This window comes from Centruroides sculpturatus, unplaced genomic scaffold (assembly GCF_000671375.1).
Source record: "Centruroides sculpturatus isolate CEXI.00-Female unplaced genomic scaffold, Cexi_2.0 scaffold311, whole genome shotgun sequence".
NCBI classification, from domain to species: Eukaryota; Metazoa; Arthropoda; class Arachnida; order Scorpiones; family Buthidae; genus Centruroides; species Centruroides sculpturatus.
The window spans coordinates 460,267-522,025 of record NW_019384505.1 but is presented as its reverse complement, the minus strand read 5'-3'; the positions used below and the strand labels follow the sequence as shown (position 1 = coordinate 522,025).

Genomic DNA, 61,759 nt, shown 5'->3' with positions numbered 1-61,759 from the left:
AATATTATCAAAATAATCTTTTTAATGTAATAAATGGTTTATAACTCTTAAATAAATTATGGAAATAATTTATATCACTTATTTAAAAAACAGAATTTGTCTCCCTCTTTTCAAACCTTCTTCATTTGTTCCCATTCTCATATTTATTAGCCAATATTTTGAATATTTTAGAAAGAAAAATAAGCGTCAGAATAATGTATTACTATAAGATTTATAAAATTTTAACGCTTTTCTTTAAATCAGTTGATAAAAAGAAAGAAAAGAAAAAAATCTCTTCAAAAATAAGACTTAAATCCTTAGATTCTTCAACTCACCCATTATCAATAACCATGTTTATTGTCCAATTTTAAGTAAAAAAACTAGCAAAAAACTTATCAAAACAGTTTTTTATTTTGTATTTTTTTAAATAATAGTTTATTTTTTATATTATTTCACTTTATAAACACATTTTAACTTAGGAAACTTCAACATTTCTGTCCAAGTAACTTCTTTAAAATAAAAAAATTTCTAAACTTTTCCATTCATTATCTATAATCTCATTCATTACTTGATTTTTCTTATGTTATTTTATAAAAAATCCAGCAAAGAAAGAAACTATTAGCAAAAGTAAATTCTACTTAAGAATAGTTTGTTATCCACAAGAAGGAAGTCAATTGGTATCCTTAAGGAAACAATTCCCACAGTAATCCCGACTTTCCTTATCAACCACATTCACAGTAAAAAAAAAAAAAAAGGAAGAAGATCCATTATCAGAACATCAGTTCCTATTTTGTACCTTTTACATTTAAGATAATGATTATTGCGGTATACAATTACGCGTGTGTGCTTGATTAGCTCACTACAGTATTTATCTTATCTGATAATTAAACAGAGAAAAGAATCAGTAATTAATTATAATGTCAAAAGCTTCTTATAAATAAATAAAAAAAATATTATTAAATGTATTTATAATAACAAGAAAACTTACTTAAAATCTGGTGTTAAAAAATTTATAATAATCATATAAATGCTTCTATACTAAATTATGAATGAATCAATAATCATAAAAGAAAAAATATTAAATATTTAAAATATAAAATCTAATTTTAATAAATAAAACAAGAGGAATATTTATTTTATTTTATTTTTTTATTAGTAGAAAGAGAAGGGAGAGAGAGAGAGGTAGAGGATGCGTGTTTGTAGGTGTGTGTGTGTGTTCTCTTCTATGTTTTAATACAATCGATCTAAAGAATGTAGTTATATTAAATTTTTTATTTAATATCGACGTAAAATCTTTTATTTTGTTTTATTTTTTTCCGTATTTAAACATTGAGCTATCTACTGCTACAACTTCAATATTATATGCAATCTTAATATCTCTTTTATGTTATATATAACTTGAAAAGTTTGTATATTCCTATGTAAAATTGAATTTTTTTTAGATATTGATATTGTTTTTATTACATATATTTTTTTTTAAATTAATTTTGTGAAATAGCTTACAATTTAAATTTTTTGAAGAGGTAGGAGCTTGGAAAATTTGAATTTAAGTTGTATACTGATTGTAAAATTTTCCAAAAAGTGATTTTGAGGTTTCTTGTATATAAACTCTTCTTAAATATTTGAATTTACAATAATTCTTTTATTATAAGTCCTTTTAAAGGTTTAAAGATTCTATATATATTGTAACTCTTTCAAAAAATCAGATCCTTATTTTTTTTTTTAATCTAACTTTCCAAAGAATTCGAAATTAGAAGTTGAGAGTGAATATAAACACTTCCAAAGACTTCCAATTTTAAAGTGTTTTTTTAAGTATACAAACTTTTTCAAAAATTGGATTTGAACCATTCCATATATTTTTTTAAAATGTAAAATCTTCCAAAAATACAAATAGAAATGTTCAAGGTTACATCAAAGAAAGTGAATTTAAATATTTTGAGGAATAATATAAACTCTTTCACCCTGTCAAATTTTTGAATTTGTAGAAAATATTTAAAATTTCCAATTCATTACATTATCTAAAAATGTAATTCTAAATTCCTTGTGTGCAGAGCAATATTTTTCCTCTTTGACAAAATTAATTTTATCCTGGGAGACATGTTATAGAATCAAGATAACAAAATACATTATTCTCTGACTTTGACACAATGCAGCCATCTGTTGGTAAAAAGAAGAAATTTGTTTTTGTCAGCCAATTCTATTTTATTATTAAATTATAAGACTCGTCCATTTATATATATATATATATATATAGATAAGTATTTGTGTTGTATATCATATTACAAATTTTGTATAGATTTCAATGTCTCTCATTCTGTTTACCTTCATAAAATGGCATTATGCTAAAGCCTGTATTATATCTGTCAACTCAACAGTTAAACTCATACATTAAAGTAATAAAAGTTCATCAATTTTAGGAATAAATAAATGTAATTTGAGTAAAATTTGAAGTTTATGGAGTAAAAAAAAAATATGCATTAACTTGAATTAATGTTTTAATTATTTATTTTTTTATTACGCATTAAACAAATTTGATGGCTCCAATAATGTTTATAGCTTTGTTATAGCAAAATTAATATTTTTATAGTTTTTTTTAAGGTTTTATAAATTTTGTGAATGTAGAATTTGTGTCTTTCAATAATTAATAATAATAAAAAGTTTGAAGAGTAAAGACATCCTTTAAAAGAATTTTTGGACAGTTTAATGATAATTAAGCTTCTGTATATAATCCAGGAACTTTCAAACATATAAAATCTTAAAAAAAATTTTAATCAAATAAAATGTGTGTAATACTGCCAAAACTGTCAAGCTATTTGATGTTTTTGAGACTATGTTTCTTCTCCTGAACAGTTCACTTCTTAGAATTAAAATGTGATATAAAATTAAAAAATAACATAAAACAGTTATTTAAGATTAAAATATTTTTTATTTATTTATAAATAATTACATATTAATTCAGTTTATTTCTTACTGACAAATATCTTTCGCAAAATTAGTTTATAAAAATGTGAAAAACTCAAAAAAAAATTTATTTTTAAATGAAAAGAAAACTTTCCTTTTTGATATTTTCACATTTGTAATATTATTATTATTATTATTTACAAAATCTTGAAATATTGCAATCTTGCATAGACTTTTTTTTTCTTAATTTTCATCATTATTGCAAATTTGCTAATTAATAAATAAATCTTTCTATGTTTCAGAGTAACAAATTTTTAATTTGATGTTTCTTTTGATATTATGTATACTTTTTCATTTATTTTATTAAGAAAAAGGTCTTGGATATTATTATATATCCAGTATATTATATATATAAGCGGATAATATCGAATGGAAAAAAGTCAATTTCTGTTGCTTATTATTTGTATTTCAAAATGAATAAAACCGGTAAAGATTTTTGTATTGTAAACTGCATAAATTTTTAATGTAAATATCACAGAGATGAAAGCATTCGATTATGTTTTAACCAAACCAATGATCTCCCATACAATTGCGACTCCATCCTGTCTGGCATAACCAACACCAATGATAGTTACATTGTGGACGGGTACATACCATATGCATGCATCCTCCTGTATAAAAGAAAGTGTATTAAATATAGTAAAAATAGTGTTTTAAAAGTTAATTATTTTAAAAAATTTTATTTAAATATTATGAAAATTAAATGCAATTTATGATATGCAAATTATTGGACTGTAGAAAACAATAGATAATAATATAATTTGATATAGTTTTAGATATTAGTTAAGAATACTTTTTAGCTTAATACACAAATATATATAAAGAATAGTTCTTCTTATATGCAAATTTAACATGTATTTTCTTTTAGAAAACCACAGAATTTATTATTATTTTTAAGTTATTATTTGACTTGTAATTGTGTCGGCAATGTTTGTAGAAGAAACTTGAGGTTTCTTCTATAAACATTGCTAACGCAATTATGAGTCAAGGGAAGATACAGTTAATATTAATTAATTATCCATACAATTAATCTTTAATTCTTCTTAGTTTAAATTAAAAAAAAACAATCATTCAATTGTTCACACAGATTATATAATTATATAATTGTTCAGCTATAATTTCTTTCATATGAAAGATATATACTGTATATATATATATACAGTTTATACACATGATGTTGCTAATCAGAGATAATACATATCCCAAGAGGATGATGTACAGAAATTGATATATAATGTTACATATAACACCAAATTAAATAACCCACAAGGGATTTAATAGATTCATAACACTACATTTTACAGTTGATAATTTGTGAGATACATTCCCTTCTAATTTTATAAATTATGGAGTTTCTGGTATTAATTAAAAAAAAGATAAGTAAATGAATCAATATTAAAGGACATTAAATGATATGTACTGTATAATTAATTAAATAATTCCTATTCATGCCATATTTAAAATTGATTTATAAAATATGATACATGTCAGAAAACTGAGATAGAAAGTATCATAAAACAATATAAATTCAGAATTAATGTAAGGAAAATTAATATAATGATATGAAATAAGTTTGAAGAAGGGGACAGATTTATACAGAAAAATAGAAATAAAAGAGTACTACTATAAGTTTATCACAACTGTATTTAAAACAAAACTGAAATGTTCCTATCCTAACTTAGGCCATCCTCAGCTTCTAATAAACCTTAACAAACTTTATAAAAAGAATAAAATATGTTTTTAAACATGTTTCAGACCTTTTTTAAATAAATCTTTAATAATCTTATAGAAAAAACTGTTACATTATTACATAATATTGCCAAGTTTGCCGATTTTTTTAATTATAAAACAGATTTAGGTATACGAGATCTGTTCTTATATCTTGTATAAAGTAAAGGGAGTTTATTTGAAACATATAATGCACAAAGATTACACTAAGACAAAAATGAATGATAAGTTATAAAATGTTATTATTGTGACAATAGGATTTATTATTTGGTTATTGGTTCAGAAATATTTAGAAGGCAACTAAACACAAGTTATTGAACTACAACATTGTTGGGGTAGAATCGTGTAAGAACATGCCTTTCTATTTTTAAACTAGTAACAGTTGCCGTTGCGGAAAGACGGTTAAGGAAGCAACCGTGGGATTTTGAATGCGTGGCTGCTGATTGATTGGCATATCATCACACCACCAGCGGACCTTGGACAGAGTAGCTGAGCACTGGTTGGTCGAGGATCATACCACTCTACTACATATTTTGCATAGTGCTACAACTGGTAACCATTGATTAAACGGCAGGGAATCGTGCCACACATTATTTGCACAGTGTTACAGCTCGGTAAGCACTGATTGGTCATCCAACCCGCTTATCAATGGCTATAAAAGGATTAATGTCAAAACAGGAGATTTAAACACACTTCAACACGGGAACGTCAGGATATACATCAGTTTTGTCTAAGTTTGGCTTAGGACTTCACGTCAAAAGCAAGAGATGTCATAGATCTTCAAGTGTGCATCAAGGTTCAAGTCAAGTCTGGATTCATCTTGCTGTTTGTTCTTCAACCGCAAAGGAGAATTACTTCTAGCAACAACTCGTCAATTCGTCATAAGATGTCTTCTCAATGAACCAAGATCAGTATATTGAAGTATCTGAACTTTGTTAATGTAATTGGTGCACCGAGATGGTCGCCAATTGTGTGAAAAACAAACATTTTTAAACTTCACTAACATGAAGTTTTTCTAATAAGAATAAGCCAAAATGGAAAACACAGTAAATTGTTAACTGTTTTGTTTTATTTTTGTTCCAGGAATGCTTGTGAATATGAATCATAAATTGTACTTGAAGTATTGTAATTTGTGCACTAAACAAGCAAAGTTTTATTTTAAATAATTTTTGTAAAGTTGGAAAATAATAAAATTTATAACAAAGACAGGAATTTAGATTTTGTAATGAATAAATTGTTCTCTTAAATGATTTTGAGTTACCCTATGTAATCTCTTCAAAAATATGAGTCTTAAACACAATAAGCAAATTTTAAACAGAAAAAAAATCATGTTTCTAAAGAAAAAAAAACAATATATACACAAGACCAAAAAAATTAAAATCATTTCAAACTGTTTGAATTTGGAAACAGATTTTGTGAAGAAGGATTTTTAAGTATAATGACTAATTTTAAAGTATTACAGTATATTAAAAGTTAAAGAATTATTTAGTTAAAGTAGTAAATTTACTGTATTGCATGTAAATGCAAAGACAATCCATAAGTAAATAGACGCCTTTACTTTCAGACACTGTCTTCTATTTCATAGTATCCATATAATACAAATGTCACATATGCATATTAAAACCACAAAGTCTTAACCAGCCTTAACAAAGCCTTAATTAAACCTTGGGAATAAAATCAATGAGTTTTGCTACCTTGGTTTGTTTGTTTGTTAAGTTATGGCAATGCAACATTTGGGCAATCTGCCTAGGAGGAGGTCTTTTTAAGGATAACTGGCCCCTATACAGGCATTACAGATGTGGAGGAAACCTGGAAAACTCCAGTCTGTCCTGACAAGATGCAAACCCATGACTGAACTCCCAGTGTTGAAGGAACAGAACCAGTTGGCCACTGGTGGGCCCTGCTATCTTGGCTTACTTACATACAAACAATCTAAAAGTTCTCCATGGGAAGTGCATTTTTGTGAATGTCATTGCACTGCACAATCCAGCAGATTCCAGATGTATTTGATAGGATTCATGTCAAATGACTAACTAGCCCATGGAAGCTGGCAACATAAGGCATTTTGCAGATGCCTTATGTTGCCAGCCTTGCTCCTTGACACACTGCCAATTCTTTTTGGCAGTGTGTCAAGGAGCTCCAATGTGGATGCATATTTGTCCACCAGAGAATGTTGAAAGAAGTCTCTTCTCCAATATGACAATGGATTCTTCAAGTTAACATTATCTCATGCATTGGAAGACATTCAAATGGGTGTCTGTCTATTTACTTATGAGTTGTCTCTAATTTATTTGTAAGAAGAATGAACAATTTCTTGTATCAAATTGTATAGAACAATAGCATATTAGATAAAAATAAATCATTGGAAATATTTTTAAATATTTAATTATTTATTATAGTTTATGGAATCTGATTAATCATTTATGATAAATGTTTACAAAAAATTTATATTTTTAAAAATTACACAATGACAAATTTTAGAATAATATTTCAACAAAAATTAACTTTTATAATTTAAAAGATATATCAAATTTTAAAATCTTAACTAAGAAACTGATTAAAAATATTTATAAGGCAGCAACAAAGAGATCTTGTATATGACAGACAACATGATTGATATTTTCATATCATTAAGAATTAGCAATTCTTTAAAATTAATACAAAAAGATTGTTTTTCTTTTATAACAAAGAAACTTTTATTTAAAATTATCATCTTGAAATACAGTAAAACCTCACTAAGTCAAACTGTGTTAACTCAAAGACGTCTACAAGTCCTGGGCACAGTATATAGGGTTTTCCATATAATATAATCTTGTTAAGTCAAATTACACTACTCAACAAATAAAAAAAAATTTATGCAACTGATAATATAGTGGGTGTATAGGGGTCTATAAAGCATCCTTTTTTACGAATATGGCAGGCACAATTTTTCAGCACACATATATTTTGAGTTCTATAATACAATTTTTATTTTTATTTATTGTAAATATAAGTAAAAATAAGAGAGAAATTCAACTTATATTAAACCGAAAAACTGTTTTATTTTCAAAAATACATATGAAATTACATTTATGCTAAATCTACTGTTGATAACTTTTTTTGCAAATGCTGATTTTCATTTATATTCTATATCGCTTTCTTTCAAAAGGAACCAGTAATAGTTTCTCATCATCTCACCTGCCTTGATACCATTGTTCCATTATTAGGATATCTTTGAGGAACCTCTTCCCTTGCTCATCACTGATGGCACCCAAATTTTCAAGGAAAAATTGAAATGTGAATCTAAAAAATATAGTTTAAGGAACATTCTACAACCAATGTTATTGCAATTTTCAAGTAATTCTCCTACAATGTTTTTTAGTTTTCCATTTTTCTGTTGCCCAAAAACTGTGTTACAATTCCTTTAAAAGATAACCATGCATTTAGTTCAATATCATTCAATTTTTAAGCAATCTGTGCATCATATAGTAATTTTCTGATTTGAGGTCCATCAAATATTCCTTTTTTAAGCTTAGCATCACTTAGTTTTGGAGTAAATTTGTTTAAGGTATTTGAAAGCAGCTCACTCTTTATCCAGTAATTTCACAAAAGTTTTTATTAATCCAAGTTTTATATGCAGTGGGGGTAGCAACACTTTTTCTGGGATCAACTAGTTATTTATTTTTTACATTAGCTTGACCTGGAACAAATTTATCTCTCTGAGGCCATTCTTTTACTTTAAAATGATTTTGTGTTGCTCAAAGACAAAGAAAACAATATTTAGTAAAACCACCCTAAACTCTCTGCATCAAGTATTTTTAAATTCTGTAAAATCACAACTCAAAAACCTTATGTGTCAGGGAAATTTTAACTTTATTTTCATGTTCAGTGCATAGGAATTAACAAAAATAATCTTTTTCCCCACAGTCACAAAATGGCTGTAAACTAGTGTTATCAGTACTTTTAACTTCAATCCCTATTTTCTTGTCTACCCTCCATCCTTTGATAGGTCCATATCTTCATTATTTCTCACATTCTGTGTGAATACAGATGATTAAGATAAAAAAGCACTATGGCTCATGCCAAACACAACATTACAACCTTGCATTGATACCATTACAACCTTGCATTGACATCCTTTTATTTATACAGTATGTTATCAGCATTCTGATTTAGGACATAAGGCCTTGACAATGCACTCAAAAGTGCCATAAGCTGTATACAGTTTCGTAATAATTCTGTGAACAGATTCGTAATAGATAGCTTAATAATGGAAAACTTATGGCCACGGAAAAATTTGAGAAAGTCTGGTATTAATATGTTCACTTCCAGATGACATAATTTTGTCATGTGAAATGTAACACAGAATCAAGTCAACTGGCAAAGAACATGTTATACTTGTTAACTCAAAACTCTTTAATTCAAAGTCAGGATGTTTTTACTCCTTAAACTTAACAAGTATTTTATAGATAGAAGATTCTCTAAAAAAAAAAAGAAAATTATTTTTATCAATATTCCATTAATAGCTAAATTTGTTTCAAGATTAGACTGGTTTGCATACATATTATATACATCTATGTTGTTACATATTAGAATATAATTAAAATACCTCATTTAATCACATTCTAATTAATATTTTGATAAAATTCAAATTTGGAAATGCTTATACTGTATCTATATATTAAACTGATGGAAATTTTAAAAAAATCATCTCAATGGTCTTGGATGATACTCAATAGATTGATAACTTGTAAACAAGAGGTTTAATAAATTAATAAAAATGGATATGTTTAACATAAATGTATCAAACAGTTAAAACATTCACTGATGTCATGCTAATAATTAAAAAAATACATAATTTCACTTACAGTTAAAAATGACAGATGGGATTTTTACACAATTTAAAGATATAGAAGAAACCACCTGACACTTTAAAGTAACTGCTTTACATAATGTTGCAGAGGCATAGCCTATAATAAAAGGCTGTCTCTGCAAAGGAAGGCTGTTTTATTCTTGGTGAATGGACATGACTGAACTGAAGAAGACTTAGTATTTCTACTATATTTTTAAATTGTACAATAATATTTATTTATTTAATTAATTTTTGTTACTAATGTTTCAAATTATTACTTTCTGCATTTCAGAAATGATATCCTTTATATAATATTAAAATGTCATGTGGAGAATATATTTTGGAAATGTTTATTCATAAATATTTCATAAAATAAATCATATATATTTATTATTATTATTTTTTGCTTTGATTTAAATTTAATAGTAAACATTTTTCATCAATTATAACGTCTTACAAAAAGAATGCTATCATTTTAAATTACTGTAATTGTGTTAATTATTAGCTGAGAAGTATGCCATGTACATACAATGTATTTATAGAGTAAATATTCAAGTTTCATTTGCTATATTCATACAAACATCTGTTTTTCTGCTGCCTCTAGTAAGCACTGTAAACAAAAATGGAGATACCATAACAGAGAAAGCATTTTGTGTTCTGAAGTTTGTAAAGATGAAATCAGTCATCATTGTGCAACATGATTTTTGATGATTTTTTAAGTTTTGCAGACAATTTCAAAGTGATCTACTGTTAAGGCAATGATAACTGATTCAGACTTTCTGGATGGCAGAACACAAAATGTCTTCTCTGTTGCAGAGTTACCATTTTTGTTTATGAAACTTCCCAGAAACAGTACAAAAATGATGTTTGAATACAGATGGTAGATGAAACTCAAACAGTTACTCTACTGATTGGTGTACAGTGCATATTTCTCAGTTAATAATTAACATCCTACTTAACCATTTTAAATTACTGTAATTAATAATAAATTATACTTGATATATTTCATAAAGTTTTTATATGAATAAAATGTTATCAAGGATATTAGTTTTTAAACTAATAACCTTGATAACATTTTATTCATATAAAAACAATTTTGCAAACAGTTTCAAGTTATCATTTTTTACATTTAAAAATGTAAAAAATGATAACTTGAAATTGTTTGCAACAAAAATTGATAATATTAATAATGCAATCGAAATTCATACTATTATTATAGATAATGAATAATTTATATTACTTAGTATTTAATTATATTTAAAATGTAAAATTTTATAAAATTAAAATGATATTGATCAGCTTGAAACTTATAAATATCAACTTTGATGGTTTATCTAAATCTGAAATCAAAAAGATATTAATTTTTTAATAATATAAAATACATAGTAAGCCACAAATTTTACAACCTCAGATTTGTTTCTATAAAATTATTAAACAAATCAGTGCATTCCCTATAAGCTCATCATCATATATTAAAATCATATTCTTGGAAAAACAGTTTGAAGTATATATCACACAGATGGAAAACAAAAATATAGCATTTAAATATTTCACTTCATTAATTCAAACCAAAGGATTTGCCAAATTATCAGGCTATTATATGGCTAAGTAAATGATTAGAAGCTAATTAATTTGTCTAGAGGTAAGTGGTTAATTAATTTGTAATCATTTACTTAGCCATATAGTAGCCTGACAACTTGGCAGATTATTTGGTTTGAATTAACTATAAATCGGGTTTAGAGAGCTTGCTAATATGTATTCCACTTCATACAGTAATAAATAGAAAGATCATAAGACAAAGTGCCTACTCTATAAAACTGCATCAATTTAAATAACAATTAATTTTAATTGTTTCAACACTATTACTATAAATATAAATGTTACTGGACTTCAGAAAATAAATTTAAATATCATATTTTATATATTTATAAATACTTTTACCATCTCTTTCTGTAGGAGTTCGGCACTTAGGACATGGTTTAGTATAACTTTTGATCATTTCTTTACTAGCTATGTCCCATCTAGAATTTTCTGCTCTAGAATCATCTATCATGTACTGTACCTATAAAACAGATAATACAAATTTATATTATCATTTGAGCCACTCACTTGCCAAATCAATTAACTCCACAAAACAAAAGTACAGAAATGATTAAAATAATATATGTTCTTTTTTAAATTTAAAAAATTTTGTAAAATACATCTATGCTGTACCATTATATGACAACACTGAAGAGGGGTTGGGAATATAAGCCAACCCGAAATGCATCTGAATTAAAAATTTTNAAATAAACATTGCAGAATGTACTTTTATATACAGTTATATTAAAACATAGCTTTAACTTCATTTGTAAATCCTTAATATAATTGTTATTATTTTCAAAATTTTTGCATAACTAATTTTATATACAGTTATATTAATCTATTTGGCCTGTGAATGGCTCATTTATTGATTTTAAACAATGCCAAATGTTATATAAAATTAATATTGTTTTTAGAAACATAATATTTAATGTAATCTTTCATTTCAAGCAATAATAATGTATTAAAAGTATTTGAAAGTAAAAAAAGAAATAAATGAAAATTCTTGATTCATCAAAATAATAATTTTTAAAACATTCATAATGTATTATTATTATTATTATAAATGGACATTTTATTATATTATATTTTCATAAAAACATAATATAAAGTTTTATATTGCAGTGCTATAAACAAAAAAATATATTAATAATAAGAATATTTATAACTTAAATATATTTTGTTCCTTCAAATGAATTGTAGACTGTAGTGGCAACACTGACAATGTTGAGGGAGAGTAAGACACTACTGTACAGGTGGAAGAGTATACCTCTGAATGAATGAGTTGTTCAGTTTGAGTGTACTGTGTCTGTAAATCCTTGCATGTTCAATAAATCACATACATTAAATGTCTGAGTCTATGTTTCATTTGAAGGAACCAAATAACATAATTCAATGATTTTATTTTTGTTTTTTCATATCACAAAAATTACATTGTTATATAAAAAATGTTTTTTATAGTAAAGGAAACAAACAGATATCCTTTATTGATTTTACACTTTATTTTAATTTTTTCTAACACATTCATTAAAATTTCTTGCATCTAATAGTAAGTAATGTCATGCAATGATCTTGTTATTCTTCAAATTTAACTTCCTATTTTTATAAATATTTTTCTTTTTGGAATTACATTATATTTTGTTTTTTTTTTATTTTATTTACCTTATACTTTGTTGCTGCATTATGATAGATTAACAGATGCAGGATCTGTGAATACACTATTCTTCTTTTAACTACATGCCATTTATAAGTAACTTTCAAAAAACTTAGGACAAGAAGAAATAGAAATGTTAAATGAATCAAGAATATTTAAAATTTACAAACTGCTTTTTAGCCTTCAGGATAATTATGAATGGATTAATAAGAATGTGAGTAAATGAAAAGTTATTTAAAAACATCAACTCTTCATCACAGCAATTTTATCATTATTATCTAGGTAATAATTTTTTCTCCCTTTACATAAGCCCTAATTAAATAAAACTTTTGTAATTTTTCTTTTTCATTTGAACAGAGAAGTTATATTTGCAAAATTTCAACTTTATATCAAAATGATTCAAAAGGTATGTTAAAGTTATGGACAATCTCTATTTTTATATAGGAATTTTAAATTCATAATTTATTTTTGTAGTAGTAGTTATAATAGGAAATTATTTTTGAAATAGCCATAGCCAAAAATAATCAAAAATATGATTTGATGATGTTTTTGAAGATTTGTTTGAATTGTTTAAATTTATAAGAATACAGTAGAGCAGCGATTCCCAACCTGTGGTACGCGTACCCCTGGGGGTACACGATAGGTTCTTTAGGGGTACAGAAAAAAGTTAGTTATTATGGCGGAAAAAATAATATATTATGTATCCCAAATTAATAGTATTAAAAAATTATTAGGTAAAAAATGTTCCTTGCAACAATCACAACTTTATTATATATTTCGAAATGCAAAAATAGAAAAAAAATTATTCTGCCGATTGTACAATGCAACAGATCAATAAATGTTGCGCATTCGGTCAATGGTAGTGGGGATACCATTATACGTGATTAGTGATTATGTTACGGACTTTTGATGATGGGGTGGTTACCGTTATTATTATTATCTCTCAACAATATTCCCACGTTGTTCCAAAAAGTATGTTTTTTGTTTATCAAAAATATTTTTTATTGTTAGCAAGGAAAAGGACATATAGCTAGTTTCTCCAGATTTTCCCTAGATATCTCGTTTCAGCATCAGAACGTTTTTCAAAGCAAATGGCGCTAGTTATAATTTTATATTAAAACTAACTTCCAAAATATAATTTGTTTTCGTTTTACATTAATTAATATATATATATATATATATATATTGTTTGTGCAAAATAAGAAAATATTTTCGGATGATACGATAGCCATGATTATTTTTTTCAAAAACGGGAAATTGTCGTTAGCCATCCACAAAAGTTCAACCCAGGGCGACACGCAACGGAGAGAAATTTCGAAATTAGGTACGTTAATTTCATTTTTGATTTATCATTAGATATGGATAAGTGGTTGAAACAAGAAACAAAAAAAGAGCTAACACATAATGTGGAAAGGGTTCAATTGGCAAATACCTCTCAAGACAACAGCATTTCGGATGTAAACACTGGAAAAGTCTCGAAAACAGAGAAAAACAGAAAGTACTGCAATGAATATATTAAATATGGATTTACTTATATAGGAAATGAAAACTGCCCTCAACCACAATGTGTAGTATGTGGAGATGTTTTATCTAATGGCTGCATGAAACCTTCCTTACTCCTACGACATTTACGAATGAAGCATCCCAATTATAAAAACAAGGAACATAATTTTTTTAAACGCTTGGAGCAAAATATGAGTAAATCGAGTTTGAAGCCGTACATCCAGTCATCTGACAAAAATCTCGAAAATGCCGTTGAAGCTAGTTACCGTATTAGTTACCGTATTGCTAAATGTGGCAAAAATCATACCATAGCTGAGAATTTGATTCTTCCCTGTATAAAAGATGCTGTTCGCTGTATGCTCGGAGAAGACCAAGTACCTAAAATGAACAACATTCCTCTTTCGAACAATACAATATCTCGAAGAATTCACGAGATGTCTGATGATGTTGAAATGACAACAATAAGCCGAATTAAAAATAGTAAATTTTTTGCTATTCAAGTTGATGAAAGCACAGATGTCGCCAATTTTGCTATTTTGCTTGTTATAGCAAGATATTTGGTCGATAACGAAATTGAAGAAAACCTATTACTTTGTCATCCTTTGTCAGAACGCACAAGAGGTGAGGACATTTTTAATGCTATTGATTCTTATGTCAAAGAAAAGGGAATTGATTGGTCTAACTGCTGTGGATTATGTACCGATGGTGCCAAGTCTATGTCAGGTATTTACTCTGGTCTTCGCAGTCGTGTAATGAAAGTAGCCCCGAACGTAAATTGGAGCCATTGCTGCATCCATAGACAAAATTTAGCTTCTAAAAGCCTTCCTCATAAATTGAAACTTGTTCTTGATGAAGCTGTCCAAGTGGTTAATTTTATAAAATCGAGGCCCACAAACGCAAGAATTTTCAAAGTTCTATGTGACGACATGATGAATCTTCATTCTACATTGCTCCTTCATACAGAAGTGAGATGGTTATCTCGTGGTAAAGTTCTTACCAGACTATTCGAGCTTAGGCATGAGGTACAAGTTTTTTTTGAAAGCAATCCTTTCAAGCTCTCATCCAAATTTCATGACGATAAATGGCTTCAGGCTCTCGCATATTTATCAGATATTTTTCTGCATATAAATAAGTTAAATTTGGCATTCCAAGATAAAACAACGATATTTACTGTGTCTGACAAAATTGAATCTATAATTAAAAAATTTGATTTTTGGAAGTTATGTATTAAAAATAGTCAACCTGAAGTATTTGAAACATTGCACAGTTTCTTATCTGAAAACAAATTACGACTTTCTCCAGAATTAAATCAACAAATAGTTGAACATTTACAAGGATTAAAATCGGATTTTCAGAAATACTTTCCAAAACCTGACAACACAAACTATTGGATTCTAAATCCATTTGAAGAGGAATACTTTCAGGTAGCTAAATTATCAAGTAAGGAAAAAGAGAATTTGATCGAAATTTCAACCGATTCGATTTTAAAATGCCAATTTAAATCAAAATCTCTTTTTAACTTTTGGGCAGACATTAACAAAGAATTTGAGCTACTTTCTGATAAAGCACTTCAATTTTTGTTGCCATTTACAAGTACTGTGCTTGTGGAAAGAGCTTTTTCTTCCTATCTGTATATTAAAAATAAGTATCGCAATAAGCTGAAGGCAGTTCCAGATTTGAGATTGTACCTCGCATCAGTCGAACCTGACATAAAAAAATTATGCGAGAAAAAACAAGGACAAGGCTCACACTGAACTCCTTTCATACGAAATTAAATACTTTGAAGTTAGTTTTTTGTGCAATTTTATTTTTATTGTAATTTTTATATTTGTATTGTAAATGTGTTTATTTTTACATGTATGAACGTAAATATATTCTCTTTATCAACATTATAAATTAGTTTTTTTAAATTAAAAGTTACAACATGTAAAATTAACAATACGATTACTCACTAAATTTCTTAAATGAGGGGTACAATATAGAGAAATGACATGTCACGGGGTACGCTAATGAAAAAAGGTTGGGAACCGCTGCAGTAGAGCATCGATTATCCGACTCAATTGGGGACTGAGGTTGGTCAGATAACTGAAAAAACGGATAACCGAAAAGTATGAAAAAATACATTATTAGCATAGTATATTAGCATATTAGTATATCCCATGTAATTAGTATATTAGTATATCTCTATTAACCTACTTCGCGTTGAATTTTCATCGATGTTACAAAAGTTTTACAAGTTGCCTTACAAAAGTTTTTTTAAAATAATAATCGTCGCTATTGTATCGTTAAAAATTAGAAAATTAAGCCTTGGCTCCCTTTCATGGTCGAGCCATGTTGCCAGCTAAAACATGCAAAATTTAACAAAAGTAATATTAAAGTAGCCAAGACATAGCCAAATATTGTAGTGCCACATCACTAATGGACATTTGAATTTGCCGACTAGAACGCGGTCGGTTAACCAATGTGATGGTTGATCGGGGGTAGGATAATCGATGCTCTACTGTATGTAAGCTCGATGATAAACACTAAAAGCGATGAAAAATGTTATTTAGTTATTAAATGAACTCTTGAAAAATAAGTTGATTATTGTATTTTAGTTTTAAAGATCCAGTTGTAACTTACTTGTTAGTAACAAAATGGAACATAATTATAATAAATGTTATCAATCCAGTTACCAAGGATAATAATCATACTCACAATCAATTCATAGAATAACAAAATTTAGATAACTATTTTTAAACTTCAAAATAATTTTATAAACACACAAATTTTATAATTTTAGCAATATTAATTCTTCAATATATTTTTCATTTTTCAACTTAACTTACATTATTAACATCAGTAGATAGCTCTTCTTCATCACAAGAGCCTAGATGATAACCTTGAAGGCACTGTCTACAGAAAACATACTAAACAAAAAAACTTTAATATTAATTTTCTTCTGTGATTATTATTTATTATTTCCTTAAATTTATTTTAAAATTTAAAAAAAATTAAATTATAGAATATAATTTATATTTTAAATTTATTTTATTTCAATTAAATGCTTTCATATTAATAAATTTAGAAGATATGCACATGTATCTAAAACTTATGGATGAACGCAATTGCTCTGAGGGAGGAATGACCTGATCTATTTCAAGAACCAGCCTGCCGCAATATTGAGTACTGAATCAGTTTAGTGGGGGCATATTCCATACTGATCTCTTTGCTTACTTATTGTTAAGCATTTTCCACCCATTCTCCACCTAAGTCCAACAGCTGTATATATCTTTTTCACAATCTTACTTTTATTGCTTTGATTTGTAAAAATCCTACAAGTTATGTACTACCCTATCATAGATGCCAAGTAATATAGTTCTTTTCATATCTAAGTATTCATCTACAGTTCTCTATTCACAAACAAATGTTGGCCATCCTTAAGTTTAGGATATGTGTATATTAATGTGATACTCACTTAGCAAAAAGAATTAAATTTATAATTACAGTATTTATAAAAACATTTTTATAAATTTTTGTTGAAAATAATATATTTTTAGAGATAAATTTAATACATGAAAATGCTAAATCTATTCCTAAAACATATTTTATAAAGAGTTAATAGAGTTATCTTCTAACTGCACATTTACTAATTGTTATGATCTAAAAATATATTTTAGTCTAATAAAAACAAGAAGAATCTTGTATAATAAAGAATATAATTTTTAAATTAAATTAAACTTTCATATTAAATATATATATATATTTTTTTTAATTCTGCTAAGAATGTAACTATTTTTTTAAGTGTTCATTTTTATGTGCAGTGTGTAGCGTCTTTGTAATCCAAAAAGATAATTGGTAGACGAACAAACAATTAAAAATTAATTAAAAATTAATGTAATTAAAAATTTTGTAAAATACATCTATGCTGTGCCATTATATGACAAGTAAGCATTTTATGTTATCATCACCTCGCGTTTTAGTTATGTTCCTACTCACCAATGTCGTAAAACTAACCTTAATTTTTTGTGTAATTTTAACAGCACTGAAGAGGGGTTGGGAATATAAGCCAACCCGAAATGCATCTGAATTAGAAATTTTTAAATAAAATGTAACGTTTTCTAACCAATTGCTGTTCGTTCGTCTACCAATTATCTTTTTGGATTACAAAGACGCTACACACTGCANCTATCCTAAATCGAAATTAAACACATGGCAAAAGCAATACTGGGAAAATAGATTTAACACAAAATATAAATCCGACAAAAAATACAAAACCTTCCCATATATAAAAAACATTTTTGAAGGCTGTAATAAGTCATTAAAAAAAGACAATATCAGTTTGGCTCCATCTTTGACCAACAAAATATCTCATAGTATCCATTATGACATTAATAAACAACATAACAACAAACTAAACGTCCTTAAAACTATGGGAACTGTTTACAAACTTGAATGCAACTGTCAAAATCCGAAAACTTATATTGGTGAAACAGGCCGGTCACTAGAAACAAGAATTAAAGAACATATGGCTGCCATCCGCCTAAAACATAACACTTCCCCCTGGTACTACCACACAATAGACTATAATTGCCAAATTAATAAAAACAATATAAAAGTGTTACATTTAGAAAAAGACCCATATAAAAGAAAATTTAAAGAACACATAGAAATCAAAAAACACCCTAAAGATAACTTAATTAATGTTTCAGAAGGCATGTCCATAGACCCCCAATGGTACAAACTCATAGAGAACGCCTCCACGCGTTAAAGATTGTTTAAAGCACAACCCCCGTGTACGGAATGTGAGGAACTGTTTATATAACATTACTTGTCGGTATTCTGTTACTCGGTGAACACCGGATAACACCAGTTGTTAATTTTTGTACTATGTTCCTTTTTGTATCGGAAATAATACATTTTAACTAAAATGTTATAACCATACTACTATGTAATTAAAAATTTTGTAAAATACATCTATGCTGTACCATTATATGACAACACTGAAGAGGGGTTGGGAATATAAGCCAACCCGAAATGCATCTGAATTAAAAATTTTCAAATAAAACGTAACGTTTTCTAACCAATTGCTGTTCGTTCGTCTACCAATCATCTTTTTGGATTACAAAGACGCTACACACTGCATTTGATGATACAGCAACCACGTCCTCTACATGTTCATTTTTAGTTAAAAAATAGAAACTGTGATTATAAAAATTCAGACACTCATGAAACCTTTGTAAGCAGCAAAAATAGTTTAATTACAAACATTTTTAGTCATTTTTACAGACCATCTTTAGGTGGAAAACAAAACTGAACTCAGAGAAAAATAGAATATAACAGATAAACTTCAGAACATAGATTGCTGATTAATTTAAATTAAAAATTAAAATAATAGAATAAAAATATAAACAACATAAATAAAAGTACAATATAAATACATTAAAATCCATAATTACTAAATAAATAATAAAACAATATAGTACATATACAAGAATACATGAAGAACACATATATAAAGGTGATACAATAAATAATCAGCATTCTATGTCCCAAAGTTTATCCACTATAATCTACTTGTTTGCCAAGTTCAATTTTGAACTTGGAAAAGTAATGTATTCTACCTGGAGATGTATTCTACCTTTAAAAATGACCAAAAATGCTTTTAATTGAATTGCTTTTGCTGCTTACAAAGATTTTTGCATGTGTCTAGATATTTCTTATTATCAAATTGAACATTTAATGATGTTCAATTTTATGATAAAGTGTGATTTTATAATAGATTAAAGTATTTGGTTATGATTTAAAATATTAATTTTAATCATAACTGAACACTTTAGTCTAAAATATAATTATTTTTTAAATCAAATAAAAATTTTAAATGCTTTTCCAACAGCATGTCAGAAATCTGAGAACATTATGTCTGTAAAGTGTTTTCTTACTTAAATATATATATATATATAGTGAAATATAGGGACATACATGTCCAATTTATATATATATATATATATATATATATAATATATATATACACTACACAATGCTTTATACTATTAATTGGTGTTGATAGTAATTTACTTACTGGAAAGCATAAACAGTACACTAATAATTANGGGTGGTTGCGTCTCGATAGCTATAAGGGTGCGGGAGATATGAGGCTGCAAGTGGTTGAAAGTGGCTTTCTATTTCGAATGTTTTGTTTGAATTTGTTCGAATTAAATTCGAACATAAAATTCAAATATTGGTTCGATTATAGAACGATCGTAAACGTTCCAGAAACGTTGAAAATAGTTCATTTGACTGGACGTGAACAGGAGACGTTCAGAAATAGAATCGGGACCAGGAAGTGTTAATATAAAGCGGCATGCAAGATTTACAGGCGGTTTTTTGCGCTTTTGCAGGAAATCAAACATATTTTTATGCTCATGAAAAAATTCTCTGGAAACATCTGGAAACGGGAGACCTAATTCTTGCATTTTGTGAAAACAGGTAAGATTGGCTATAATGTAATTATCTTAATCTTCACTATCGTTACTTTTTGCCCACAAATAAAAACCCAGCGAAGCGGGCCCTTGCAACTAGTATATATATAAATTACATAATTAAACAGTATATCCAGTATATTTGAACATTATATTTTAAAAGATTTTAAAGTTTTTCTTATTTAATATATAAAATAATAGTTGTAATGTGTCAAAACAATAAGAGAAATCAAAATTTGTCAAATTTAAGCTGGGCCATATCATCAGAAGTAATGATAAATGTGTTTTTATAAAAAATTAAATATATCTTCAAAAAGTACACACAATTCAGTGTGCAAACTGTATTATTATTTTTTTAAAAGTTCAGAATACAAAAATCAGCAGATATTATACTCATTTATTATAATCTCTGTTCTATATTGAATAAAAACTGAATAGATTATTTTCTGCATAAATCTGAAAGACAAATGCAACAAAATACCTTATCTCCAAATTCAATTCTTGATTTTAAATTGACTTTTTAAAATTTTAATGTCCTTAAGAAAACAAATTCCATCCAAGGAAGAGACAGAATATGATATTCCTTTCTAAAATTCTTCTTCAACAATATTAATACTAGTGTTAAGACAATAATGGAGACTATACGATCTCCCTAAATGCACAAACTTTGGTTATATGTAATGATGTGTATACATTATCTTGGCAATTGCAATCACAAATCAATAATGTTATATTTTTTTAAAATATTTAAAAATGTTCCAATTACATTCTCATATAGAATTTGTTAAATTTAAAACCTGAGGATGTCCAAATAAGATGGTCGAAAACATTTGTTTACAAATTACAGCATTCTTTAGCAAAGGACTATATCTTTTATCTAATTATAAACTTATTGAATAGCATCTTTAATTAATTTCTTCCTCCTTGCTATTAGAATAAGAACATTTACTTTTTTCATAAAGGACTTATTTCATTCCTTTCATAATCTTGATGATAGAATTTAATTGGACAAGACCTATATTCTAGCACTAATGAAAATGTTCTGTTGATACCTCTAAATTATATTTTATAAAGAAATTGGCAGAATTTCTGTAGGAGATTAAATCTAATGACTGATTGCAATACTGCAAAAATCAGTTAAAGTATTTAGAAAAGGAACTGATACTAAAACATAATTTTTTCTTAGCTAATAAAAAATTGGATACCATCTTCCATTTCAAACAGTCAGATGTTCATCTTTTAGAAATTCTTAACTACAATTACCATCTAAAGAAAACTATTAATCAATGCACTCTGATGATCTCATTTACAGTAGTGTCTCTATAGTCCACTATGTCCAATAATCCAACATTCCACAGGGTGGTGCAAATGAAATTTTCATGTTACTCCTTGTGAATGTATGTGACAGAGACAGACTGATGCACATGTATTATGTCAATTGCTAGTTGTTTATTGTATGTGTGATCAGCAAAATAATCACAATTGATATGATAAACTAGCCTGTGAAGAAACTAAAATGTCCAAAGTTTGAAGATATTTTAGTTTCTTCTATATTTTTTATATTGTGAAATATACTGTCTGCCTCTTTAATTCAAATTACAGTAGAGCGTCAATTATCCGAAAGTCAATCATCCGAAAGAATTCCAGTCAGCAAATTTAAATTTTCGCCAGTGCTGTGGCACTGCAATCTTTGGCTATGTCTTGGGCTACTCAAATATTTTACGTTTTTGATACTAAATTAACTTCTGAAGTATAATTTTTTATTTTTTTTATATTTTTCAATATATTTATTTTGTTCACAAGAAATAAAAAAATAATTTTTAACCATACAGTAGTCTTCGTTAGGCTTAACATTGATGAAAATTCAATGCAAAGCGACATGCAATGGAGAAAAATGTCAAGATGGGATAAATTAATATATTTTTTCGTACATAATCAGTTATCCGAAATATCGATCTTCGGAACAACCCCAGTCCCCAATTGATTCGGATAATCGATGCTCTACTATATGTATATTTTTAAAGGATTTGGCTTATAATCAGCAAACTTTTAAACTGTTAAAAGGTCATCTCTGCAAAGTGAAGACTATTTGTTCCTGATGATTAGATATGATGAAAAGTTTGAAGATGTTTTAGTTTCTTCTATGTTATTTATATTCTATTTTTAGGTTTTATCAGCCTTATATATAAAAATTATATGCTGTACTTTATTACACAGTAGAGTCCTGATTAGCAGAGACCTATTTAACTGGTTCTGCATTATCCAAATGTGAACTGCATCTCAAGAAAACATAGTACAGAATAGTTTGTTTTGGGAATCTGGGTTGAATGATGCATAGTATTTAAATGGGTTTTAAAAGTTTCAAAAAACTTTAAACTGACTTTTTCAATACAAATTTTACTTGTAATTATCATAAAATTTTGATTATATAACAATACTCTCTATTTTGTTGAAATATTACTTGGATAGCACAAACATTTGCATTATTCAAGATATCCTCAAGACCACATTCCATCTAAGATACTTTGGATAATTGAAACTCTACTGTAACAGATTGAGATATTATTTATAAATTCATTATGAAATTATTATTATTATTATAATATAATATAATTTAAGAATTATATTTTATACTACATGTGACAATAAATGTTAAATTTAATATCAATATTATTTTGAGCAAAATTTTTCATTTTTAAAATAATCATGGCATTTGTAAAAACATTAAATAAATTGGATTTTTATATTAAAATTAATTATTCATTTATGAATACTGTATAATTAAAAAGTTTTTAAATATAAATCTGAAATTACTCCACATCCTTGTCCTCCATAGGGAACACATACTATTCTTCGACACTCAGGATCAGGTAAAATTCCTGCTCCACATCCTGGCCTTGGACATAAAACACCACCTGACTGCAGAAGACATTCTTCAGCTCCAAATCTTTGGTATCTTGCATACTATATATTACATAAAAATTATGAATTGCGATGTGATAATTATATTAATCTTTTAATCATAAAAATTAATAGCAAATTTATGTTAAATTAATACTGTATACACATATATAAAGCAATTTATCAACAATATAATAATTCAATCAATATGAATACATAATTTATTTAAAATTTTTGTGGATAACAATTTTTTTTGGAGAGATATTAAATTAGCATTAAAACAGCAACTGTACTTTTTAACAGTACAGTAGAGTCCTGCAAACTGGACTTAATGTGGACAAAGAAGATAACAAGTTATAGTTACTTAATAAATATTTTTTAAATAACTATCCAAAGAATATCATATGTAAGTGATATGAATATTATATAAATAACAGATATAATTTTTGTTGTTTTGAACACCATATAGTGTATATACACCATGGATGCACAGACCGCGGCCCGTGGGCCGAATGCAGCCCGCCAGTCGAATACTGGTGGCCCGCCGACAGCAAAAATAATACTCTCGTACATTCGAAGAATATTTAATTCTATTCCAGAATAAAACCAAAAAAATCTAAAAACTTTATATAAAGTTCAAAATAGTAGAGAAATCAAGAATTTTCTAGCGCGGTGTGAGCAAGCGAGATAGCAATAGTCCCGAATTCCCGATTGCTCGCGTAGGTACGAGTAGATACACGAAGCGTAGGAGAATAAGTGCAGTTTAATAGTGTTTTGGGGAGGCAATAGTTCTAGTGTAGATTTTAACTCGACTAGCCGGTGTCATATATTTTGATCCACATTCAACGTAGATTTCCTGTTAACCCGTCAAGTGCCGTGTATAATTGTGTTGTGAAATCGTAAGTAAAACTCTGTTATTAATAAGTGTTTCCCTACCTATTTAATCAATTTTAATCAAATTTAGCTTTAATGTTGGCCAAATATTAAAATAAAACAAAGAAATTACTATTTTTATCAGAATTTCTCTAACTGTAATAATTACGTCATTATTTCAGATATAAAATCTGTATAAAAATCTTAAAATTTCTGAGGAATTTAATCAATTATTTTTGATAATTTAAAAAAGAATGGGTAATTTAAGTAGGTACTGTAATTGTTTTTAGGTGCTGTGTTAATCCTAGCCAGGATTAGAACGCAACATGGAGAAGCCAGGACCTAGTAAAAAACGTAAGGTTAAAGATGAAAATCGGCAGTTTCAAGAAATTTGGACTGAGAAATACTTTTTTGTATGGTCGCATAACAAAGTCGTTTGTTTAATTTGCAAGAATTCTGTTGCGATTGCAAAGGAATATAATGTAAAAAGGCATTATGAAACGCAGCATCCTTCTTTTACCAAGTTTACAGGCGAATTAAGAAAGCAAAAAATGTTGTCTTTAAAACGGGAGATTATTGGTCAGCAAGCTATGTTTACAAAACCCATTCAAGATTCAGAAACAGCTACAGAAGTTAGTTATGAAATTTCTCGAATGATAGCAAAGCGAAGTCGCCCCTTCAATGATGGCGATTTTGTAAAAGAATGCATAGAAATTGCCGCTAAGAAAATGTGTCCAGAAGCAGCAAAAAAGTTTGAGAAAATTCAACTGAATCGTATGACTATCCAAAGACGAATTATGTCTTTGTCAGGTAATATTGCGGAACAATTAATTGAAAAAACTAAGATCATTGAATTTTTTTCATTAGCACTCGACGAATCCACTGATATTAGTTCCACAGCTCAACTTCTCATATTCATACGAGGTGTTACTCAAGATTTTGAAGTCTTAGAAGAGTTATTCGGAATGTGTTCATTGAAAGGTCAAACCAAAGGAGTTGATATACTCAATGTACTTTTGGATGAGTGTTCAAAAACTGATTTGGACTTATCAAAATTATCGGGAGTTGCGACTGACGGTGCTCCTTCGATGATTGGTGTCAATTCCGGGCTAGTTACTTTGCTGAAAAAGCATCTGCAAGGAAAAAACATAAACGCTGAAGATCTCATGCAGTTTCACTGCATTATACACCAAGAAACCCTCTGTTCTAAAAAAATTGAATTTCAAAATGTCATGAAAGTGGTAGTTTCGACTGTAAATTTCATAAAATCACGAGGACTCAATCACAGACAATTCAAACAATTCCTTGATGACATCGAAAGCGAATACGGAGATTTACTGTATTATACAGAAGTAAGGTGGCTAAGCCGTGGATTGACACTGGAACGATTTCTAAATTTAATAGAAGAAATTGGAATATTTCTGGCGGAAAAGCAAAGGGATGTCCCGGAACTTAAAAATCCTGATTGGTTGTGTGATTTGGCTTTTTTAGTTGACATTACAAATCATTTGAATGTCTTGAACACACGGCTTCAAGGCAAAAATCAACTGATATCCCAGCTCTACGCTCATGTATCATCCTTTCAATGCAAGCTGACACTTTTCAGATCACAATTGAATTCTGGAAATTACAATCATTTTCCGAATTATAAGAAAATGGCTGAAAAATTCAACAAAACTGCGATTAATTTCAGTTATGTAGAAAAGCTAGATATTTTGATTCAATCTTTTCAAGACAGATTTTCGGATTTTAAAAAAGTGAAACCTCTGTTGGACATATTCAGCAATCCTTTCACGATTTCAGTTGAAAATGCGCCAGAGTCAATGCAGTTAGAAATTATCGACATTCAAAACGATCAAGATTTACGCAACAAATTCAACGAAGGAGACTTGCTGAACTTTTACCGCTGCATTGATAAAAATATGTACGAAAAGTTGCGCATAAACGCTCTGAAATGTGCCAGCTTATTTGGTTCTACCTATATATGTGAACAAACTTTTTCAATACTAAATAATAATAAAACAAAAAATCGAAACCGCCTTGCAAATGAAAGTTTGGAAGCAGTTTTACGTGTTGCTACAAGTAAATTTGAGCCAAATATAAAAAAGATTGTAAGCACTATGCAGTGCCACGCTTCAAATTAATAAATTCTTTTTGAATTTTAATAAATTATTATCGTCTTTAATTACCTATACTTCTGGCGGCTGGCCCGCCATCAGTTCATGATTTGCCCGAGTGGCCCCTAGTCTTCATAAGTCTGTGCAACCATGATATACACAAACACTAGGCAATCTTCATTTTAAATTTATTCAATTTTTAGTTGACTCTTTTAGGTGTGTTTTAAGGTTTCAAGAATGTAAAAATAGATATAATGTTAAAAATGAAAAGACTCTAGATAATAATTTTCCATATATAAATCGTTTATTTGAAAAATATAAACCAGAATTTAATAAATTCTCTATTTCTATATTAGCAAAACAAAAAAATAGGTTAATGGATATAATTAACATTATAAATAAAGAAGACCAAAGAATACTAGGAAAACAATTTGAAGTTGCAGGACTCATTTATAAAATATGTACGTGTACTAGCCCGAAGTGTTACCTAGGAGAAACAGGAAGAAGATTGGAAAAAAAAGGTTAAAGGAGCATGAGACAGCAATTCATTTAAAAAGACAAGAATCACCATGGTATCAGCACTATAATAGTTTTATAATTAATTTAAGAAAAATAATATGAAACTTGCTCCCAAGTATGAAAATCTATTCTCTAGATTAAAGGCAAAACAGTATATTAAAAAACAAAAAATAGATAAAGAAGAGACGAAAAATATAGTATATAAAATACCATGTACCTGTAAAAACACCAGCTTTTATATAGGAGAAACAAAACGAAAACTTAAACTGAGAGTAAAAGAACATATGTCTGATTTAAAGTACCACCGATTAAACTCTGTATTCCATGATCATTGTGTACTAAACAACTGCAATATAGATAAAGCTAATACACAGATTCTACACAAAGAGAAGAAAACATACAACAGAAAATTCAAAGAGAGTGTCGAGATTATAAAAAACAAAAATAATAATTGTATAAATAAAAATTTAAGCATCAAAATTAACGAAAACTGGATGAAAATATTGTAACTAAGTTGAAGCTGATTGGTCGTAATTACGAAGAAAATCATCTAAGTTTAACGTTTATGAATAGATAATTATAGGTAAAGTAATAAGTCATGTTAAGTTTAATATAATAATTCATGTTTATATACCAACTTCTATTATATACAGAAATCGGTTCAAAAAATCAGCTCAAGTAAATATGTAAATTAGTTTGCCAAATAGCGTAGTTACGGGAATTGCACACAGGAGCGGTTTAACCAAAAGCTACAACTTAAATCGTATGTCTTTATGAATTGTAAGTAATACAAATAATAATTACTAGTTTGTACAATTAATGTAATTGCTTTAAGTATGTTCTATGTAAATTGGCAGTTTGGATAATATTGCTAAGATGACTTTGTGAAATTTTGTTCGGAAAGAAAGGGCGACAACTAATATCGAATGAATTTCGGTGTAATATGCGAATATCAACCACAGGTAAAAACAAATATTGTTAAGATATGTTGTAATTGTCAATCTATTTATTTGAATTTTGTGTAAATTATAAGAAAGCCATATTTAAAAGCCCAGTAGTCAAGCTGTTATCTACGACCCTGTTTGTTCTCCAATGATTATCGTCGACCTTGTTTGTTCTCCAAGTTGTATATGAAATATGAAATTGTCCATCCTGTACGACATCTGTACAATAGTGGTTTGTGTTTTATGGTATGTTTTTAAAAAAATTTTTTTAAAAAAACAGTTTATCTACTCGCGTATTTTTGTACAAATTTTCTCATGTTTTATTTTTTATGTCTAGTTGGCTGAAGAGGGGCCAATGCCCGAAACGCGTAATGTAAAAGGCGTCCCAACTGAATAAATAGTCAATAAGTTGCCAAGTGTTGATATATGTCACCTTAGTGTGTCTGCAAAGAATCAGCTTAATAACAACAACACGGTTTCATCAGAATCAAAAAAAAAAAAGTTTTATAATTGTAAAATTAACAGAAATAATGTTAAAATATACAAGGCTAAAAATTTGTTAAAAATAAGAATCATTGAACATTTCTGTATTAAAAAAAATTATGCAAATGTAATTAATTTAAATACAGGTATGACTGTATATGCATGCTGGATGAAATAGTCCAGTATAAAGGAACAACAATTGATGAACGAATGTATCCACTGATGAGGTCAGTTAGAACTAGTGAAATGCATTTGGAATTGTTGAAAGTGGAATATTTGGAAAAAGTTAACCTTTGTAGAGAGGGTTAGTCAGATATGGCACTATCACGATATAGTGAAGAGTAAACATGGGAAATTTTTTAAGAATTCTCCCACACATTTTTCTCGTTTCTGTTTTGGAAAAAATTTTTTAAACAGTTAAATCTAGTAAAGAAAAAATCCTTCTTTATTGTCACATAATTCCTTTTAATGTGAATTTTTTTCGTGATAATTTTTGGCTAAAATGTTTTTGTGAATATCGATGTTGTTCTCCAGTGCCACGTGATCACCTTTGACGAGTATATCCGTCGATCACTGCAGAGTGGTTAACAAATAAATACTAGACCTTTATTTTATTTGGTTTGTTTGCCTTGAAAAATTCCTTGAAATCGGATATAAAGTGTATAATATTACTCATTAATACTCTAGAGATATTTTATTTTTACATTTAACATTTTTAAAGAAGTATAATACTGATCCCATTGCTTTTAATTTGAATTTATTAATAAATTTTTTAAATATAAAGTTGTAGAAAAGTTTGAAAAAATTTTTTTTGAACACAGAAGAAAGGAGAAAAAAAAAATCATTTAAACTTTGAGACTGGAACATTTTCTGATCTGGAAAAAACAATGATGGGAAAAAACCCCAAATTTTGGGGACATATCTGAGGGATCAGCAAAATCTTAAGTAAAATTTATGTTGATTATTTTTTATGAATAAAAATTTGACAAACTATTTATCATTTTATGACGAGTAAAATTTTTTCGTCGCATTCACAGCTTTTAAGTAATGCATAAACCTTTGAGGCGTGAGGCCCTTCAGACTGTGAGGCATAGGCGGTGGCCCACGTCGTCCGTGCCTTACGCCGCCCTTGGTCATAGAAATGATGTAATTTGAATATAAATTATTTATAAATACGTATGCCAAGTTATATTTTTATTACTATGTAAAATATATTTATGTGAGGGATGAACAGACCCACAATAAAGTGTTATTTTAAATTTTAATTATTGGAAACTTTAATCGGTTAAATTCGAGCGTTTTATCGAGTTAGGCTAAAAACCATAAAAATTATTTCCCACGGAGTTTGTTCCTTGTTAAGTCGGATCCAGTTAGTCAGGGATGTGTCACCAGGAACTTTCGATGCAGAGCCTATATTGGACGCCAGACCATTAACGGCAACCACATGACCTCATGGAAAAAACCCAAGAGGAATAAGAAGAGAAAAGATAAAAGATCCCGAGGTCAGTCATCATCCGAAGTCCCTCTACAAAAGTCGTCCTCAAAAAGTCCGCTCAACAAAGTCGTCCTCCCGAATTAAAATCGTGACCCAGGATTAACACCGAGAGAAAAAGATCGTGCCTGTTTAAGGATAACATCTCCACACCTCCGTGCCTCCACCCCAGTGAACGGACAAGATCCAGAACCAGTAGATTGAACTTTCCATCGGCGTATCATCATCAGCGTAACCACAGATCCTTTGACCCAGAAGCAAGATATTTATCAACCCATGATTCGCATGTAAACTCTCTCTCTCGAACGGAATAGTATAATTAGGGGCTATGCCAGATATCTGTATTTTCTTTAGTTTTTATTAAAATTGTTTTTGTTAACTATCATGGAATCCGAGTAAATTACTTCCTCGTCTCTCTCCTCACCTCTACTCCGAATCCAATCGCTCACCCGCTACCGCTTGCGTGACATAATGTCGCGATTTCCGAGTCCTGCGAGACTCGGTGGTGTCATCCTGACAGGGCGCCAAAGAGGTGCCGACCCTACGGTCACATTTAACAGTTTACGACCACTGTGCTGGGTGAGACATTGTTGAAACAAAAAAAGTTATGCATTCCATCACGTACATAAACAGTGTCGTAATTCGCCAGGTGCAAATCATCAAATTCGTAAAATTTTTGTTTATTTTGAACAATCCGGATAATGGAGGTTCTACTGTATTATATTTTATGGAAAAAATAAGAATATAATGTTCTTCTGAAAGTTGAATGTTTATATTAGGGTTTCTCATTTCCCGGTCTTTTGCTTGTCCCGGGATCCCGGGATAAAAGTGAACTGTTTCCCGGGATCCCGGTAAATCCCGGGATAGAATTAATTATTTTTAAGGTATACAAAATATCTTGAAATCAAATGATATAATTATTTTCCATTTTTTAAAGTAATTTTAAAGTTCTGTAACCTCCAAAATCATATTAATAATGCTGTGTAAGGTCTATAGGCCTATAATAAAAATTACCTTTAAATAACGTAGAAATTTTCACAAATAGAAAAAAATTAATTAAAGTTTGCTGGAAACTGCATACAACAACAACAAAAAAAAAAATGTTTTGAATTGAGTTAAAAATTAAAAAAAAGAACTTCTAATTTAGAAGGTAATTTTCGTTTTTTAAATAAAATATAATACAAAATATTGCAAACTTTTATAAGATTTTAAAAAGCAAAGATGGTCAATACTCCGATAACTCACTCTAATTCTTATTTTAGTAATGAAAAGTCTTGCCACCGAGAATGCCCTTTCCGATTCAATTGATGTGATTGGAATAGTGTTTAATGCATTTAAGAGAAGACAGATATTATGTGTTTTTTCACCTGTAGCCTGGAAGATTTCGAGTTCGTTTTCGAGATTGTAGTACTTCTTTCGCTCTCTAGTATTCTTGATTTGTCTACCTTGGCTGCTTTAATAGCGGCATCAAGCTTAGAGCTCGATAATTCGGCAATTCATTTGGCTTTAATAATCAGGTTTATGAAGAAAAACTTCATACTTGCAGACTTTGTACTCGTTTGTATCCTTGCCCAATTTGCACAATCTGGCGTCAGGCATTTATTGAAGCTACTGGGCATGGTTAAAACTCAAGACAGCGTAAGCACAATTATTCCAGATATTACAGGTTCCGACAAGTAAAGAATTTTTATAGTCCTGCCACAAATAAGCTATATATTGATTATTGACCATTTGTGACATGCTATAACGAGCAAAAATTTAAAAAAAACTAATAGGTAGGTTTAAAATTAATAAATACAAATGTATTCTGACAGTGAATGAGTTAATTATGCTTTCTATTTGCAAAATTCCTCAACCTTAACACAAAATAAGAAAAAAAGTGAATTTTTAAGAAATTTGCGGGATTTCCCGGGTTAAAAACACAACCGGGATCCCGGGATCCTGTTTGAGAAACCCTAGTTTATATGATACAGTATGGTCATATAATAAATTTAATATTAATAAAATTTGTTACTTTTTTATCTTCAATTAACCAAAAAATTTCATTAATATAAATGAAAATTATTGAAGATCAATATAATCACTATATCGTATTTTAACTCAAGTATATAATCATACCATACAAAATAAATATCTATACATACATACTTGTGCTTCACCAAGAATTCGAAAATGATGAGTTTCTTTAATTAGGGAATTTTTACATCCAACTGTAAAATAACAATTTAAACATACAATTAAAATAAATTCATTCATATTTACATATTATAAAATATAATTGCAATTCAGTGCTTTATTAGAAATGCAACTTTCTTTTAATTTTCTATAATTTGATAATGGACAGCACGCTAATCGTTTATTACAAAAACTTTTAACATATAAGCGTTAAATTAGACACCTATGTCACTAAATTGACGAGCGCTTTCGACGATATACACTTTCGTCTTCTTCAGGTCATTAGAACCTTTTTTGAATACAAAATTTTTAAAAACATTCCAATCTTAAATAGCAAATTTGGAATGATAGCAACGGTAGAATATAAACAGATATTTAAATAAAAATATGCGCGGTAGAATATAAACAGATATTTAAATAAAAATATGCGCGGTAGAATATAAACAGATATTTAAATAAAAANTAACAAACTTTTATTTTGCAAAAATTTTGTCTCGGATAACAAACAAAATTCGGATAATGAACTTAATGGCTTTCTGTGTCAAATTTGTAAGCTTGCTGACTTTTAGGGAAAATCAGTTAATTGTCTGGCGGTGATGGTCTAGGGTTAATTTGTATGTTGGCGGTGGCAGAGGAGACAAAGATGACAAGTATTTTACAGTGAAAATCATTTATTAGAATGGGAAGATGCTTACATATTTGAGGTAGTTGGAAATGGCTTATCTACAGTATTTTCTCTCAGCACTGAGGAGTGGCATATCGCTGGTCCTACGATAGTGCAAGCTGATCAGTCATAGCCCCAGAGCGGACGAGACGGGTTCGCTTGGTCACAGAAGCAATGGTAGGTGACAGAGCGGCAACGACTGGAGCAGTCCGCGAGACACAACACAAATTTTAGTGGACACGACTTCAGGTTTAATCCAGATGAAGATGACATAGATTAATCGCCATAGAATTTTTAGGAAAACTGCATTTTGACCTTGAGATTCAGGGTTTTTATAGTATTTCTTCCTTGAATCTCACCTTACGATTAGTCCTGCGTCCCATTCCTCGCTTCCCGATTGTTTTCTTCTTTGTCTCCAGGTAAAAACCGAAACCAGATCAGGTCACGAGAAAGGTTTGTTCTGAGGCATTTATTTGACATCTGTTCGTCGACTCTGATCAGAGATTGTTGATAAACCTATAAGCCTATCGCTCATAATTTAGCCTATTGTTTCTGCTATCTTTCATTTTAGAACTTTAACGACTGTATGTGATGTTTTTATCCGTCAAATCTTTCCCCTTTTCCGAAAATTTAACCTAGATCAACTGTTTATGAGCACATTTTCCTATATTTTCATTAAAGAAATCCCATTTTACAAATAAAATTACAAAAATACTGACGGCTAGAATGGATTAATTGTAATTGCATTAATTTCTATGGAAAAATTTGCTTCGGTTGATGAACGGACTCGTGGAATGGATTATGTTCATTAACCGGGGTTCCACTGTATTTTATGCATATTTATTTAACTTTCATTTTGAGGGTAATGTGAATGTAAAAAATGTTGGTTTGAATTTATTAAAAATTTTCAATATCAGTATAATTGTATTTAACAATTTAATTTAAAATTAAAAATTTAATATACCACTACACTTTTATTAAACATCTTTCAATAAAAATGTGATGGTATCCTAAATATAGTTAAGTATGAATCAGGCAACTGACCATTGCCAATTGTCTGCCTGCCAAGTGAATGCCAGAACAACTGATCATCAGATAAACTGATTCCTAGTAACTGATCTCCTGTGACAACCGACCACCAAATTTTCAGCTATAGTTTCAGTGCTTTTCCATATAACCAATTTTATTAAATGTCGAAAAATTTTTTAGTTGCTACTAAATAATTTCCAATGTGTAATAAACAATTTAATAGAAAAAGATTTTAAAATGGCATTTGTGAGAATCAAGTAGAGAAATAAATTTTAACAAATATTATAAAATTGAGTGAAGTTGAAAAAGGAACTTCCTGTTTGGATGAAGGAAAACAACTTGGTTTATAGTTAGTGTGGAATTTCTCATGCTCTATTTGCAAGATCATCTGACTTCCATCACGTGTCAGAAGCGTGGAGGGCTTATTTCAAATAATCTGATTGGAGGAAATTTTGGTATAAAAGGTGATAGGTCACCTCCAAACAGCAACTAGCTCTCTCCACTCTAGTCTTTGACATTTGTTCTACTGTGGTTGAAATTGTACATTTAGTTGTCATTTTACTTTTCTGGGTCAGGATGTCACTGTTCCTACTATGACCTTTCACATTTAACTGTGACATTTTCATCATATGTTTGGAAGGGAGGTAAGATACCAAGTCTTGCATCCCTTCTCGACATACATGGTCTTACCAATCATGACACACACAGACTGATGTTGGTGCTCAGTCTGTGTCATGATTGCCCTGTATCATTTTATTCAATTCATTTCTTTGTTCTTCATTATGTTGGTTACACAAATATACTATAAGTGTAATAAATGTAATTTATAAAAACACAAAATGCCACAAACATACAAAAATATTTTGTTTTCATTTTTTCTCTTCCGTTGTTTCAGCCAGCAACAGTTCAAAAACAATTTTCATACACAAAGAAGACGACCTTTCATTGGAGGCTACACTCCCACGATAGAATGCAAATTGGAAGCATTTTATCACTGGGGTGTAGCCTCAGAAGTGATCCTTGTACCTGCACATCATAAGAAACACAATCCTTATACAGTGGTGCCTCGTATAACGTACGCCTCGAATAACGGACGCTGCGAATAACGGACTTTCTGTTTGACCGTTACGTGACTCGAGCAACGGACTTGCTGCGAACAACGGACTTTCCGTTCGGCAGTTACGTGAGACGAACAATGGACTTTCTTCGAACAAGTGCGAATGATGTTTCCACTCTTTTGCCGTTGCCAATGACAATCTGCTATTTTTAGGATATATTAGTATTATTAGAATGTATTATTAGTATATCTGAAGTAGAAATGTAATGTAATATATGTTGATGATTTAAATAAACATTAAATGTAATGTAATATATGTTGACGATTCAAATAAACGAAATGTAATTGTGTAGATGCCGAGGTGGCGGGACGAAAAGAGGTTGTAAAAAACAAACGGAGCGAGAGTAGCTCGTAGAAGTGTTTAGTGATCTTAATTAATAAAGAATTATTCGTATCATATAATCTGGCAAGTTAAGTCATTTATAATGCATCATGGCTTCTAAAAAAACAGAAAGGTGATTTCAATTGAAACAAAGCAAGAAATCATCAGGAGTGAAAGTTGACAAAAACTTTCTTGTCGAATGGGGAGAGGTTCAGGAGTTTACCAACACTCATTATCCAAACAGAGCTGAGGCCAACAGGATCAATGATCTCTACGATGACACCTTTGTCCGTCATTTCCGACAGGTGTTAAAGAAGAAAGAGAAACAGACCACCTTGGTCATGTTTTTCAAGAAGCCAGCGGGCAAAAAACAAAGCATGGAACAAGAGAAGTTGACCCTGCAAGTTCCGGTAGCCTCTCCTGAATCTGACTCCGATTAACAAACAATAAAAAAAGACCCGCTGCAATGTGTAAAAAGTCTGTATCTGTATGAATGTGTATAGAAAGTGTTCTTCCACCTCCTCCTCACAACATCTGACTACCCGGCATAATTGGTGTCTGCTCCATTTTCATTTTTTATGGTACAGTACGGTTATTTTATGCTGCGAAACGAATTATATGTTTTAACATGTATTTCTATGGAAAAATGCGTTTCGTATAACGGACGTTTCACTTAACGGACGTGCACCTGGAACGGATTAAGTACGTTGTACGAGGCACCACTGTACTTGCTGACACAGAGAGGCAATCCAAGAATAGAGAAATTGATGACGAGTACTTTGTTCTTGTATTTTATTTGTTTTTTGCACATAGTTTCTGTTAGGTGCATGCAATGCTGTTTTTATTTCTGACCCTTAGGCCTAAATTCTGTTAGGTGCACTCAGTCGCATCAGAGAGCATAGACCAGACATCGGCAAATGCGGCTCTTGCTGAAAGTGTTAATTTCTGCTTTTTATTATTATTTTTACAATTTTATTTCCACAATTTTGTGAAAATATGTTTATTAAAAAATTCAATATTCGTTTTATATTATATTTATATTATATAATAAAACCACGATACAGAACTGTGGTACAGAATAGAAAAGTACAGAACTGCGGCTTCCATGCATTTTGCAAAACCTATATTTCGGCTCCCACTGAACTCTTGCTTGCCCACCCCTGGTGCAAACATTGTCACGTTAACCCTTCTAATCAAAAATGAAATCATGGACTCTATTTTTTTACATTTAAATGAACCCTCCTTACATTTTTGAATTCTTCACTACAATTAATGGAAAATGGCAGAATTTTATCAAAATTGTCCCATTAAATTTTGAGAATGAACACAATTCCGTAGCAAAGCCCATAGGAGATGTGTTAGCAACCAAGGAAATTGCAAAATAGTTGCACAATTCATGCAATATCGCTTTGTTATGCATGCTTGTGAAACGACCTTATATATCAAAAATGAAATCACGAACTCCCCATTTTTTTTTTTTTTTTATTACAGTTTTGGATTCCTCATTGCAATTGATGGAAAATGGCAAAGTTTTAATCAAAATTGAGCAAACAGGTTTTGAGAATGAACACAGTTCTGTAAGCAACATAGAAGAGGCTTTGCTAACACGCTGCCTCAAATATTAGTACAGAGTTTCATTACATCCATTATAAAAAAGAGAAGAAATCTTTATTCTGTGTAAATTTTTAAAATTTTTAATTTCAAATCTGGTAAAATCTTAAATTTGATACTTGTAATTTAATTCACAAACAAAAGTACAATAAAATCTCATTACAACAAACTTGGGAGAATCACTAAGAATGTTTGTTAAACTGAAAGTTTATTATAATGAAAAATGTATATAAAGTATAATCAAGTTAAGTAGCTAAAAATGTAGTCCACATATGAAACAAAGATGTTATATTTGTTACTTATATTGTTTTACTTGTCTCATGTAAACAAAATACAGTTTAATTTTGAAGTTATCAATTTAATTCATACTTCCAAATCATATGCTTCCTATCCTGTACCACACTGATCAGAAGCCCAGCAAAGTATTCCTTCTATGGATATCCTTTGGTGCCATTTTAACCTAGAGCAGTGATTCTCAAACTGGGGTCAATGGTTCTCTAGGGGACTGCAAAGAGGTCACTTCAGGCAAAGCATATGCACCCAACCCATTGAATGTACCATCTGATTACGTAGTATGATGCATGCCATCGACCAGAAGTATAAGGATGTCAAAATTTTAAATACAAACTCACCTGTTTTAATAATAACAAGTAATGAATGGTAACAGTTGCTTGCTTACATACTACGATGACACACATCATACTAAGTATCATTTGATGACTAACATTTTCTATTTTCTGAATAAATAATTGTTTGTCAAAACATGTTTCAATAACAGTAGCCTATATGTTAATTGCAGTTAATTTACAAACAAACATCATCACTAAACCTGATATATTATAAAGCTACACATCAACGAATGCTGAATATTATCAGGCTAAAAACAGCTATAATATTAATAATTTATAAGACAATTTGGCACTAGAGGAGATTGAACCAGAGGTCTGTGTAGCATAATTGGCAATGCATCTGTACAGTAAGATGGAGTTGCAAGTTTAAGTCCTGCTCTGGGCCAATTCTTTTCTTCCAGTAGTTCTAAATTATTTAATTAAAATTTTAATTAAAATTATAATTATTAAATTTATCAAGAGATGGCACCTAACACCTAACTCTGGTGCCAAATTGTCTTATAAATTATTACTATTATAGCCATTTCTAGCCCAATAATATTCAGCATTGGTTTGTGTGTAGCTTTATAGTTAATTTTAAGGGGTCCATGAGCAATCTAAAAAATTGTAAAGAGACGGTTGCACAATAAGTCCAAAAAAGTTTGAGAACCACTGACCTAGAACCTCAAGTGAAGAAGGTAAATAAAATTAAAAGAGGCATAAATAGCCATCCTTACACTTGTGTCCACGACAAATTGTGGCTGTTGTTTTGGTTAGTACATCTATAATTTGTTAGTTACTTCTGAGTTTATCCCTCTCCCTGAGTATAGTTATTTACCATTTGAAGCAATAGCAAAGAACAGGGAAAGAAGTTGTAATGAAATTGTTATAGTGAAATGAAAATTGTATAAATTTCATTATAAATATGCTTGCACAACTGAAAAATTTTTGTCATGAATTGCTGTGGAGGTTGGGATGAGAAAAATCTAAAAGTTTATTATTCTGGAAAGTTTATTATTAAAAGGTTCATTTATAAAGAGATTACACTGTAACAATAATCATATCTGTATATTTTTAAAATTAAAATTATTAGTCAGCTTCTGAGATTTTAAACTATATATTAATTTTATATATAGTCATTTACATATAATATATAGTATGCTACAATAAGTGTGCATACATACTAACATGCATATTATACATATATATAATATTTAAATTACAGTAGAGCATCGATTATCCAACTCAATTGGAAACTGGGGTTGGTAGGATAACTGAAAAAAATGGATAACCGAAAAATATGAAAAAATACATTATTAGTATAGTATATTAGTATATCTCATGTAATTAGTATATCGCTATTAACCTACTTCGCATTGAATTTTCATCGAAGTTAGACCTAACAAAAATTTTTTTAAAATAATAATCATCGCTATTGTATCGTTAAAAATTAGAAAATTAAGCATCGTTTAAATATTGGCTCCCTCTCATGGTTGAGCCAGTGTTGCCAGCTAAAACACGTAAAAATACTATTAAAGTAGCCAAGGCATAGCCAAATATTGTAGCGCCACATCACTAGCGGACATTTGATTTTGCCAACTAGAATGGTCGGTTAACCGATGTGACGGTTAATCGGGGGTCGGATAATCGATGCTCTACTGTAATTTTAAAATATCACATAATTTTAAATATTACCAGGACATGGCAAGGTATATCCTAATTTTTCATCATGAATAAATGTTCTTTCATCAAGTCGACTCAAACAATAAAGGTGAAAACAATCCAAACAAATTACATGTCCATCTTTACAAGGAAAAACCAATACAACAGAACTGAAAAGTTATAAAAATAGTAATATCAATATTTTTATCATCCTTTCTAAATTAATAAATTTTAAATTTATTAAAATCTTATATACAAACATCGTCACAATGCATATTGAAATCTTATTGATATGATTAATGATCATATGAATGCTGTTATACAAGCCAAAGGTAAAATAAGTAAATATTAATGTACTGTCTGAGGTATTATTTGTCAGAAATGACTACGTCTGAGCTTTTTTTGTCTCACATGCTTTTTTCAATTGCTCATAACTTTATTATGCATTATCAACATAAAAAATTTTTGTAATGCACTTCTTGTCTAGTCTTGTGTTCAATTATAATAGCTCTATGATGGCGTTTCCTTTTTCAAAATATTCAGTTATAATAAAAGTTTACTAATATAAAATACTTATAAGTGTACAAAATTTTTCTGTTTGATATTATTGAAGGATAAGCTAGATATTGATTAAAACAACATGCTGTCCAAGGTTTTTCTGTCGAGGTTATATAGTTTCTATACACGACAAATAATATTTAGTATTCTTTCCTATATGGCTTATGTTGTTTATTTTATCAACATTAGTTTATGTCAAAATGTTATTTGAAAACTTTGAATAAATGTAAAGAATCTGCAAAATGATTTAGTTTAGTTCATTCACATATCAAAATTAAAATTAGATTCTATAATCTGTGTATGCCCATGGTATATGTTGAATAACATATATCAAAACTATGTAGATAAACTTGTACAATGAAAATAAATTATAAATTATCATAATTATTTTATATTTTAAAAAGGATGAAAAAATTCCTTAAAATTAAACATTCATTAAAGCTTAATTAGATAAATGTTCAATTTATTGAAAACTTTTAAACAGTTGTAATTAATGTAGAATTTTAGTAGAGTTTACTTAAAAATAAAATTAGTCAAACAAAATAACTAAATGAAATAACATAAATTTTTGCTTTATAGATAAATTAATTAAACAGCTTTTAAAAATATTTATAGATATTTTATTTAATGTTAAAAAATATTTTAATATACCTTATTTCTGTACAGGAGAGACATGAAATATTTCGAAAATTATTTTTTACAAGATATAATACCACAGCTGTTTCTTCTTGAGTCGCTGAATGTGATGCACATTTAAAATAAAATTCAGCAATATTTCCTGGACAATTCTGTGATTGACAAACTCCAGGAATCTGATTAGGCAATAATACATCATCCCAACATGTTGGATCCTATAAGATTCAATTATATAACGTTAGTTACAAAAAATAAATATCAAAGAAACTAAATAAATTTTTATCATTTATTTTATTCCTTTAATTTAGAAATAATTAATTATATAATGAAATATGAAAAGTTTAATCTTTATATAAGGACCTTGAATAAGTTCTCGCTGTTTTTTTGTGAAAATTAACACTTTATTTTAAAAAAGTTATAATAAACACGTCACTGAAAGTATTGTCCATCGCTAGCCACTACTTTCCCCCATTGTTCTGGCAGCATTTGAATTCCACGTCGGAAAAACGACACGTCTTTTGAGGCTATCCAAGAATCAACCCATTTTTTGGCATCTTCATAAGAATGGAAGTGCTGCTCAGCCAGGCCATGTGCCATCAATCGGAACAAGTGATAATCCGAAGGGGCGATGTCTGGTGAATACGACGGGTGGGGTAGGACTTCCCATTTAAGCGTTTCCAAGTACGTTTTCACCGGTTGTGCAACATGTGGCCGAGCATTGTCATGTTGCAAAATCACTTTGTCGTGTCTCTGCTCATATAGCGGCCGTTTTTCCTTCAATGCTTGGCTCAAACGCATCAATTGTAGTCGATAGCGATCTCCCGTGATAGTTTCGTTTGGTTTGAGCAGCTCGTAATAAACTACACCTAGCTGATCCCACCAAATGCAGAGCAGAAGCTTCGAACCATGGATATTCGGCCTTGCTGACGATGTTGATGCATGACCGGGCTTACCCCACGATTTTCTACGCTTAGGGTTATCGTAGTGTATCCATTTTTCGTCACCCGTCACGATACGATGCAGAAAACCTTTCCTTTTCTGCCGTTGAAGCAGCTGTTCACATGTGAAAAGACGCCGTTCGACATCTCTCGGCTTCAACTCGTACGGCACCCAATGTCCTTGCTTTTGAATCATTCCTAATCCTTTTAAACGTTTCGAAACTGTTGTGTGATCAACTCCTAATGATTCTGCAAGTTCAGCTAGCGTCTGACATGAGTCTTCATGAAGTAATGCCTCTAATTCCTCGTCTTCAAACTTTTTTGGTGCACCAGATCGTTCTTTATCTTCAACATCAAAATCATTATTTTTGAAGCATCTAAACCAATCTCTGCATGTTCTTTCCGACAGAGCATGGTCGCCGTAAGTCTCAACAAGAATTCTGTGTGCTTCAGCTGCAGATTTTTTTTGAATAAAATAGTGCAATAAAATTCCCCGCAAATACTCTTTTTTTGGCACGAAACTAGACATGTTTAACACAATGAAAAAATAAGTTGTTTACACTTCAGTGAAATGACATATACTGAATTTCAAGGTCGCTTATTGTACTTCCTTACAGATGCATCACCATCTAAAAATAAACACACGTGGTTCTGGTAACGCCATCTGTTAAGGAACAGCGAGAACTTATTCAAGGTCCTTATATAATATAAAGTTTATACTACATGAACATTTTGAAAATGCATGAAATACAGCATCTTATATCAGCTAAAATAATACAATTGAAAATATGAATTATTTCATGTCTCAATTATTCATTTTATATGGGTCTCAACACCTGAAATAGATATACTTCTTATATAACTTTTTTAATTATAGAATGGTTAAGCTATTGAAACCTCCAGTGAGACAAAAACATTCAAATTAAATATATAATATATGTTAAAACAATGCTGAAATCAACTACAAAAGACTTGTATTGTTTTGTGTCTTGTTAAAAAATTTTCTGAAGGATCAAACAAGGAAAAAAATATTGATTACACAAGTAGAAAAATTATTCTCAAATTTCCACTTATTGTTATATCTAGTTCTATATAATATACGAAAGAACCACTTCAGTAAACCAGTAAAATTAACAGAAGAATAAAATCAAGATAGTGCTTCAATGAAGAAAAATAGAGTACTTGTTTCAGGGCACAGTAATAATTTTCATAGCCAGTGAAAAAAAGTAGAAATTGTTTGATTCACATAATTTTACCACTTCATATTTTCAGATGAGGGGTGGTGTTTTGCTTGAGCAAAGATACTTTTGTAAATATTCATCATTTTCCTGATAAATTGATGATTCATACATGTCATTAGGAATATTTTTGGACCATTAATAAAATATCTGAAATTACTGATTATAAAGTAAATAGCAATCAATACAAAGATATCAAGAGTTGGTCTATGAGTTTATTTGAGACTTGAAAATAATTTTTCAGAATGTGGCATTTTATTTTAGAATAGATTAAACATTTATTATATTCAGGATGGTCAAGAGGGAAGAAAAAACATGACTGTACCCTGGGACCTAGACCTGTAGAGACCAGAATCTGTATAATAAACTTTAATTATACATTGTAGAAAATTAATTTGTATTTCAAATGCATAAAAAAGAAATGTAATAAATATCACATCAGATGTCTTAGAAGGCTGTAGCCATGATCATGCTCTGAGCCCTAATTATATTTATAATTTTTGTTCTTTTATAGATGCAATGGCTAATCGTGAGACTGTTGAGAATGTAATTAAGTATTATTTTACTTTTTATATACTTATACATTATAACTTTAAATTTACTATGTAGATAAATACTGTTCTATCAAACTATAAATGTGGGCTATTTCTTGTTTCTATATTTGACTTTTTGTATTAATTATTTAGTATTTTGGTCTCATTGCATTTATTATTTCTGATAGATTCTATACAAACTAAATATTTACACATTTGTATGCAGAAAACTTTACTACTATACTGAACGTTTATAAGCTACACTGCTTACTATTTATAATTATGCACTTGATTTTGACTACACAGTTTTGCGAACAGATTACAAATATTAAGAATCACAATAAATCCACTATTCAACAGAAGTTTAAAAATACATAATTACACATTACAAAAGTTAGAAAGAAATATTTAATTAAATTCAATTCTGATTTATATAAAATTATGACTTAGCATAAATATATAGCAACAAAAAAAAAAATGCTTTAATCACTCTTTCATGTACTATAAAAATAAAAACAACCTTAGACACTATAAGAGTTCCTTGTTTGCATAGTTTGCATCTAACTCTGAGTTTTCCTGGACAGACATCTTTACATTCACCATTGCAATAAACAAAAAAATGAGCTTTCTCTGGTTCTGAAATGAAAACAAAAATTTATCTATATAAATATATTATTATAGCATTAAAAGAAACTCATAAAATGTATTAAATATGATTAAAATTTTTATATTTAAATATCATTTGTTAAAATAACTATTAACTGCTTAAAACATAAGTATTTTTTTTTTTACGTTTTAAAATTGCAAATTACATTAGCTTTCTACAAAAAAACCATATTTACTCATAAAACTATTTTTGTTTTAGAAATAGTATTCAAATTATTGAAAACTTATTAGTTTTTAAGATAAAAGTTCAGGTAAGTGTGGGGAGGAGACACCACTGTGAGGTTGACCTTTCAGTTAAAGGTTACAACACTTGCTTTGCCCACGATCTGTCAGGATGACGCGAGAAAGCCTTTTCCGTATGGGGGTAGTGGTTTGCTGGATGCAAAGAGACTCACACAGAGACCATATTTTCAAATTCAATGTGTTTAATTTAGTAAAGATATGCTTACAATAAGTTACACAATCTGGGGAGGTAGGTCCTGCACAGCAGAGAGAGAGTTGTCTCTAAGATTATGAGTTCAACGTGGAGAAAGTTTGTCTCTGTTGATCCAGTTGTAGGGGTCTAAAGAAGCTTCATCTCCGGCAATACTGTGCAATGGTCTGAAGAAGGTTTGTCTCTGGCACTGTCTTGGACGTTGGAGGGATGGAGAACTGTCCATCCTAGCTTTCGGGGTTTGGTATCCTTTGTTGCTTTGGGTCTCCTGGACTGACGCTCTCTTACATCACTTCGCAACCTCCTCGTGTCCTTGGGATTTTGGGCTTTTATAACCTTTTTCTTCCCGTAATCCCGAAATTTTACTTGGTCCAAATGCTGGCCCCCTGCGATTCTATTGGTCCCTGGTCTGTTGCCAGGGACACGATTTGGGCCGCTGGGTCGCCGAACATCCCCGTCTGGGCTGTTCCCCTCCAGAGTCAAGTTAAACCCTTTCCTGGATGACAAACCCGTAAATTTTATCTAATGTCTATTTTTCTGTCCCGGAGAAGACGCAGCTGTCCCAGCCACCATCCCCTCTACAGGAGTGTCAGCAGGTCCCACTTTGAACTCTTTGTAAGGTGACCGTCCAAAGTTACCCGGGCGGATGATCCCTCTCTCATTCTCATAATTAAAAGTAAAAAGAATTGGTGGCATTCTTTTTACTTTTAATTGGATGTTTGTGTTTTTAAAGGACTTTTTTTACCTTTTGGCAGCATGAAGCCTAAAAAGGAAGGCCTGTCGCCATTAATGTGTATGTGTAATCTAAAATGCAAAATAAATGATGACTCCTCTTGGACAGACTTGTCTTTGATTTATTTAATTAGAAATCTTCTCATTAAAGAACAGTGAATCAACCTGCAGTGGACACAATGCAGCATTGCAGATTTTGTGCCATTCTTTAAGTGTTTAAAATTTGGACACTGCAAAAGATTGCATGTTTGAATCTAAGGTGTGCAGTCAGTGTGGTGATAGTCATTCGTATAAAGATTGCAAAAAAAAGTCCAAGATACCAACCTGCATTAGCTGTGTCAGAGAGAAACAGAGTAATCACAGGCACAATGCTTTGGATAAGGAATGCCCCATTCAAATAAGAATGAAATCTGAAATTACCTCAAGGATTGATTATGGATTATAACAGGAGCTCAGATACCGGTTGTCAGGGCTCAAAAATCCACTTTGTGCAGATCAACTTACAAAGAGCAATTGCCGTCAATTCACTACTCTGTCAAGAACTGGAGAATTATGATATAGGTTTGGTTCAGGAGCCTTACAGTGTTAATGACAGAGTTGCTTGTTTCCAAGTAAGGGATAACATTATCCAACATGACAGTGGGCAGCCTTGGGTTTCAGATATAGTGGTGAACTCTCAGCTAACTGTGGTTCTGCATCCCAGTCTTTTCTCTAGCAATTTAATCTGCATTGAAAGTGTCCTTCCATGCTTCAGGGTTATTGTTTTTAATGTGTATTCATCAGGTGAGTCTAGATTATCTGACATACTTCAACAACTTTCAGAAGCTTTGGGGCACTTTAAGCATGCCCAGTTCCTAATTGTGGGAGATTTCAATGCACACTCTCCCACATGGGGTGGGAGCATAAGGACAAGCGTGGAGATGACATGGAAGCTTTCATGGCAGCTCATGATATGCTCATCATCAATGACCCAGACTCGCAACCTACTTTCAACAGTGCAAATGGGGTCTCTTGGGTAGATCTCACAATCTGTTCAGGGGGTTACACCCCTTTTTAAAGAATTGGCAAGTGGGCATAGTAGACAGTCTATCCAACCATGAATATTTGACATTTGAACTTCAATATACTGATTACTATTGGGAACAAGAATTAATCAATTCATGCCCTTTCAATACAAGGTCTGCTAATTGGTGTTGGTTTGAGGACCTTATACAGAAATGCCACCTTCCACCCATGCAGGAATGCTCACGGTTACAGGCCATGAAGTGCATCGAATACGTTATTAAGAATATCAATGCCGCATGCCATGAGACCATCCCCAGAAAGAAAAGTCAAGCAAGGGCCAATCCCTGGTGGAATGATAAATTGGCATCAATGCGAAGATCTAACAACTGGCTGCGGAGGAATTATCAGCACTGTAGAGGTGAACAAAGAGAGGAGCTTCACTGGATATACCTCAAGTATCAACAAGAATACAAACATGAAATAAAGAAAACAAAGTTAAAGTCTTGGCAGGCTTTTTGCTTCAAGGCAGGGGGAGACCCCTGGGGCTTCATATATAAACTGAATGTCAACAAGCTAAAGACACCAACTCTCATCAACAGCGAGGACAGTGGAACCATTGCTGATGACCTCCAAGTTACTGTAGACAGATTATTTGATGCTTTTTGCCCTCGTGATTCCAACAATGAAGATACTCTTGAACAGGCTCGTATTAGAACTCTCACTTATTATGGGAACCTCTCGGAGAATGACCCACTCTTTTCCCTTATGGAAGTTGAAGATATTATTGCCAGCATGCCGAGGAAGAAGGCTACTGGGTCAGATCAAATAAATGCAGACATCATTCAGGCGATCTGGAGGCTTCGACCGGACCTTCTTTTGACAATTTACAACATCTCTTTGCAGAAGAGCATTTTCCCGAAACCTTGGAAACGTGCTCAGTTCGTTATCATTCCAAAAAAGCACAGTGCACCACTCACAATCAACAATATGCGCAATATCTCTCTCTTATCGATGTTAGGTAAAGTTTTAGACAAACTGTTATTCAATAGACTTTACTGGTTCTGGGAGTCGCGGAGGCTTTTTCACGATTCCCAGTATGGTTTTCAGTGGCAAATAGGAACTATAGATGCCCTTATGGATCTCAAGGCACACATCAGAAACCTACTCACTGAAAATGTCTGTGTTCGGGCTTAGCCTAGATTTGAAAAATGCTTTCAATATGGCATGGTGGCCACTAATTTTGCAGAGGCTAAGTGAGAATGGATGCCCTAAAAACCTCTTCAATCTGGTTAAAGACTACCTTAGGGACAGAGAGGCTCTCCTTAGACTTGGGCAGCGGATTTTCTCGAAAAAACTACAGCGGGGGTATCCACAGGGTTCTGTCTGTGGTCCCCTGTTCTGGACTATTATTTTTGACAGCTTTCTTCGTCTTGACTTTGGTCATCAGTGCTGAATTTTTGCTTATGCTGATGACGCTTTTCTTGTCTTTCCTGCTAACTCTAGACAAATGATTGAAAATGCTGCCAGTGATATTTTGACAAGAGTTAATGAATGGAGCAACAACAATAAACTAATATTCAACGCAACTAAGACGAAGGGTATTGCGTTTTCTACCTCCAGGTCAGAAAGTCTCTACAAGTGTGTATCATGTGTTCGTCTCGGAAATACCGCCATCAAAATGGAACAACAAATTATTGGCGTGATCTTCAATCATAGACTTACTTGGAAGAGTCACATTGCCCACATCACAAATAGGACTAACCTCATTTTCAATAATCTTTTATGTGTGGCCAGGAACAGCTGGGGACTTGCGCACGAGGCTATGAATGCAATATATGATTGTGTGTTTGTGCCTATTATATGTTATGCATCTGCTGTGTGGGGTGAGGCGGCACTCCACTCTCACAATCACTGTAAACTCAGAACAGCTCAACGCTTTGTGCTTCTGCGCATGACCAGATCCTACATTACCGTTTTGAATGCTGTGCTTCCCGTTTTAGCAGGAAAGCTTCCTATTTTTCAGCAGATTCAATATAGCTCCAGCAGGTTTCTCCTCACACGAGGTAAATGTATTACTCACTCGATGCTTCTTGTTATGAGGTTAGTAGATCCTTTGCTGAATTGCCGCACCCTGCTTTTAGAAGAGGACTTGGATCTTGTGACTGTATATCTGTTATAGAGGTTTACATGGATGGGTCAAAGACCGAACAAGGCACCGCCAGCACTTTTGTAGTATATATCAGCAATGAAGAAACACACCATGAAATCTTTCTCTTGCACCCGGAGTGCTCAGTGTTCAGGCAGAGATGTTTGCCATTTTCAAAGCGATTGACTTTTGTAATGCAAACTTTTACAGCTGGACATTTCTGTCTTCACAGACAGCTATGCTACTGTTCAGGTGTTGACAAATAAAAACAGCCTTTACCCTATCGCTAGGGATATCTTCATTTTAGCTGATCAGTCCAGCAACAAGTACAACATCAATTGGATCAGAGGACCATGTAACGAACGTGCCGATGCATTGGCTCGGGCGGCAACTTTTCTAACAGGCATCAATTTATCGTATGTCTAGCTTCCAACTTCCAGAATTAAACAACTTTTATGGCATCATTGCATCACAGAGTGGCAAAAGGAATGGGATCGTTTACCACAACAACATACGAGGGCTGTTCAAAAAGTATCAGACGTTTGGTCGGCAAAAATACATTTATTGATTTTGAGGTACAAAACCCTAATCCCCTTCAAAGTAGTCTCCTTGGTAGTGTATACACTTCTCCCAGCATTCCTGCCATTGCTGAAAACACTGCTGAAACGCATCTTTTGGAATGGCCATCAGCCGGTTGTCACATTCTGCGCAATGTCTTCTCTCGACTAAAATCGGGTTCCTTTTAGCGGCATTTTCAGCTTGGGAAATAGCCAAAGGTCACACGGAGCCATGTGGGGAGCATGATGAATCACAGGAGTGTTGTGTTTGGCGACGAAAGCCTGAATCAGATGCGTAGAATGGGCGGATGCGTTATCACAATGCAGCTGCCAAGTTTTGATCGACCACAGATCCGGTCGTTTGCATCGCACAGCATCAGAAAGATGACGAAGGACCTCCTGGTAGTACTCCTTTGCGATGGTTTGGCCTTGTGGTGTGTACTCACGATAAACCACCCCACGAGAGTAAAAAAAACTGTCAACATGACCTTGATATTGCTGACAACCTGCCACGCTTTTTTTGGCCTCGAGGATCGTCCCGTAAGCCTGCTGAATCTTGTGAATGGTTTACGCTTGGGTATCGCCAAGGTTTTAGGCAAAATTTGATGTAATATCGCTGCTCATGTTGTTCAGTCATTTTCCAACTTAGTGGAATCCAACGAGAGCTCACTACATGTTCTCACTCATAGGCCGACTGCCAACGACTGACGCTTCCTGCAGGCGCGAAAAAATTCAGAGCTGTGCATGACTGTCCCCTCCACAACTCCACCGAAAGAGGCCTCCTGCACATCATTGGTTTACGCAGAAAAAATAAAAGTCCGATACTTTTTGAACAGACTTCGTATTTCCTGTCAATTTATTCCAAACATTGCAAGGCGCCTTACATGGAAATGGTTTCATCCACAACACTAGATCTTGCAGATGATAACCAAACATGGGTGATTTAATGTATACTTGAACCGTTTTCATCACAGTGACACGAATTACTGTCCAATCTGCAATGTGCAGAATGGAGTGAGACATTATCTTCTGTCATGCCCAATGTTGGAAGATATCAGGTGCATGTTTAAACTGCAAATGGAAGAGGACAACCATAACTGGCCATGCGAACTTGAATTACTAATATCCAGCAAAAATTACTTTGATCTTTTTAACATCATGACCAAACTTTACATCAATAGGACTCTAATACACTAAGTATGGTACATCTTCTTTTTTTTTTTTCCCCCTCTCTCTTTTCATTCTTTGTACATATGTGGTATTTTGCTTTGCTTTGTTTTTTTTAATAATAGTTTTTATGTCAGTTTATTTTTTACATTCAGCATGTGTCGACTGTGTAACTCATGTACATTCTTTCGACTGTGCCCAGCAGTGTCAGACGAATATAGAATAGTTTGTCTGTCTGTCTGTCTGTCCCTTGGTCACACCAGTCCTATTTATGTAATAAGTCACCGATATATTGACTTTAGCTCAACAGCCGTTCCTGTTCGGGAGGGGCGTGTTGTCTCAGCCTCACATAAGAATGCATAATAATAGCAATTAAATATGCAAAGTGACAAAGCAAATGAATGGGAAAAAACTGAATGAAAGGCATTTGTATCTTTGATGATTTCAAGAAAAATTATAATGGCATATGAATATATATTTGCAATACATAAAGGATTTTTTACATTTTATAAAGACATTCTTAGTGACTTCAGACAGCAGAAAAGATGTTTGATAAGTTTGTAATTATAAGTTAAAATCAATAGATAACCCATATCATCACATAACCAGCACTCACTTTCAAACACAGATAATTAATAGATTAGCTGCATAAAATTATGGTAATAAAATAAAAACTAAAAATTCACAAATTAATTGTTTATAAATAATGATACACTTCTATACACTTCTAGCACCGAGGGGATGAAGACCCAGGACTACACAGAGGTATTGCCCGGGTGTGAAATGAAGAGAAAAGTAATATTTAGAGAAGAGACAAAGGTGAAGTATAAAGAAAGATAGGAAAGGGGATAAAGGAGAAAGGCTCATGAGTGTCTGCATCATTTTGTTTATCAAAACCAGCAAAATGTAACAAAAGATTGAGTACGAAGTGCTACCACTTGTGGGTACAAATAAACAAGAATCAAACAGTGTATACAAATGTTGAACATCAATAAGGAAGTTATACAATAGAGAACACAAAACTTGAAGAACTTCCAAGTAACATAAAACACCCTCACCATCGCCTATGGGTACAGAAAACAACTATGTACTGTACTGCTATATACAATACAGACTTTTGCCAAGCTTCTGGACAGAAAATAAACATATGTTCACCAAAATCATGAGTACTGATTTGCCAGTATGGTTATTTGACTATAAATAATATCAGATAATTGAGTATATTTTAAATTTTGGGGAAATTAGATATATTCAGTTACAAATAAAAATAACCGAAGTTATACTTTCAATGGCAAATAATCTCAACATTCAAGATTTTAATTATTATGTTGGTGATTTAGTTTATTAATGTGAACTGTATAATTCAAATGCATGTATATTTTAAAAAATAATTTGCACAAATAAAATGAACTGAACTTAAAAAGTGATTAGAAATAATTAGTAACATATTAAAAAGTGTTAATAAATTCAATTGTTAAAATTTACAACTTATAATAAAATGTAAAAAAATATTTAAAATTAAGCAAGTTCATGATTTATTACTTTGTAATAAGCATCCCGCTCTTTTCTCTTCTTCAGATATTTGAAGTTTTACAACTGATTCACTAAGAAGACGACATGATTTCGTAGGCTTTGAAATTGGTAGAATCCTGCCTTTAACCTGAACAACATGAATTATACTGTGTTGACTAACATCACATTCCTGAAATAAAATAAAAATATGACATTCAATTAAATGCCATAATTTTGTACAAGTTCAAAATACAGTGTAATTGAAAAAAAAAACTGACAATAAATTTAGTTAAATTAGTTGAATTAAGTTAGTGAAATTTAAACTTTATTATTTTACAATGAATTTGAAATAATTACTTAAATGAATAAACCCCACAAATTAAATTTAATCATCATAAACAAAATTTAGTTTTAATTATCTTAATCAATATCACTTAACTAAGATTTATTATTAATTTTAAGTAAAACATTTATTTCGATTTTCTATTGGAAGACTTAGATATGTCATGTTTCTAACAAATACAAAGTTCAGTTTGATTCATCTCTACTATTATTTTACTAAAATCTATTATATACTATACTCTATAATGCCAAGCAAAATTAGTCATCTTAAGTAATGCAAAATTTAAGTAATGGTTGAATTTCACTATTCAAACTTTTTATTTATTTATATGATCTTGATAAATAAAAACTATTTTCAGACTTGAATTGGTAATGATGACTGCTTTGTTTGTTAATTACATCATTCTGTCAAGCATAATCTATTACTGTTTGCTAGTAATAAAATATGTTGAAATTTAATGGTAAAAATTACTGACCAGAGAAGGGCAATGGATGCAAATGTCATTGTCTCAACAAATTTAGTGTTTTGTTTGTCAGTCATTTTATACTTGGGATCTAGTAGGAGTTTTTCCCAGTTATTTAGATCCCATACACATTCAATTGTAACATCTAATTTAATATCAGATAAGGAAAGAGCTTTGCTGCTAGTTGAAGTGTCAGTTTTGGTTAGAGTTTAGACAGAGTAAAATGACATTTATACAGGCAATTTGACACAAATGGATGAGAACTCCTGATATTTAAACAGATTGGAAATCAGAAATCTTTCTGACATCTTCTCTACTGATTCTGAAGAATGCTAGAAGCTTAAGGTCATATTATTCATGGGAGAATAAGAGATATCCTCTGAAACCACAGTATGACCTAAAGATCATCACTGATTGCAAATTACATTGTATACATGATTACTATATATTTTAAAATTATTTTGTTGAACTTTTGATTTTTTTTTGCATATGATATCATAATCTTTCCTTATTATCAAACTTACTTTATTTGATATAAAAAATAAATATAGAAAATTACAAGAAGTAAACAGATTTCTGGTCTAAACATCATAAATTCAATACGATTACTTCCAAATATCTATCAATATACATTTTATTTCACTTATTCATTAACTAGCAGGTAGGCCCGGCGTTGCTCGGGCAAAAGTAACGATAACTAAGATTAAGATTATTACGTTACAGTCAACCTTACCCGTTTTCACAGATTGCAAGAATTGGGTTCTCCTGTTTCCGGACTAATTAGAGAATTTTTAGATGGGCCTAAAAATATGTTCGATTTTCCGCAAAAAACGAAAAAAATTGCATCTGCATCTTGCATGTCGCTTTCTCTTAACAATTCCATTTCCAGTTACGTAACACTTCCATTGTCATTTAACACTTCCATTGTTACTTAACACTTCCATTGTTCATGGAAGTGTTAAGCCTTAATCCTGTCCCTCTCCCCCATGGGGAGGAATTTCAAAAAATCCCTTCTTAGTGTGCATTCTCGTAATGTACCCTATCTGTGTGCCAAATTTCAACTTTCAACTCCTAACCATTTGGACTCTGCACTTATTATTATTATCAACCCATCTTGATTATATATATATTTATAGATAATTAATTGCTTTAATATCCTAACATATGTACACAGTGTAATTCATAAGTTCTGAGACTGATATTTTACTGCAATACTAATGGTATTATTTTTTCATTTCCATTAAAATTATGTTCTCAAAACTGTTGTCAAAGTGTACAAGTAAGAAGAATTATTACCAGTTATAACTATAATGGAGCTTATTTTAAATTAAAAAATTTTATTATTATTCTGGTAAATTTTTATCTTATGAACCTTGTCTCAAAACTTATGGACCACACCTATGTTCTAATAACAAAAATATATCTATTATATTATAATATTAAACTATTACTTAGAATACAATGAGCAGAGTAAGTTTTATTAGTGTTATAAATTATAATACTTAATGTGAAAACAAATTAGGCACTACACATTTTTCACCTGTGTTAAACAGTCATTATCAGGGTAAAGTTTCAATGTAGGTGAAAATGTTTGCTTTTGTAGATTTTTGTAGTTCCTGCTGAATATTGGTTTTATGTGTAGTGGTGCTTTAATTACATATACCCAGTTTGAAATATTGAAAAACTGATTAGTTATATGAAGACACTATCTCTACTAAGAAGACTTAATTTCTACTCTTTATGTTTCATTTTTATCTAACACACTGAACAACAAAACACAATCAAATCTTATTGATTTATACTTTTTACTCTAGACATATTAGTAATTATTTATTACATAACACAGTACTTGTCTACTTTCATTTTATTCAGCTAGTTCTAATTGTATTTAGTCTGTTTTCATCATTCTCTTCATGTTGTAACACTGATCCAGGTTGAAAAATTTTATTGTGTATGTGCAGTACAGTACTGTATAATACACTAAATGTTATTAACACAAATTTCCAGTTTTTATCAAAACATTCTCTTCATTCCATAACAAATTTCTTCATCTTATTCTGGTTTTATAATTTAATATTTAATTATTTTAGTATTAAATAAAGCATAATCAAAAAATAAAATAAAAACAAACTTATAAAACATACAAACATTGACAAAATTAAATAATCAAATTACACTTTCAGTACATATTTTTTTCTTTATACAATGCATGTAAAAATCTTAGAAACAAATTATAACATCATCTTCTGAGTCTGTGCCTTACTTGTCAAAGACATAATTTTACAACAAATGAATGAGACAATTCTTTTCATTAAAATCTTTACTAGTGATGTTTTCAATATATAGAAAATAAAGTAAAATGCAGATCTCACTTTACTTGTTATCCATTCACTGTAGAAACTGTCTAGATGAACTTGTGACTTTATATTCTATAGCCAATACTCTTAAATAACTTTGGAAATTTACCTTTAGAATACATTTAATACTGAAATAAATTTATTTCATGTAGTTAGCACCATGTATCATTTTTTTTTATAGAAATGTTAAATATGTTTTAGAAATCCTTTACAAGATTTCCTTCAACCTAATGAATATAAAATGTTTTAATTCCACACTGCTTTCTTTAGGAGTACAGAAAAATTCAAAATGCCTTATTACTTTTGAACTAAATATCTCATCTTCAGAGGCAGCACAAAAAAAAATTAGATTCGTACACATCCACAAAACTTCAATAGTTTGAAAACCACTAATGGTTAGGAACACTTAAGACTTTAAAGTTTAAATGCTAAAATGATATAGCATTCCAAAAATTTAAAAACATAATATGGCAATAACCAAAAAATGGAAAAATTCCATTATAAGTTTAGAGAATGGTCCTTGTATTCCTTCCATCTGTGCTTATTGTTTACATGTACTCTTATGTGGTAGATTTCATTTCCATGCACACATTAGAAAGATTTTTTGCATCCCTAATATTAACTATGCACGTGCATAGTCATTGTTTAAAAGTCCAGAGCCTCTCTGTCTCAGATAAGTTCTCTTTTTCCCTAATTTCCTCTAGTATAGGAGAGCTCTCCCATTCTACCACGGTTCCTCTCTTAGACTTTGCTAATACTGTAAATTTCCTGTTTTTCCTCACGTTTTTGTGTTCTCTTAGTCTAACTTTCTATGACTTTCAGGTTGCACTTATATGAAAGTTTTCATTTTTTCTTTATCCTTTATAGTGATTTCACAAACTCTAGCTGTTTCCCCTTGCTTCTGCTTCTCTTTATCATTCCTTAAACAGTCAAACAGAGTTAAGTTTCTCATAATGGCAATTTCTTTTTGTTGGCAAAACTCTCAACTGTATTTACAGAAACCTGCTTTCCAGTCTAGTATATAGTGAAAAATTGCCATCTACTTCTCTTTGGCAGTATCATCTTTCTGTAATCTCTGTTTGCTATATTTGTCAAAAACTTATTGAAATAGCTGCCAATATAATGATTAGATGCTATTTCCCAAATAAAGTGCAATTCTTTTTCCAGATATTCCCAAGTTCAGATCCAAAGTTCTTTTAATCAGATCCTTAAACATGAAAATCTTGTAATGAGCTGGATTCTTTGAGTGAAATGGAATGTAAGTGGAGTGGTAGATGTCTTTCTTATAGATTGTAGTGTGTATTAGTAGATTGTAGTATATCTTGTAGTGAAATTTATCACAAACTCTAGTGATTCACAAGTCTAAGAAGTGAATGCTATCTCCTGATTCCCAGTCTTTCCCTAAGCACAAACCTAGCTGGTTGTCAGAAATCTGCTTGATGAAATTCATGCCCTATGTGTTCTTCCTCCATATTTCTATATCATCATCAATGTACCAAGCATAAAACTTAAGAATTTGTCTATCTTATTCACTATTTCTTCTCCAACTTTACCAACTACTAATTCCTAATCAGATTTGCGCCGCCTCCGAAGACAAGCCGCGCTTAAATTTTTAATTTTTCCGTACTCCTAAAGAAAGCAATGCGGAATCATCTATTTAGGAATCCACAAGAGTTACGCAAGATGTCACTTTGTACTGTTGAAAATGTAAGGGATATATAAGCATAAAATACATACAGAATTACTTATTAAATGAAATAATACATTAATGTATTTCAAATTGACAATTCAATTGAACCAATTTCACTAACCTCTACTTTAATATTATCATCCAATTCTTTTCCAGCAAAAATCATTCTCAGCTCTTCGGGAGAAGTATTAAGCTTCGATCCTAGCAATTCTTTAACCTTAGCAACAGTCCATTCTGGCTTAAGATCTAAGACAACATTTGTATTATTATTGAATCTGATATTAATTTTCATCTTATTTAAATCTAATTCTTTATGATCGTCTCGAACTCCAAGATAAGATAATACTCGTAAAAGCAAATTGGCAAAAGATCGAATCACTTCATTCCACACTTCCATCTGTATTTGATTACGAGTGAATTATTTCTTGCATCGCATCGAAAATACAGAATGCTTCTTTTTACATGACACGGCCATCACGTATTGATAAACACACTAATTCGACCATTCAGACATTTTAAACACGTTCCTCCAATCAGCCGGCTGGAAAATTCTTGCGCCAAAATGCTCGTTGTTTAATTTAAATCAATAAAATAATATTAAAGTTATTTTAATTATAATTCGCAAATGTAAGTAAATAATTTGATTAAATTAATGATTATTTTCATAATTTGTATTTAATAGAAATTAAACATTCCAAGTTCTTGCCGATCGAGGGCGTAGCAATATATCATTTTCTGTCAGATGAGTCCGGGTTCGGGCCCATTAAGGCTGCTATACACGATGGGTTAATCCTTTGAGGCTGCCTGGCCTTGAAGAACTTCAGAATTTCCTATCGCTCACAAACGAAGAAAACCTCTCAGCAGAGGGTGGGGCAGCTTGCCCCGGGCACCACTAGCAGAGGGGAGCCAAATGGTTTCCAAGAAAAACAAAATTTGTTTCTGGAGGGGGAGGGGCGCCAATATAGTGTCGCGGCCCGGGTGCAATTATGTTCGCTACGCCATTGTGTTTATTATCACACCACTGATTCATTTTATTGGCAACAAATTCTATTAAAACTCGCGGGAAAAAAGTATGCATAGAAGTCTATGGTGTAAATAGTAGTAGTAGTGGTTTGGGTAGCACTGATCACAAAATTAATTTTTCATATGAATAATTTTTTAATGGAATTATTTCAGATCACAAAATTAATTTTTCAAGAGAAATCTTGGGCTATAGATTATGTTAAAAAGCATCAATTATCAGCGAAAGACAATGGCAAGTCGATTTTACTACCAAAAAAATTCATGGATTAAATTTTATAGACGAATATATATTAATAATTCTCAACCACATCCGATATTAGTACAAATTGTAAACATTATTATCGCAAATTAATTTTATAATTTAATAATTAAAAAGAATTTATTAAACTTTGTCTTATTTTAAGTTGTCATGTTTTAATTTACTTGGATATTAAAACAATAAATTTTTTAAAATGTAGAAGAAAATGATAAAGAGTATCAAGATGTTTTATGAAAACGGAAGAAATGAATTGAGAAGTTTTCTAAATATTAAAATTATTTATAATTTTAATTTACTCAAGAAATTTTTGATCCGAAAATAATTTATAACCTGAAAAATTAATTTATTAGGTTATAAATAATAAAAGTTAATAAGGTTATAGAAAATAATTCTTCCAAACATTCACGAGACATTGTTCTCACACACGTTTAGGTCGACCTGCGCAGTCTGACACTGCGCCAGGAAAATCAAATGGTTTTTCAATTCTACTCAGGTGGTCGGTACAGGTCGCCGAAGCTGTTAAATTGTCCCCCATAAACTACCAAGAATTATAAAGATCAGGCATGCATGATTACTCCCTTGAGAATTAACCTAACGAATATGGGCGATTCTACTCAGGTGGTCGGTACAGTTCGCCGAAACTGTAAAATTTTCCCCCACACACTTCCAGGAATGACTCAAAATCAGGCATGCATGGTTACTCCTTTGAGGATTAACCCATCGTGTATAGCCGCCTTTAGTAGTGAATTCACGTGTGGCCAGCCCGACCTGGCCACTTAGGGTTTTCCGGGATTTCTCCGTGTATCTAACGCCTAAATAGGGGCCAGTTAGATCTCCCGGCTCTAAGGATAAGCGACTACGCAATAACCTCTATATTAACCTAGATACCCGGGTTCTCAGAGTTTTTTTAAAAAATTTACTGAATCTTTAAAATTTCAAATGAAGTTATCTTATGTAAAACATAAGACTAGTGAAACCTTACTACTTTTTTTTTCTTCCAGTATCCGTATTAAATCAGAGACCAAGACTACAGCATTTAAAAAAAAGTCTTGGTCGTGGATTCGCGCCTCACCAACGGTCCGGCCACGTGGAGTTTTCTTCACATTTGTAACACCTAAATAGGGACGGCCGAGCTGTCAAGGTGGCAGCCTACCGCTCTGGGGGACCCAGGATCGAATAATCCCCAGGAATTTTTCGGGGGGTACTCCGTCCCTCACCACCCGATCGATCCATTGTGGGCCTGGCCGAATTCATAATAAGCTTGCAAAAAAGAGACCCTCTTAGTGCAGTAATAAATAAAAACACCTAAATAGAAGTCAGTTTCCCATAAAAGTCCTTTCGGGAGGCAATTTCCTCGGTAGATCGTTCACGAGTCGAGTAAACCTAACTTAGCTCATATACAGGAAATCATATAAATTTTCTTTTTGTAATTTTTTTTATTGTACTGTAGTTAAATTGTTTCGAATAATTTTAATAATGATGTAAAAATATTTAATACTGTATTTAAAAAAGTAGGTTTATAACAAACATGCAAATAACTAGTAATAAAATTTGATATATGACTTATTGTAATTTTGCTCTATGTTATAAACCTTTTTCTTAAATTTAGAAATACAGTATATATTTATATATATACTGTACAGTAAAAAACAGAAACTTTCAGCATTCCAGAAATATAATTGTTCTTTTTATGTAATTTAACATTGTTGATTGTGTTAACTAATGTCCGATACCCATTTTAAATATTAAATTACAGTATATCTATGGATTTCAAACATTTGTATCAAAAGTTTTTATCTATTCATTTCGTTAAAGCTATAGATGTGGCTTTCGTACGCCACATCACTTGTCGGATGGCCGCGCAGTGATACTGTTTATTTACGTCGCGCCAATGAACTTTACAGACAAAAGCGTTCATAGAATGGTTCAAAGGGTGCCAATAAAATCTGCTAGTTGGAAAACACGAATGCTATGTAGTGTATGCAAAGTTATTTATAGAATTTCTGACATTTACTGCAGATTTTGTAGTGGACAATTTGATAATTTACAGCATACAAAAATAGGAAGAAAACTTTTTTTTCTAATTCGATCCACCTTCTTATTTTTTTAAATTCAATAATACACAACCTATAGAAAGCAAATATTTTTTATAGAAAAAAAATACTGTATATTTGTTACAATCATATAAATATGCAGTTAATTATATCTGTGGAGTTGGAGAATGGTAAAGCCACATGAAAATTAACGAAATGACTATATCGGACATCGAGAGTTTATACGGGACTCGAAGTCCCTTTTTTCTTAACGGCCGGATGGCCGAGTGAAGGTGGCAGCTTACCGCTCTGGAGGGACCCGAGATCGAAGCATTCCCAGGAATTTGTCGGGGGTGGTCCGTCCGGATGTCTGGCCCAGTCCCTCACCATCCAGCTCACCCATTGTGGACCTGACCGAACCCATAATGGGGCAACTGGAGGCTTGCTTAGAGGGGCCCTCTTAGTACCCACAGAGCGGAGAGTAAACCCCCCTTTTTTAATTTGAACAAGTAAAATTAGTTGAATGTTTATTAATTTAATAAAAAGCAGTTTAAGTATTTTTGGTTAACAAAAAAAAAACTTTATAATGGGCTCCAAGTTATCTTCGGCCGGAGAAAAACCGCTTTCCTCTCTGGATGGCTCTGGTTCTATCTGTTCATATTTTCCAACGCGTTTTCTCCCTTAACGCCCGTTTAATTATTTAAATTATGCTCGGAAAAACCAATTTTTTAATTTTTGGATAAACGTCTTTACAGGGGCATCCCCGTATTAGTGACTTTCCTGTAGAAAATCAGAATCTTTCGTTTTGCTGGAAAGCTGCCATTCTTTGAAGTTTGGTATTTTTTTACTTTAAAAAAATAATTAAAGAAATACTCGTATAACATGACAAAACATAAAATGAAAATAAATTTAATGATATAATTATGACAAATAATATGAAAAAATAAAAGTAAATACAAGTGTTGTACATAAATTGTTTTTGGTCCTTATAAGACTATTGGGACTCTATGGAGAACTTATCACACATTGTTGACATGGAGTATTTACACAAAGTCTGAGACACAAGGTGTGCATTTTGGACAGGTTGTCTGTCCCTCTTCGGCTGTATTTGTAAAAATTTGGTGGATATGAAGGTATCTACAAAAATTGTAAGGCATTTGTATTTTTTATTGAGAGGAGTATTTTTTCCAGTACAAATTATAAAATTATATAGATATCCGTTCGGATGAGGATTCAAATAACAGATTTTTATACCAAAATGAGACCTTTTGAAAGGAATGTATCGCTTCCACGTAAGGTGGCCTTTGAAAATCAAGAGACTCTCGTCAACCACCATGTCTCTTTCTGGTATTTTAAATTTAGATTGTTTAGTATGGATCAAATTTTGTTAAGTTTGGGAAAAGGATGCATTGATGGATCATATGTTTCATTATTTGTAAAGTGCCAATTTTTTTTTTATCTGTAAAAATCTTCTTTCGGACTCAGCCTAGAAAAAATTGGTATAAGAAATATATCATTTGTGGACCAATACATTCTCTAATCCAGTTTCTTCATGATCCCATGCAAGATACAAATGATCAAAAATATATAAATATTGGCCATTGTAACAGGCTCCCAGTGATGTCCAGATAATCACGGCTGTTGCAACGCAAAGTGGTTGGTCTCTGTTACAATTAGATTTATCAAATGTAAATCAAAACATAATTTGAAATATGCCAGTGGATTAGTTAATGTGAAGCAACAAACTGAATTTGCTCTAAAAGGAAATCGTGGAGGAGGAGGAGGAGGAGGAGGATTGTTGGTGTCTGTCTATCTTGTACCATCCACTAGCAGGAGAGATGCCTATGTCAGAATCGACACTAGATTCTGGCTCGCTATATTCGCTAAAACTATCTTCAGATCCACTTGTGGAGATATTAGCATATTCTAGACCTGAATCCAACATTCTGCCAATAAAAAAACAATTATCTAAAAGTCCATTTTTTTTACATCTTATGCAAAAGAAAAATTAGATAATATTTTCTGGAAATAATATAATTATAANAACTTCTCCCTTCCTCCCAGTATGGACGTCATTTATGGATAGCCTCTAAAAGTTTTGTAACGATTCAAACCTGACTAGCATGTGACTTACACTAAATTAAAATAAATAAGCACAGAATTAAAACAATATCTGTTGTTTATTCTTTATCAGCAAAAGTTTTAATCTCACAAGATTTCTTAGGTTAAATTTACGATTTATGCATCCGATGTCA

At 30.9% G+C, this 61,759-nt stretch overlaps 2 protein-coding genes and 1 long non-coding RNA gene across 3 annotated transcripts in view; 1 reads left to right on the top strand and 2 right to left on the bottom strand.

Moving 5' to 3' along the window:
* Window positions 1-3,172: 3,172 nt before the first annotated feature.
* On the bottom strand, window positions 3,173-56,723 carry LOC111622201 (E3 ubiquitin-protein ligase parkin-like). Its single transcript, XM_023364555.1, has 10 exons — window positions 56,311-56,723; window positions 51,367-51,526; window positions 43,639-43,754; window positions 40,425-40,624; window positions 39,249-39,385; window positions 32,176-32,237; window positions 23,513-23,662; window positions 17,066-17,146; window positions 11,441-11,561; window positions 3,173-3,551 (listed from the first exon to the last, which is right to left on the bottom strand). Exons 1-10 carry the CDS (start codon window positions 56,584-56,586, stop codon window positions 3,442-3,444), a joined length of 1,413 nt encoding a protein of 470 aa, XP_023220323.1. The 5' UTR covers window positions 56,587-56,723; the 3' UTR covers window positions 3,173-3,441.
* On the top strand, window positions 24,141-26,639 carry LOC111622200 (general transcription factor II-I repeat domain-containing protein 2-like). Its single transcript, XM_023364554.1, has one exon. It carries the CDS (start codon window positions 24,799-24,801, stop codon window positions 26,614-26,616), a length of 1,818 nt encoding a protein of 605 aa, XP_023220322.1. The 5' UTR covers window positions 24,141-24,798; the 3' UTR covers window positions 26,617-26,639.
* A 4,593-nt stretch (window positions 56,724-61,316) lies between the features above and the next one.
* LOC111622199 overlaps window positions 61,317-61,759 on the bottom strand; it is a 9,480-nt gene continuing 9,037 nt past the window's right edge. Inside the window, exon 5 of the long non-coding RNA XR_002756220.1 lies at window positions 61,317-61,450. This is a non-coding gene — a long non-coding RNA (uncharacterized LOC111622199). The remainder of the gene's footprint in view (window positions 61,451-61,759) is intronic.

Coding starts and splice junctions, on each gene's coding strand:
- LOC111622201 (XM_023364555.1), bottom strand. CDS start 56,586: ATGGAAGTGTGGAATGAAGTGATTCGATCTTTTGCCAATTTGCTTTTA. Junction 11,562..17,065: donor TATCTACTGATGTTAATAAT/GTAAGTTAAGTT, acceptor TCTGTTTTATAG/GTACAGTACATGATAGATGA. Junction 3,552..11,440: donor AACTCCTACAGAAAGAGATG/GTAAAAGTATTT, acceptor TCTTTTATACAG/GAGGATGCATGCATATGGTA.
- LOC111622200 (XM_023364554.1), top strand. CDS start 24,799: ATGGAGAAGCCAGGACCTAGTAAAAAACGTAAGGTTAAAGATGAAAAT.